Here is a 71,541-nt window from a genome sequence, read left to right on the forward strand (position 1 = left end):
TACAATGCATCCTCTAACAGAAATAAGTCCATCTGCAGTTAAAAGGCTGACTAGCATCCTTGGTAGAAGGGTTGAGCTATAGCAAGTCTCTAAGCAGGATAAATTTCCCACAAAGAAATACATTGGGGTGTGAAGGTTGGGGTCTGAAGCAATAAGAGCAATGATGAGAATGTTCCCTATCATGGTCACAATGTAGATCATGAGAAAAAGTAAGAAGAGGAATAGCTGCAAATCCTGGAGATCATCAAATCCCAGCAAGAGAAAATGTGTAATGATGGTTTGGTTTTCTTGCTGTATGCTACACATGGACTGCATCTGCTGGAAATCAAATATAACATAACATTTAAAAAAGGCAACAGTTGCAAATAAAATATTGCATATACAAAACAGAAAAAGGATTAATGATTTATTTAAAAACTGTTAAATTTGCTATTTAATGAGTTACATGGAAACTTTTGACTGTGGCTTAGGTACAGTCATGATCAGAGCAACCCCCAAAGAAATCTTATCACAAATGTGTTGGGGATTTCTGGAAGTTGTAGTCCTAATGGATCTAGAGAGCACTAGATTGTGAGAAAGTTGTGCTTCATCCTCTCACATTTTGCCTTGGAGTATGAAACATGATATGATATCCAAGATCACTAAAATAAAGTACAGTTGTAAAACTACGGCATCTTTCATACATTCTTTTATATATACTGTAAAGCAATAATTTTGTAACAGTTGTGTTAAGGGTTAAACTTGGGTGTACTACTTTAATAAAATCCAATACTAATACCACTACAACTTAGATGCTATGGATTAGGATACATCAGCTTGTTCTCTGCCCTTAGTTTTTCTATTCTATTCTAGTTCATCATATGGAACTTATATTCTTCATAGATTACATTCTCATTCATGAAATGCAGGTCCCATTGTTAACAATAGTTGGAAAGCTCTTCATATTACCTAATAACAAACAGTTTGAGATACTTAATGAGATTTGCTTGCCTCATAGTATGTAGTATATTAAAGTAGAGATTGTTATTTAATTCTGCAATAACTGGATCTATTTTTTCTCTTCAAATGCACTCTCTGCAATACGTTTCCAGCTGTTTGAACTGAACATCCTTTAGTCCAAGATGCTCTGCTTCTATTTTTATATAGTTCCCCCAAGAAATCTGTTTTTCCCTCTACACTATTGCAATATGTAGACATTTAATAAGGTATTCCAGCTAGGAATGGACTGGGTAACTGCATACAATTTTTATGATTTTACAAAGAGAAATACCATTTTGGGAGAATGGAGAAGACGGCAGAAACTGTGAAATACAATTTTTTGAACCAGCTTTGCAAAATATTATATTTTTCTTTGACATGCAATCCTGAATAGGTTGAGGAGTTGTTGAAAAATTGTAGGTGGTAAACTTTTACTCCTGACATTGATTGAATAAGTATGGATTAGAAGAGTTTGTTGTAAAATTCATAAAGAATAAAATTCTTCTCAATACTCTTAAATAAATGAGAGAAGATTGGATAGTAAGCTGTTTGTAATTATAATTAGGATTTATTGACCAACAAAATAAAAAAAAATTGAGGGACAAAATTATACATGGTAGAGGAAACAGAGAAGTCACAGAAAAGCAGAACCAATGAAAAGCTGAAAATATAATATAATATAATATAATATAATAATAGAATAGAATAGAATAGAATAGAATAGAATAGAAGTGGAAGGGACCTTAGAGGTCTTCTAGTCCAGCCCCCTGCTCAAGCAGGAGGACCTATACTATCTCAGTCAAGTGACTGTCCAGCCTCTTTTTAAAAATCTCCAGTGATTTAGTGATGATTTCTGGAGGCAAGTTGTTCTACTGGTTAATTGTCCTCACTGTCAGAAAGTTTCTCCTTAATTACAGGTTGCTTCTCTCTTTGATCAGTTTCCAACCATTGCTTCTTGTCCTGCCCTCTGATGCTTTGGTGAATAACATGTTCCTTCTTCTTTGTGGCAGCCCCTCAAATATTGGAATACTGTTATCATGTCTCCCCTATTTCTTATTTTCTTTAGACTAGCCAAACCCAAATATTGCAGCTGTTCTTCGTATGTTTTAGTCTCCAGGCCTTTAATCATCTTAGTTGCTCTTCTCTGAACTTTTTCCAAACTTTCAACATCTTTTTTGTGATATGGTGACCAAAATTGGCTGCAGTATTCTAGGTTTGGTCTTACTAGGGTTTTATAAAGCAGTACTAATACTTCGTGTGATGTTGATCCTATGCCTCTGTTTATACAACCCAGGATTGTATTAGCTTTTTTGGCTGCTGCTGCTGGCTCATAGTCAAGTGATCGTCCACTAGGTCTCCAAGGTCCATCTCACAGTTACTGTTTTCAAGCCAGGCCTCACCCAATCTGTACTTGTACCTTTGATTTTTCCTACCTGAATGTAAGACTTCACTTTTCTCCACATTGAAACTCATTTTGTTGGATAGGGCCCATTGTTCAAGTTTGTCAAGATTTTTTTGGATCCTGAGTTTGTCTTCTTGGGTGTTGACTACTCCTGCCAGTTTGGTGTCATCTGCAAATTTGATGAGTTCCCCTTCAATTCCCTCTTCTAAGTCATTGATGAAGATATTGAAGAGTATTCAGGGCCACTTCTGTGAACTGAGATAATTCCATCCAAATATGAGTTTCACAGTGTTTGCTTTCTCTTAGTCAACTCCCTTTTTCTCCTTATATTTGTTCTGTAACTGGGCATAAGGATACTATATTCTTATAGCCTGCCCTTTTCAGTTCTTTTGACAATCACTCATTCCTTGCCACAGATCACACATTATTCATTATATGTCCACCAGTATTTACATTAAAATGTCTCCATCCATTTTCCCGTTTTCAATAATATTCTATAAAGGTACACAAAGATTGTATATTCACTTGCATTATTTTTTCACAGATATATCCATCTTTAGAGCCATGCTCCCAAGTTTCCCTGTCTAAAAGATTTTGGACTTTTCAGATCTATTGTCTTTCTTGCATCAAATACTCTATCTAAAATTCATTGCAAATAATTTGGGTTTCCTAGCAACAACAAGTTTTTAATTCTATTCGCTCTGCTGGAGACTCTTTGTTTAGCACTTTTCATGTATAATATTTCCAAAACCTTTTTTTATTTCCAGGAATATTGCTTGACATTTTATTTGTCTTTTTAAAATTCTTAATCAATCTTGGCTTTCTGGCTACATTCTTTGCAACTACCATTTTCTAACCCCCACACTGACTCTGAGTATTGTAGTACCTTTGCAAGATTTTTGGAAGTAGCTTGCCATTACCTTCCTCCTAGTGCTGAGAGAGCATGGCTGGCACAAGCTTACCCAGCTGGCTTTGTGCCAAAGGCAGGACAAGGACTCACAATCTCCCACTTTTGCTTGATGCTTTAATCTTTAAAATGAATTGGCTTTCATTCATACACATGATATATTTCTCTTATTCTCACTTTCAAGGCATTCATTCATTTTACAGTTGCTATTCATGAAATTGGAAGTAAAGTCTGTTGTTGAATTAGTTCAGTATTGGCATATCTCATTTTTAAAAGAATATTAAATTATGACTGATCTCAGCTCTCCCCCCCCCAAATGCCCAAATTCTTCTGTGCTGCCTTGCTGTGGTGGGAGGTGTTCATGGGGAGAATGTGTGAAGAATACTCAAAGGGTATGCCAAAAGAATCTTCATACAAAGACATGAAGGTCATCTCAGCTGCCCAGCTAAAGCGAGCAGGTACTTATATTAGGTAGCAGCATATGAAAGATGCTGGAGGCAGATAATTATTTTAGTGACAATGACAAAGGCGTCAATTCATAGCGTATGGGAGAAGACAGTGGCAAACTATTCTTGTATTATTACTATGAAAACCACATGAAGAAAATAAAAAAATGATTGATGATTGCAAGATGGCTAGATTCAGTTACAGTAACACGAGTGCACCATTGAAAGAGATGGAGGGCCAGATTAGGAACAGAGCATCATAGAGAAAATCTATCTAAGTCTCAACAAGATAGTTGAGCATCTAATCAAATCCAGTTGCTGAAGTTTTAAAACACTTATTATTTTTTAAAATAAAGATAACAGAACTGACCCTTTCCTATGGGAAAAGGAAAAAACAATAAATCAGGAGGGACATTTGTTCTGATGAAGTAGTAGATAAGGAAGAGAGGAAATAAAAACAAATAGCTTTAAGTTTTAGAACAGAAATGAATCTAGAAAGAAGAAAAAGGAACACAGACAGTTCAGGATAGCAGAGGAGTTTTGAGGATATTTGAGGAAAGAGAGCAGCTGGCTAGGCTCAGAGATTCAGATAGATACATTAGAAATGTTTAGGAAAATCCAGGACTGAAGACTAGACTGGAAATTTAAAAAACAAAATCCGAGAAAACATCAGCAACAACTATACTACTGACAAAAGAACTGCATAGAGGTGTCCATAAAGTTTCCAGGAATCAACTTCAGGTTAATCAAGTCTTTATTTTCAGATAAAACAACAAAAATACTGATATGGTCATTCTGAACATTTTTATTTATACATATTCCTATAGATCAGGTAGTAATTGGTTCAACAAGATCAGAGGCAAGCAGCCTGATTATAAAGACCCAACTCTGTAATGTTTGGTTTTTAATTTAATCTTCACTGATGGTCAGAGACTAACCATAGTTTACTTAACCAAGAGAAAGATTTTTAGGTGACCACAACCAACATAGATTTGCAGAAATTACAATGTTGGAGAAACCTGTTAAATGCATCATTAATAAAAGAAAATGCTTGTATTTTTTTTTTTTATAATTACATCTTCTTTAGAATAGTCAGCATTCATTCTGGATCAGTGCATATCAGTTGCCAAGATATTGTGAGAATACTACTACTGTTTTAATTGACACGACGCTGGAAATATGTCACACAACTAAATCTTTCTTTTTTTTTGCACTATTCCCATTTAGGTAGAGATGTTCCTATTGCTACTCATATGACCTTTCTTATAGGTTACATTAAAATAAACAGAGATACCCTACTACTGAGAAAAAAAAAATAAGAACCAAAGATGATCTCTTTTTGTCCAACTTTCAGCAAGGAAGAAATTGCTCTTTGATCAGTTTTCTTCAAGAGTACATATCAGTATCTGAATGTCATGGAACTGGGACTGGAAAAGAATCAGTAGTCCCAAAATAAAAGACTTAAATTCAAAGGACACCAGAAATAGTTGTATTTATAGTTCATTAGCTCTTCTTATTTAGAATTTTCTTTCAGTGGTTAGTTCAGTGTTTTTTCAGTTCTTCCATTATACCCCAATTTGTCAAAGATTGAATTATTTTTTGCAGGTAAAGCTTTGAGATATGGTATTTTTTCTTTCAAATGCCTAATAATTACATTTTTAATTACAGTGGCAAACTCTGAAATCATTATATAATCATGGCCATTAGTATTATAAACCGATTCTGGACATTAAAGAATTGAAATTACATAAGTCTGCACCCAAGTTGCAGATAAGAATGTTTTATTATGCCAGCAGATCAAGGAGATAACAGTCCTCTAAACATTTAAAACTTTATATTAATTTTAAATACTGACTTTTAAATATCTTGGAATTGGAACAACCCAGTCCAAGCTTTAAACAACTCAAGATATTAGACTTATATATACTGAACAGTATGAAAATTATAAGAAAATAAGAATTTGTATTATAATTGTCAACCTCATTACTACACTTTTCCCACGAAAAATAAGACATGACTTTTGATGATTAATTTATGATCTGAAAAAGTAAAAATACTTTAAAATGGATTTCCAAGATTATATTCAATGTAATATAAAAATAAAAATGTGGAGTGAATGTAGCAATATCTAATTTCAAAAGTACAGTCTATTTACCCCTATTGTCATACCTGTATTATTTGAAAGAAAAAAGGAAAGGGAAACATATACTTGGGCATTATTATAGGTCAGGAGCCAAATAATTTTATAGCAAGTTTCCCAACTGAATTGCAATATAAATAAACATGACAAAATCTCTTTTATTTTAGATAAAATGTTTGAATCTAAATTAGAGCAGTTGAAACAGAACTTCACTTCAATCAGTTGGGCAGCTATAATTTCCTAGTATGTTATACTGCATTCAGTGGAGTTTATATTAATGAAATATATGAATGCAAGTTTACATTATCTAGCTACCATTCTCTAGTTCTCACACAACACTATATTGGTGATCTTTCCTGGACTTGATTTAAAACCTGGTATTTAATTATCACAAGATAAGAATAGACTCCAGTCATAGCCCACTTCTAGTTGTATGAAAGTTGAATTTGCTTTAAATAAATGTAATACTCTTTCAGAGAAATGACAGAGTTTCATTAACAATTTGAATTCTTATGTATTTTATATCATTTTTGCAGATATCATTTTGTAACAATGGCCAAAAGTGAAGAACAAAATCAAACCATTACCAAATTTCTTTTGCTGGGATTTGGAGATTTTGGTGATCTGCAGTTTCTTCTCTTTGTCCTCTTACTGATGGTCTATATTATGACCATGGTTGGGAATATCCTTATCATTGTCCTGATTGTTACTGATTATCATCTTCACACTCCTATGTACTTCTTCCTGTGTAATTTGTCCTGTCTTGAGACATGCTATAGCTCTAATATTCTTCCAATAACATTGACCAACCTTCTATGTAAGGATCCAATAGCTATTTCTATAATTGGCTGCATGATACAATACTACTTCTTTGGTTTCTTGGCAGCCTCTGAATGTTACCTTCTAGCAGCAATGTCTTATGATAGATATGTAGCAATCTGTAATCCACTACTTTACAAAGCCATTATGAATGGCAGGGTTTGTCTGAAGCTTGTGGCTGGATCCTGGATAGGTGGCTCATTGGCTATTAATATAACTATGTATCTAATGTACCAGCTAAAATTCTGTGGCCCCATTGAAATCAACCATTTCTTTTGTGATTTCAATCCAATATTAAATCTTGCATGCAACAATACACATGTGATTGAAATTTTAACTGCATTATTAGCTGCTGCATGTTCATTGCCACCTTTTATGTTGACTTTGACATCCTATGTTCATATAATTTCTACTATTGTGAAAATGCCATCCGCCAATGGAAGGCAAAAGGCATTCTCAACTTGTTCCTCACACCTCGTGGTGGTGTCCCTTTTCTATGGTTCAATAATGATTGTCTACATTTTGCCTAAAACAGATGGACTGCGAGAAATCAACAAAGTCTTGTCTCTGTTTTATACAGTCCTGACACCTTTATTAAATCCCTTGATATACAGTCTAAGAAATAGGGAGATAAAAGAGGCTTTTGGAAAAGCAGTTACTAAATTATGTGCTGTTAAAAAAATACACCACTGGAATTTAGTTTGAATGTTTAATAAAATGCTAGTTGGGTTCCTATTTGGTTAAAGATGTTGGTTTATTGTCTCTTTCTCTTCCACTACACAAAGCAACTATTTTTTCAAAGGGTACATGTGATTAAGATGTCTTCTGTTGATTTAATTAAAATCTGGTGGATTCACAGTAAGACCATGATTTCTGCCGAAACACATTGCTGCTTTTATAATACTTCCTGGATTGACCATGCAACCATAATGTTATGGAAAGCTATGATAGCACCGAATGTATGAGGCAAATACAGTCATATCAGTTGAGTTTCTTGTAGTACTATTCATGTTGAACTCTGTCCCCTTCCACTTAATCTAATTTATACTATGGACCAAATAAATTAGATAAATAGATTCTGTCTTTTATAAATAAATAAATAAATACAACAAACAGATAAACCTTTTACTATATTATTCAAAGTATGTTTTACACATGTTATATTTAGAGTTTCCCCAGTAACTTAAAATGTATGTTCTCTACTTTCAGCTCAACAGATTGCAATTTAGCACAATATAATAATTTATTATCTTCATTTGCTTAAGCTTGTCTCATATATAAATATATTATTTAATATAAGCAGTATACTGATACTATATAAATACTAAATGTTTAATCAGAATATAATTGTGTGATGTGAAGTGTTGTGTCCTGAGCCTGCAAAGGCAGGCTCGGGATGTTGCAATGGTCCCGGGCAGTTGCAAGCTGCCCGGGACCAGACTGGCTGGTGCCAGTGCTTGCGCGCATGCGCGGGGCGCGCAGCACACCTAAATGTTGCTTTTTGGCTCGGGAATCATCTTTAAGAGAAGCTGAGAGGTTTGTTCTGCTCAGAGTTGTAACGGGGGCTACTGAAGACCAATAAAGAGTTCCTGAAACCACAGAATGTCTCGCGTCGTCATTGCCATTAACTGAGGACTCAACACTGGCGACGAAGGTGGGATTGCCTTACAATTACACAAAGGATTGTAAGCTTACCCTGGAGTCCTGAGACAGCGAGGAAACGGCATTAAATTCAGCAACTGCCTGCCAATACAGCTTCGTTGGAGGTAAGCTGGCTGATAGACCCTTCCTGCTTTACTGAAAATGGCAAAGATAGGGAAACTTTCTGAGTTTGATGTTACACATCCAGAAAGATGGGAATCTTATGTGGCCCGAGCAGAAAATTATTTCAGAGTAAATCAAGTGAGAGAAGAGGGCTTAAAGGCCGCCACCCTGCTGTGTGTTTGTGGTCAAGATGCATTTGAAATTGCTGAAAACTTAGTAGCCCCTGCACCTCTTGAATCTGTTACCTACACAGATTTAAAGAAATTATTAAAAGAGCATTTTCAGCCCAAGTTGTCTGTTATTGCATGGAGACATACTTTTGAACAGAGGGATCAACGGGCTGGTGAGTCAGCTAAAGAGTACATTGCTGCATTAAGAAGAGCAGCTAAACATTGTGAGTTTAAAGACTTAGAGGAAAGGTTGAGAGACAGATTTGTATGTGGGCTGAGAAACAGAGATGTGCAGCAAAGACTTTTTGCTAAAGAGGACATATCGTTCCAAGATGCCTTGAGAGAGGTTACTGCAGAAGAGGCAGCAAGTGGGGCAATCAAGAATATGAGGCCTATCAGAAGTACTCCAGAAGCTGTTTTCGTGCACCACGAGGGAGTCCAAGGAAGCTCGGAAGAGGAACCTGATGAAGAAGTAGATCATCTCTACCCAACCAAAGAAGGGAAGCAGAGGGAAGGCAAAGAAAAGTCTTCACCTGTACCCAAGTGCTTCGGGTGTGGAGGTCGCCACAAGAAGACTGACTGCAAGTTCCGTTCTGCAATCTGTAGAGCATGTGGGAAGCAAGGCCACATAGCAGCTGTGTGTCTGGGCCATCAGAAGAATTGCACCTGAAAGGTACCAGGGTCCCCAGCCAAAACAGGGTGGGTTTCTGTGCTTCATGAAGAAGCATTTATAGGACAGGCAAACACAAGCCACTCAAAAAGAAACTGTCACTTAAGGTGAAATTGCAAGGGGTTCCATTGGTCATGGAACTAGACACTGGGTCTACTCTTTCAATCATCTCCATTCACACATTCAGAAAGATTTGTTCTGGTAGTGGTTTTCAGGCCAAGCTCAGGCCTTCTAATATAGTGCTAACAGACTTTCAAAACTCCAAAGTGTGTGTTAAGGGGGAGGCCACCCTTAACGTACAGTATAAGGATTTTGAAGGTCCATTAGATGTATTGATAGTGGGGGGTGAGCGCACGAGTCTCATAGGACTCGATTGGTTTGAGGCCTTGGAAATACAAGTTACAGGGCTCAATAGCATGCAAACAGTAGATTTACAGGAAGTCTGCAAAGAATTTGCAGATGTTTTCAGCCCCCAGCTGGGCACATACAAAGGGCCCCCAGTCTCTTTGAAGTTGGACCCTACTGTCACTCCTATCAGAGTAAAGGCAAGAAGGGTACCTTTTGCTTTAAAAGGGAAAATTGATGCTGAATTGGACAAATTAATTCAGCAAGGAATTTTAGAATCTGTTGACTCCAGTCCTTGGGAAACTCCCATAGTCACGCCTCTTAAGGCTAATGGGGACATTCGCATCTGTGCAGATTACAAATGCACTCTCAATAAGGCATTGCAACAACATGCCTATCCTGTAGCTGTAGTCAGCCATATTCTGGCCTCCCTCAGGGGGGGGGGGATGTTTTTGCAAAGCTTGACTTAGCACAGGCTTATCAACAGCTGCCTGTTGATGAAGCTGCTGCTGTAGCACAAACCATTGTAACTCATAGGGGGGCATTCAAAGTCCAGAGACTACAATTTGGAGTAAACGTGGCTCCTGGAATTTTCCAAAGTGTAATGGAAAATACCTTGAGGGGTATACCAGGGGTTTGCCCCTATTTTAATGATCTCTTAATTGCTGGAGACTCCACCCAAAATCTGGCTGAGAGATTGAGGGCTGTCCTGCTGTGGTTCCGGAAAACAGGACTCAAGCTTAAAAAGGACAAATGTAAAATTGGGGTGCCGTCTACAGATTTTCTGGGATTCAAAATTGATGCCAATGGGATTCATCCTACTGAGTCCAAATTAAAAGCTGTCATGCAAGCTCCTAGACCTAAGTCCAAAGCTGAACTGCAAGCTTTTCTGGGACTCTTGAATTTTTATAATTCATTCATTTCTAACAAGGCTAATGTAGCTGAACCACTTCATAGGCTTCTGGACAAACAGGCAGTGTGGCAGTGGTCACAGGCACATGAAGCAAGCTTCAATGAGGTTAAGGCCTTGCTAACATACAACAATGTGCTTGCACACTTCAATGAAACTCTTCCTGTGTGCATCACTTGTGATGCTTCTCCTTATGGAGTAGGAGCAGGTACTCAGTCACCTCAGACCAGATGGAACTCAGGTTCCTGTTGCATATTACTCCAGAACCTTGTCTTCTGCTGAAAGGAATTATGCACAGATAGACAGGGAAGCCTTAGCTGTTGTTGCTGGAATTAAAAAATTCATGATTTTTTATATGGCAGACATTTCACGGTCTACACTGATCATAAGCCTTTGTTGGGGTTGTTTACCACTAACAAACAGACCCCCCACATCATCTCCCCCAGGATGCTCAGATGGTCAATATTCCTGTCAGCATATGACTTTTCTCTAATTCACAAACCTGGCAAAGAAATGGGCCATGCTGATGGCCTCAGTAGATTACCCTTACAAGTAGTAGAGGCTGACCCAACCCCGGCAATCAACATCCTTTTAATTCAGGCACTGCCTGAATCACCTCTAAACGCCAGGGATGTGGCTGCTGAGTTAGCCACAGATCTCACACTCTCTCGTGTCTTATCCTGGGTTTTGTCTGGATGGCCAGAGAGTTGTCCAGGCACTGAGTTTCAGAGTTTCTGGCTGAAAAGGAACGAGTTATCCACTTTCCAGGGTTGTCTGCTGTGGGGCAGCAGAGTTGTCATTCCTACCTCAATGAGGTCTAGGGTCTTAGGTTCCCTTCACAAGGGTCATCCTGGCATTGTACGAATGAAGGCGCTTGCGCGCAGCCATCTGTGGTGGCCTGGGTTAGACAAGGAAATTGAGGCTAAGGTGCACGCTTGCCACCTTTGTCAGTGCTCACGCCCAGAAATGCCTCAGGCTCCTGTGCATAGATGGGAAGAAACACAGTCTCCATGGTCTAGGGTGCACATCGATTACGCTGGGCCCTTTCAGGGTCAATTCTTCTTGGTCCTGGTTGATAGCTATTCAAAATGGCTTGAGGTTGTACTTGTCTCTTCCACCACCACTGCAAAGACTATCCAAGTATTGAGGGGGATTTTTGCTGCACATGGGCTTCCGGATGTTTTGGTGTCTGACAATGGCCCTCAATTCCAAGCTTTCTTACAGGCCAACATGATTTGTCACGCCACCTCTGCGCCCTTCCACCCTTCCACCAACGGGATGGCTGAATGGATGGTCCGCATCACCAAGGATGCTTTAAAGAAACGGACCTATGGGGACTGGCATCACAAGTTGGCTTACTTCCTCCTTGCTTACCACACTACACCTTCCACTTCTATGGGGAGAAGCCCAGCTGAACTTCGCTGGGGGCGCAAACTGACTACTAAACTTGACTGGTTGCACCCGGACAGATTGCCTCCTAGGGGTACACAACCCAGGGCACCGAGGCAATTGCAAGTGGGTGCCCCTGTATGGACCTGTAACTACAGGCCAGGTCACTTGTAGGTTCCTGCTCTAGTTTGCAAGGTTACAGGTCCTTTGTCCTACGAGGTCTCCTTGGATGACGGTCGTATCCTGCGACGGCATATCGACCAGCTGCGTACAAGACTGCACTTACCTTCAGAGACTCCTGGTTCTTTTCCAGGGGGTGAGGGGGACCCCTACAGGCAAAGGGAGGGGTGTTGGCAGCAACCAGGCCCCAACAGAGAGGCCACAGATGGCCTATCACAAGATTCCGCAAGTGTTCTGAACAGGAATTCAGGGGAACCAGCTAGCACACAGGCTACAGTGCATACTCCAGCCAGGGAGTCACCCCGGGGGCATAATCATTACACACATAAACCTTTCAGCACTCCAGTCAGGGAGAATAATCGGGAGCATCCTAATAACTCAAACATTGCAAGAGAGCTGGCACACAATCAATGCAATTGGCCCAACATCGCCACCGTCCCCAGAAAAGGACACTTCTACAGGGAAATGATAGAAGGGCCAAATCCAGATCCTGAACCCTCTGGTTCAACAGAGGGGGCAACTGAGTTTTGAGACAGTACTGAAATTACAGACAGTCCTACTATGGAACTGGGGAGTGGAGGAAGGCAGCCTCATGCTAGGTCCAGTGTGGGCTCGAGAGGCTCTTCAGAGTTGCCCAACAGTGGCAGCCTTCTAGAGGGGCCAGAACGCCTGCAACTAGGCAGGTCAACCAGGTTAGAGAGAGAGCAAAGTCCTGGTCTGACGAGCCTGGTGGGCAAGCAAGCAGGTCAGGAAATGGGGCATGGTCCACGGGGGCCACCAGGGTCTGAGAAAGGGGGTGAACCTATAGCCTCCTCTGGACAAGGTGTACCTGGGAATTATCAGGGCCTACGAAGATCACAGAGAGATAAGAGGTCTCCCAAATATCTTGAAGATTTTATAACTCTGCTGGCCAAGCAGAAACAGTAAGAGGGTGTTTCTGTGGAAGCCGGAAAAGGGAATACTGGGAATTAATCCCCAGAACAATAGCATGGTAGCATTGAGCAAGGGTGGGCACACTACGCTCATGTTGAGGTCGCGTGTAATTACTCATGTAGTCTTAGCCGGGGGGGAAGGGGTGTTGTGTCCTGAGTCTGCAAAGGCAGGCTCGGGACGTTGCAATGGTACATGCGCGAGGTGCGCAGCGCGCCTAAATGTTGTTTTTTGGCCCGGGAATCGTCTTTAAGAGAAGCTGAGAGGTTTGTTCTGCTCAGAGTTGTAACGGGGGCTACTGAAGACCAGTAAAGAGTTCCTGAAACCACAGAATGTCTCGCGCCGTCATTGCCATTAACCGAGGACTCAACATGAACCATGTTGATTCACAAGGAATCAGCATCTTTTTGATACTAGCCCCTGTAAACTAATTACCAAGGTAGAAAATCTTCAATATTTTATGTGTAATCAAACATTATGTTTTGAAGTTATATTTAAACTAAAATACATTTACTCAGCCTGGTGCTTTCTAGTTATCTTAGGAGCATGAGTGCCAGAATTATAAGATGGGAAATCTTGGCAAATCTAAAGTTATCATGGAGAGAAATAAAACCTAGATTATAATTTCTGTTATTTCTAACATCTCATCATACACTCACTCATTTACACACACACACACACACACACACACACACACACATTTGAGTTACAAATAACTTGAGGCAATGAACCTAACCAGTACACCTTCTTCCTCCTATTTTCCACCACAACAACAACCCTGTGAGGTGAGAGTGACTGGCCCAAAGTCACCCAGCTAGCTTTCATGGCTAAGGCAGACCAACGCATGGTCTCCTGCTTTTCATGCTAATGTATTAGTATAACAAGATATGTAGTCTAATAAAAGTATGATGTTTCCATCCTTGATCTAAATAAAGTTAGATTTAGAAATCCCTTACAGATGCAGAACCTGAAATAGATCAAATTGTACTATGGGGAAAAAGAGTAATCCCCTCCCTATTCAAGAATATGAATGTCCTGATTGCATCTCAGTTCTCTAACTGCGATCATAGATCTTTCCTGCATTCTTAGAGGAATAGTTTCCATTCTGACGCTCAGGGTATTTTGGGAAGAAACTTGTCAGAATCCTCCAGATTCCATGGCCAATGGCTATGCTATCTGTCTTATTTTGCCAATTCTAGTTCCAAACTATTTGGAAAATTGGACAGCCCAGAGTTAAAGAAGTGCTTTAGCTGTAGTATGATGATGTAATGAATTTGGGTACTTCTATCTCCGCTTTCCTTTTCCAGTAGCAAGGAAGTGAAAGCAGATTTTTGAATGATTATTTTCTAATGGTTTGTGGCCAATTTAAAAGTGCCATTTTTGTGTTGCACCTTTTCTCGCACCTACCTCTCTCTCTCTCTCTTTTTGTAGAGCAAGGGTCTGATATGAACTGGAACATGTTAAGAGCTGCATGGAAGAATGGAGCTAACTGATGCAGTGAAAAGCAGAAAGAGGTCCAGATTAAAAATAATACCTTAAACTTTCAGCTTTCACTTTTACAAGTTATTTTTCTTTTACATAGTTTCTTCCACCCAATTTCTTTCTGGAAATCAGAAATATCAAGATTTCTAAGTCTATTAAAATGGGAGAGTGAATTGCTGTGGTTGTGGGTTGCACAGAAATTCCTCCATGGAGTGTATCTGGATTCCATTTCAATATGTCCCAATTGTACGGGTGAAGCATGCTTGAGAACTTTATACATACGTATATGTATTATATATGTATGTATATACTGTATGTATATGCATGTATGTATGTTTGTATATATGTACACACACACACATATATATTTAGAAGACAAATTTGCCCTATTGATTGTATTAACAATGATATCCCCATTTTATGTTCGTCCCATTTTATTCTGTTTGGGGAAAATAAGCATGTAAAATCTATCACAAGCTATGCGGACTTGTTTTATTTTTCAGAGTCTTCTTCTCCCCAAATGATTTTTTTATACTTTCTTCTGTCCTTAAGCATTTTGGGCATTGTGTTCAAGGGAGCTGTGATTGTTTAGCTATTTTCAGTTTCCCCTGGGCATCAGCATTTAGAGACACTGAGTCTTCCTTTAGGATAAGCTGAGCTAATTTGCACAGCAGGGACTGTGCCATTCAATATAAGTTAAACTTAAGGTTAGGATGACAATGTTCTTTCTTTTCTTTTTTTGAGAGTGTCCAATTAGATTTCACTTCAATTATTTCCTTTATTTATGTCAGTCCTGAGTCTAAACTAGAGGTCAAGGCAAGGTCAATCGGAGAATCTGGTGCTGATGATGACAAAAGATGAAGAGCTACTCATTGAATATACTTCCCACAAAGGTAATTCGAATTGCTGCACACCTATTTAGACAACCAGGTGTAGCAGACAACAATTTTTCACACCTCTATTTTTCTTCCATTTTCTTCTTCAACATGATAGGGACATTATGCTGCAGCCCCAAGTCTTTCTATTTCTGATTTTAGCCAGGTATAACTTCTGTCCGAGTGATGCATTCCATTTAATTCTGTTCATAACATGAAATGAAACTTTGTTTAGGACTCTTTCAAGTCTTCTTGAGGTTAGATTTTTCAATTTTTTAAAGATGCATTTTTATTATCATTTTACAAAATTGTTGAAACAGCATTGAGCATTCTATTTTGGTAGAACACTGGCATTGAAGTATGAAATACTCAGCAAATAGGTGAGAAAAGATGAATACATAGAAATTGTTCTCTCTGGTATAAACTCTTGAAATGTTAATATACCTACAATTGTGCCCATCCCATTCCCAAAGGAGTCAGCTTCATGCTTCTTAAAAGAGATATATATATATATATATATATATATATATATATATATATATATATATATATATATATATAAAATGGAATTTATTGATAGTAAATTTAGAAGTTTGTATATAAAAGGGGAAAGTAATGGCAACATATTCTTATAGTTTTGCCCAATTGTAGAACTATTATATGCCTGACATCCTAAGAATGAACTCTCAAAGTTTTATTTGCTGGATAATATTTAGGCAGAAAGAGAATTTGGGAAAGAAAGTCACAGTACATTCACATTATATATGAGAGTATAATTCCTAGTATTTAAGTTATTTCACTAAACAATAGAGAAAATATAATGCAAAATAAGCTTTAAATTTATATATACATGGCAAATTATAAATAGTATTATAAATAGTATGAAGTACCATATCTCCTGTGTGAATAAACAAGAGCAAAAACAAAAGCAGAACAGTTATTGTGTAAGAAAATCTTACCTAACGGATGTTCATTTGCAGAATGCGATTGAGATTTTTGGACTAGTGAATGTTGAGCATATTGTGGAAACTGAATTTAGCTGGAGTGAAAGTCAATAGCTTTTCACAATCTCTTGTGCTGAGCTAAGTGATAATAGCATGCTAATCTTGGCAAATTTGAAAACAACATAGAAGAATCACTTCAAGTTGGACATTAGATGGAAGGTTTTCAGTAAAAAAAAAGCAAAAAGCAAATGAAACTAATTTCCTCTGAATCTCATTTCCTAATTTCAGTTAGTGCTGAGAAAAATGAACAGATTGCTCAAGACTTTTGTTCATCTTCAGGACAGCTCTTTAATAAAACATATTATGAACTTCACATAAGCAAGAGTGAATTCAGTGAGACTTTCCACAAAAAAACAGAAGTTGACAAACTTTTATTTTAGAACCATAACTTCTGAACATTTCCCTGATCTCATCATGTTCACCTATTTGTTCTCAAATCACTTTTTCTCGGGCTCTTATATATTGTACTGCTGTGGCTTGTAAAATGAAATTCAGACAATTTCATTCACCTTTATGTATTTCATATTCATAAACTGCTTTATAATTGTGGTACTTGTTTAAGAACTGCATATCTAATTTCTGATCATCTCAAATACTTTTTTGTATCATATTTATCATACACATTTGTATCATATTTGCAGGCATAACAGTAGCAGGACAAGAGAACCAAACTGAAATCACAGAATTATATTTGATGGGATTTGTAGGACTTGGGGATCTGCAAGTTCCTGCCTTCTGCCTCTTCTTACTTATCTACCTTGTTACCATGGTTGGGAACATCCTCATCATTTTGCTGGTTGTTACTGATTCTCACCTTCACATCCCCATGTATTTATTCCTGGGTAGTTTCTCTTTCCTGGAGATATGCTACAGTTCTAATATCCTTCCAATGATGTTGGCTAGTCTCATTCATGGTGGGAGAAAATTAATTTCTGTAACTGGCTGTATAACACAATATTATTTGTTTGGTCTCTTGGCAGTTGCTGAATGTTGTCTCCTAGCGGCAATGTCATATGATAGATATGTAGCGATCTGTAAGCCACTCCATTACACAACATTAATGAATGACAAAATTTGTGTCCAGTTTATAGTTGGATCATGGATCCATGGTTTATTTGTTATGACCTTAGTTTTATATCTAATGCACCTGTTAAAGTTAAAGTTCTGTGGGCCCAGTGAAATCGATCACTTCTTTTGTGAATTGAATCCAGTATTAAAGCTAGCGTGCAGTGAAACTTACTTAATTGAACTTGCAACTACTTTGTTATCTGTCCTGTGTATTTTGCTTCCTTTCTTTTTAACTTTGGCATCTTATGTTTTTATTATTTCTACTGTCATGAGAACGTCATCTGTCAGTGGAAGGAAGAAGGCTTTCTCAACCTGCTCCTCACATCTCATGGTGGTATCCATTTTCTATAGCACATTAATGATTGTCTACATTTTGCCCAAAACAGATGGCCTGAAAAGAATCAACAAAATTGTATCTTTATTTTATACGATTCTGCCCCCTTTGTTGAATCCCCTGATATACAGTTTACGAAATAGGGAGGTAATAGAAGCACTTAGAAAAGCAGTTGCTAAATTATATGCCATTGAAAGAATATACCACTGTAATCTAGTATGAACACAGAGAGAGAGAGAGAGGCACACACACAGAGATACACACATACATCTCTATCTCTATCTTATCTCTATCTCTATCTCTATCTATATATCATCTATATCTATCTATATCTTTCTTTATGTTGTGTTATTTCCCAATAAAATCAAGATTTGGGATTCTTTGAGAACACCATCACATTTCTTGATTTCTCCAGATTATTATGATTAAAGATTAGGGATACTAAAGAATTCTGCCATAATTTTGTCCTCCTCACCAAGAAAGTCAAACCAGGATGAATGGTATAAACAAGTGAATTTGGTTATTTTCATTTTATTCTGAGAAATAAAGATTCTGATGAGTTGTATGATGTCTCATAAATTGTATCAGTTGGGTTGAAAGTTTCTTCCTGTTTTAATTTTTAAGAAATCCAGCACATTTAGAAAAAAAGAAGAATTTTATAGAAGCTTTTTTTCCTCCTGCAGATCTTCCTGGATTAACCAAGTGATTATCTTTGGAAATATGGTTACACAAGCATCAAAGCATCTGATGTCTTAAATGGGAGGGTGGAGGCAGAGGTAGAATTGCTGCTGACTCTGCTGATATCCCACCAGTGGTGGGATTCAGATATATGAACAACCGGTTCTCTGTGTGGCTGCTGCTTGCAGAAGTCCGCTCTGGGCCTGGGCAACACAAAATTAGCTACCAGTTCTGCTGAAGTGGTTCAAACCAGCTGAATCCCACCACTGGGTATATAAACATATAAACATCTGACATTTACACAGAAGTTTGAAAGAAGCAGTAGGAAATTTCATGCCAATGCTAAAGCTGCTTTCATTGGGGAGACTGATCATGATCAGCAAAGACTCTTTTTATAAAAGCTCTCCATAGTTAAGAATTTTCACTTGTAAATATTGTATGCATGTTACATGTCATCTCTGAAACATTCTGCATGTAGGGAATTGTGATTCATCTGGTCATTGTTGTTCCTGTTGTAGTTGTTGTGTTGCTTTGGATGTTTGTATTGTTTGTGTGTAGTGATCTCCAGATGAAGTTTCATGGGTATCCATTTCTCTTGAAGACTTTTTATAAGTGTTTTTCTTCTGTTAATCTGGCTTCTGTGGTGTTGCAATGGGCTTCTGCTCTCCCAAACAGTGTTCTGATGCAGCTTTGTTTGTAGCATTTGGGGCGGTTGTTGTGGAAGTTGAAGATTTGATCTGTATGTGCAGTTCTTCATCCAGAGATTGCTACACACAAACAATATAAACACTCAAAGCAACACAACAACCATAACAGGAACAATAGTGATCAGACAAATATATACCAAATCCAGTGCAGCAACTGTGAAAAGAACTATGTGGACCAAACAGGAAGAAAACTATATATCTGAGTGTACAGACATTTCCTGGCTATGAAAAGACATGATCCATTATCCCTTTTGTCCATCCATGAAGACTCCAAAGGGCACAGGTTTGATCTCACTGGGACCATAGTTGTAAACAAACAGAAACCCCACCACACAGCAAAAATCACAACCTTCCTGAAGAAATCAGACCATGTCCCGACAACAACAGCCAGCCAAACAAACAACCCAAAACTAGACCTGAAAACAGACCAAGACTGTTCTGTAAACATGATATGTGTCAAAATTTAAGACATGATTCAAAGATTCATATTTCAGAGATGGTATGGGAACTTTAGAAAAAATAAATATGCTCTTGGTGAGCTAATTGATAACATCTAACAAAATTTGCCTGTCTGAAAAAAATTAATGGTCACTTCAGTTTGGACTTTAAATGTCAAATCAGTAAAAAACAGAGAAAACTAATTTCCTTCAAATGTCACTTTCTAATTTTAGTTCGTGTAGAAAAAGTGAATGGATTTTCAAAAAACTTGTTCATGTTCACAATAAAGGTTATTTAGTGGAACACTTACACTGAATTCTGTGAGCCTTGCCACAAATCAACAGAAAATGATAACCCAATGAACTTTAATTTTCTAACCACAATATCAGAATTAGTTTCACCAGTTTGTTCTCAAATAACTTTTTCACAGTTCCTCATATATTGTGTTGCTGTCATTTCTAATTATCAAATTGTTAACAGAAAAACTGTCATTCGCTTTTATGTATTTCATGTGTTACAACTGTGATAATTGATTATGAGATATAAGGATAAGAATTACATAAGTAACTTCTGAGCAGCTCAAATAAATTAGATACCATACTTTCAGAAATGGCAGAACCATTTCCAGATAACAAACAGAAATCATGGAATTCAGTTTGCTTGAATTTGCGGGACTTGAAGATCTATAGGTTCCTTTCTTCTGCTTGTTCTTACTTATTTACTTTGTTACTATGGTTGGGAACATCCTCATCATTTTGCTGGTTATTACTCATCCCCATCTTCACACCCCCATGTATTTCTTCTTGGGTAATCTGTCTTTCCTGGACATCTGCTACATTTCAAACATCCTTCCAATGATGTTGTCTAATCTCATCTATGATGGAAGAAAATCCATTTCTGTAACTGGCTGCATGATACAATATTATTTTTTGCTATTTTTGCAGTTGCTGAATATTGTCTACTAGAGGCAATGTTATATGATAGTATGTAGCAATTTGTAAGCCGCTGCATTACACAACATTAATGAATAGCAGAATTTGCCTCCAGTTTATAGCTGGATCACGGATTCATGATTTATTTGTTATGAGCATAGTTTTATATCTTATATATCTTATTTATCAGCTGAAGTTCTTTGACCCCACTGAAATTGATAATTTCTTTTGTGAATTGAATCCAATATTAAAGCTAGCATGCAGTGACACACACCTGACTGAACTTGCAACTACTTTGTTATCTATTCCATGTATTTTGCTTCCTTTCTGCTTGACTTTGGCATCTTATATTTTTATTATTTCTACTGTGATAAGTATATTATCTGCCAATGGAAGGGAAAAAACTTTCTCAGTCTTCTCACACCTCATGGTGATGTTCATTTTCTATAGCAGAAAACAATCATTAACAATCTTAATGATTGTTTATATGTTGCCCAAAACAGATGGCCTGCGAAACATTAACAAAGTGTTGTCTCTGTTTTATACAATCCTGACCCCTTTATTCAATTCCTTGATATACAGCTTACAAAATAGGGAGATAATACAGGCCCTTAAAAAAATAGTTGCTAAATTGTATGCCACTGAAAGAATACATCACTAATCTAATATGAATTTTGTTGTTGTTGTTCATGGTCTTTATTATTCCCAGTAAAACCAAGATTTGGGGTTCTTTGAAGACAGCATCACATGTCTCAATCTCTCTGCAATACTGTATTAGAAATTAGGGACATTAAAGAATTCTACCCTGAGTTTGTCCTCCTTACTTGAGAAAGACAAAGCAGGTATACACAAGTGAATTTTTTTTAGTGCTCATTCTACTCTGAGAAATAAACATTCTGATGAATTGTATTCATTCTTGTTAAATGTAAAGAAACATACATGTAAAACCTATCACAAAAGAGCACATTTATTTTAATTTTAATTTTATTCTCCTGTGTCAAGTGTTAGTTTGATGTAACAAAGTGCTACTTTGATAACACTTTCTCTTATTCCTAAGAAGCATTTTGGCATTTTTGCTTATTCTTCATCTGTAACAATAGTGTTTTCAAAGGAGCTGTGTTTGTCTGGAAATTTTCAGAGTCCCTTATACATCACCATCTAGAGATCTGTTCTTTTCCTTTAGGATAAATCAAATTAATTTACACACTGGGGACCATGACCTTCAACAGAAGACAAATGCAAAGTTAGGATGTTGTCTCTTTTAGAAACAGTGTTCAATTAGATTTTATTTAATTGGTCCTTTTATTTTGCTACTCCTGAGCCAATTCTAGAGATCAAGGTAAGATTCCATATACAATCTGGTGCAGATAGTAAGAGAAGCTCAGAATCTGCTCACTGAATGTCAGACTTCTGCAAAGCTAATTCAATTTTTTCTACACCTAAAAAAAACATAAGAAAGGTGTGGTATATTTCCAGACAATAATTTTTCCCAGCTTTTCTTCAATTTTCTTCTTCAAAGGAATGCTATGCAGCAATACTACATCTTTCCTTTTGTAATTCTGGCCAGCCAGACTTTCTCTCAGATTGATCTATTCCATTTAATTCCATTGTTACCACAAAATGAAACTTTATTTAGGACTCTTTTGAATCTTTCTAAAGTTTTAATTTTAAATTTTTAAATCTTTTTAAATTTGTATTTTTATCAAATTGTTGAACTAGCATTGGAGATTCTTTTTTTAATAAAAGAATGCCGATATTGTGGTATAGAAAAGATACTTACAGAATAGGTGAGCTGCTAATATATTAGTAACTATTTATAATTTGGTCCTTTGGCTGGAATTTCTGGGAAATATAATCCCAACCTATCTAGATGAGGCTGGGTTAGAAGTAAGAATTATACTGTTATGAAGTTCTAGATCAAATTTCAGATTCAATATTCTTTTGAAGCCTAACTTCTTATTTTTGTCAGATATGCTGTCTAATGCCTTCATTCTGAAGTAGCTCTCAGAAAGTCTAAGGCAAAATAACTTAAAGATGGTAAATTCTTCACAAAGGGAAAAACTTCATGCTTCCTCGAACCATTGTCTAATAGTACTTACTGAATAAATATTTAGAAATTGCTATATAAAATATGAAAAGGACAGGGATACCAGACCAGCATATAGTTTCACCTAACTGTATAGCACCTGATTACACATTTTGAGAATAAACCCTGAAACATTTTTTTCCATACAGAGAAGCATGTATAATGCATGTAGGAGACATTAATTGATGCCAATATTCAAGGTAGTCCATCAAACAATAAGAAAAGGTATTAGTATATACTGCATAATCCAAATACTAAATAAAGTGAAATACCATATTTGTAATAAGCTCTTACATGAACAAGCAAAATGAAAACACAAGCAAAGCAGTTTTTATATAAAATAATGCTCAATGGGATGCTTATTTGCAGAGTATGTTTGGGATAAATACACAACACTTTGTGAAATTGAGAATAACTGGTGGGAAGAAGAGCGTATTTTCATATTTCTTGTTCTTTACCAAACAGTGCTCCCTCATGTGCTCCAACAATTCCCAGAATTCTCAACTAACAATGCTCAAATGTTTCCTAAAATGAACTGTGGGAATTGTAGGATATAACTCTCTGGTGATAAGTGACTACAGACTGAACTGTTGACTTTAATTCATGTCATGTAATGTGAAACAAACCAAGCTGATTCTCAGATTTTCACCTTGTTGCATACTGTATAAGACATAACATATAAAATGAGAAATGAACCCAGCAAGTTTTAATTCTACATGTCTGTTGCAAATGAGTACATGCATTTCCTATTTAAATGGAGAAAAGAAAGAAACACAGCCTCAGTTAATCTCTAAACATATTTGTGGAAACTTAAGTCAGGATTCAAATAAGTATGTATATTTCAGAAATGGGAAGAGAATCTTTCTTTAGAAGAGTAAATATTCCCTAGCTGAAGTAAGTGATAACACCTTGCCAATCTTGCCTGATCTGAAAAAGATAAACAAAGCAGTTAAAAAAGGGAACTCATTTCTTCTGGATTTCACTTCCTAATTTTAGTTATTATAGGAAGAAACGAATAGATTGCTAAAGATTTTTGTTAGTCCTCTAATGATGGTTATTTAACAGAGCACTTGACTTAACTTTCACTGAATTCAATGAGACTTTCCCCAAATAAACAAACACAAAAAGCTAATAAATGTTTATTTTTTAGCTACAATATTCAAAAATTTCACTGATTTCATTATGCTCACCTTTTGTTCTCAGACTTTTTTTCATGCTTCATATATTCTGTTGCCTTAGTTTATATTTATCAAATTGTTGACAGAAAAATATTTTAACATTATTTACTTTAGTGTATTGCATCTTTGTTTTATAACTGTAATAATTGTTTATGTGTTAAAGAGATAAAAAATTTAATACATAATTTCTGAACAGCTCAAATAAATTAGATATCATATTTGCAGGAATGGCAGAAACAGAACAAGATAACCGAACAGAAATTATGGAATTCAATTTGCTGGGATTTGTAGAGCTTGGAGACTTGCAGTTTTCTCTCTTCTACCTTTTCTTGGTAATCTATATTGTTACTGTGGTTGGGAACATCCTCATCATTTTGCTGGTTGTTACTCATCCCCATCTTCACACCCCCATGTATTTCTTCCTGGGTAATCTGTCTTTCCTGGACATCTGCTACAGTTCAAGCATCCTTCCAATGATGTTGTCTAATCTCATCTATGATGGAAGAAAATCCATTTCTGTAACTGGCTGCATGATACAATATTATTTTTTGCTATTTTTGCAGTTGCTGAATATTGTCTACTAGAGGCAATGTTATATGATAGTATGTAGCAATTTGTAAGCCGCTGCATTACACAACATTAATGAATAGCAGAATTTGCCTCCAGTTTATAGCTGGATCACGGATTCATGATTTATTTGTTATGAGCATAGTTTTATATCTTATATATCTTATTTATCAGCTGAAGTTCTTTGACCCCACTGAAATTGATAATTTCTTTTGTGAATTGAATCCAATATTAAAGCTAGCATGCAGTGACACACACCTGACTGAACTTGCAACTACTTTGTTATCTATTCCATGTATTTTGCTTCCTTTCTGCTTGACTTTGGCATCTTATATTTTTATTATTTCTACTGTGATAAGTATATTATCTGCCAATGGAAGGGAAAAAACTTTCTCAGTCTTCTCACACCTCATGGTGATGTTCATTTTCTATAGCAGAAAACAATCATTAACAATCTTAATGATTGTTTATATGTTGCCCAAAACAGATGGCCTGCGAAACATTAACAAAGTGTTGTCTCTGTTTTATACAATCCTGACCCCTTTATTCAATTCCTTGATATACAGCTTACAAAATAGGGAGATAATACAGGCCCTTAAAAAAATAGTTGCTAAATTGTATGCCACTGAAAGAATACATCACTAATCTAATATGAATTTTGTTGTTGTTGTTCATGGTCTTTATTATTCCCAGTAAAACCAAGATTTGGGGTTCTTTGAAGACAGCATCACATGTCTCAATCTCTCTGCAATACTGTATTAGAAATTAGGGACATTAAAGAATTCTACCCTGAGTTTGTCCTCCTTACTTGAGAAAGACAAAGCAGGTATACACAAGTGAATTTTTTTTAGTGCTCATTCTACTCTGAGAAATAAACATTCTGATGAATTGTATTCATTCTTGTTAAATGTAAAGAAACATACATGTAAAACCTATCACAAAAGAGCACATTTATTTTAATTTTAATTTTATTCTCCTGTGTCAAGTGTTAGTTTGATGTAACAAAGTGCTACTTTGATAACACTTTCTCTTATTCCTAAGAAGCATTTTGGCATTTTTGCTTATTCTTCATCTGTAACAATAGTGTTTTCAAAGGAGCTGTGTTTGTCTGGAAATTTTCAGATTCCCTTATACATCACCATCTAGAGATCTGTTCTTTTCCTTTAGGATAAATCAAATTAATTTACACACTGGGGACCATGACCTTCAACAGAAGACAAATGCAAAGTTAGGATGTTGTCTCTTTTAGAAACAGTGTTCAATTAGATTTTATTTAATTGGTCCTTTTATTTTGCTACTCCTGAGCCAATTCTAGAGATCAAGGTAAGATTCCATATACAATCTGGTGCAGATAGTAAGAGAAGCTCAGAATCTGCTCACTGAATGTCAGACTTCTGCAAAGCTAATTCAATTTTTTCTACACCTAAAAAAAACATAAGAAAGGTGTGGTATATTTCCAGACAATAATTTTTCCCAGCTTTTCTTCAATTTTCTTCTTCAAAGGAATGCTATGCAGCAATACTACATCTTTCCTTTTGTAATTCTGGCCAGCCAGACTTTCTCTCAGATTGATCTATTCCATTTAATTCCATTGTTACCACAAAATGAAACTTTATTTAGGACTCTTTTGAATCTTTCTAAAGTTTTAATTTTAAATTTTTAAATCTTTTTAAATTTGTATTTTTATCAAATTGTTGAACTAGCATTGGAGATTCTTTTTTTAATAAAAGAATGCCGATATTGTGGTATAGAAAAGATACTTACAGAATAGGTGAGCTGCTAATATATTAGTAACTATTTATAATTTGGTCCTTTGGCTGGAATTTCTGGGAAATATAATCCCAACCTATCTAGATGAGGCTGGGTTAGAAGTAAGAATTATACTGTTATGAAGTTCTAGATCAAATTTCAGATTCAATATTCTTTTGAAGCCTAACTTCTTATTTTTGTCAGATATGCTGTCTAATGCCTTCATTCTGAAGTAGCTCTCAGAAAGTCTAAGGCAAAATAACTTAAAGATGGTAAATTCTTCACAAAGGGAAAAACTTCATGCTTCCTCGAACCATTGTCTAATAGTACTTACTGAATAAATATTTAGAAATTGCTATATAAAATATGAAAAGGACAGGGATACCAGACCAGCATATAGTTTCACCTAACTGTATAGCACCTGATTACACATTTTGAGAATAAACCCTGAAACATTTTTTTCCATACAGAGAAGCATGTATAATGCATGTAGGAGACATTAATTGATGCCAATATTCAAGGTAGTCCATCAAACAATAAGAAAAGGTATTAGTATATACTGCATAATCCAAATACTAAATAAAGTGAAATACCATATTTGTAATAAGCTCTTACATGAACAAGCAAAATGAAAACACAAGCAAAGCAGTTTTTATATAAAATAATGCTCAATGGGATGCTTATTTGCAGAGTATGTTTGGGATAAATACACAACACTTTGTGAAATTGAGAATAACTGGTGGGAAGAAGAGCGTATTTTCATATTTCTTGTTCTTTACCAAACAGTGCTCCCTCATGTGCTCCAACAATTCCCAGAATTCTCAACTAACAATGCTCAAATGTTTCCTAAAATGAACTGTGGGAATTGTAGGATATAACTCTCTGGTGATAAGTGACTACAGACTGAACTGTTGACTTTAATTCATGTCATGTAATGTGAAACAAACCAAGCTGATTCTCAGATTTTCACCTTGTTGCATACTGTATAAGACATAACATATAAAATGAGAAATGAACCCAGCAAGTTTTAATTCTACATGTCTGTTGCAAATGAGTACATGCATTTCCTATTTAAATGGAGAAAAGAAAGAAACACAGCCTCAGTTAATCTCTAAACATATTTGTGGAAACTTAAGTCAGGATTCAAATAAGTATGTATATTTCAGAAATGGGAAGAGAATCTTTCTTTAGAAGAGTAAATAGTCCCTAGCTGAAGTAAGTGATAACACCTTGCCAATCTTGCCTGATCTGAAAAAGATAAACAAAGCAGTTAAAAAAGGGAACTCATTTCTTCTGGATTTCACTTCCTAATTTTAGTTATTATAGGAAGAAACGAATAGATTGCTAAAGATTTTTGTTAGTCCTCTAATGATGGTTATTTAACAGAGCACTTGACTTAACTTTCACTGAATTCAATGAGACTTTCCCCAAATAAACAAACACAAAAAGCTAATAAATGTTTATTTTTTAGCTACAATATTCAAAAATTTCACTGATTTCATTATGCTCACCTTTTGTTCTCAGACTTTTTTTCATGCTTCATATATTCTGTTGCCTTAGTTTATATTTATCAAATTGTTGACAGAAAAATATTTTAACATTATTTACTTTAGTGTATTGCATCTTTGTTTTATAACTGTAATAATTGTTTATGTGTTAAAGAGATAAAAAATTTAATACATAATTTCTGAACAGCTCAAATAAATTAGATATCATATTTGCAGGAATGGCAGAAACAGAACAAGATAACCGAACAGAAATTATGGAATTCAATTTGCTGGGATTTGTAGAGCTTGGAGACTTGCAGTTTTCTCTCTTCTACCTTTTCTTGGTAATCTATATTGTTACTGTGGTTGGGAACATCCTCATCATTTTGCTGGTTGTTACTCATCCCCATCTTCACACCCCCATGTATTTCTTCCTGGGTAATCTGTCTTTCCTGGACATCTGCTACAGTTCAAGCATCCTTCCAATGATGTTGTCTAATCTCATCTATGGTGGAAGAAAATTCATTTCTGTAACTGGCTGCATGATGCAATATTATTTTTTTGCTATTTTTGCAGTTGCTGAATGTTTTCTACTAGGGGCAATGTCATATGATAGATATGTAGCAATTTGTAAGCCGCTGTATTACACAACACTAATGAATAGCAGAATTTGCCTCCAGTTTATAGCTGGATCATGGATTCATGGTTTATTTGTTATGAGCATAGTTTTATATCTTATTTATCAGTTAAAATTCTGTGGGCCCACTGAAATTGATCATTTATTTTGTGAACTGAATCCAATATTAAAGCTTGCATGCAGTGACACTCATTTGATTGAAATAGTTACTATTTTTATGTCTGCTATATGTATCTTGTTTCCTTTCTTCTGGATCTTGGAATCTTATATTTTTATTATTTCCACTATAATGAGAATGTCATCTGTTAGTGGGAGGAAAAAGGCTTTTTCAACCTGCTCTTCACACCTCATGGTGGTGTCCATTTTCTATAGCACCTTAATGATTGTCTACATTTTGCCCAAAACAGATGGCCTGTGAAACATTAACAAAGTATTATCTCTGTTTTATACAATCCTGACCCCTTTATTCAATCCCCTGATATACAGCCTACGAAACAGAGAGGTGAAAGAGGCCCTTAAAAAAGCAGTTGCTAAATTGTGTACAATTGGAATGACACACCACTTTAACCAATTATGAACATTTTTTTTGTTCATATTCTGTATTATTCCCAATGAAACCAAGATTTGGTGTCTTTTTAGGACAGTATCATGTTTCTAGATTTTTCTGCAATATTATATTAGGGACTGCATACATTAAAGAGTTCTGCCATGATTTTGTCCTCCTTACTTGAAAAAGCCAGAGCATGGTGGATAATATACACAAGTAATTTTTTTATTGTTCGTTCTTCTATAAGAAATAAAGTTTTTGATGGGTTGTATTCATTCTAGATAAATATAAAAAGTTGTTTGAAAGTTTCTTAATTTTAAATTTTAAGAAATGCTGCATATTTAAGAGAAGAATTTTAGAGAAAGGCTTTTTTTTTCTGCCTGCAGAACTTCCTGGATTAAGCAAATGATTATCTTAAGAAATGCATTCACAAAAGCATTAAAACACATGATGTCTTGAATGGGAGGGTGGAGGGACAGGTAGAATTGCTGCTAAGCTATGACTCCCTCCCCATGTAAACCTCTGACCTTTACAGAGAAGAATTTGAAAGAATGAGTAGGAGATTTCATGCCAGTCTCACAGCTACTTCTATTGTAGTGACTGATTATGATCAGTAAGGACTCTGTTTTATAAAAATCCTCTATAGTTAAGACTTTTCCACTTGAAAATATTAAAAGCTTTTTACTTGGAAGTATTAAATGCTTTTTGATCTGATTCATCCTCTTTTGTGCCTTCTTATGATTTACATATTTATTGCTTTTAAAATTAATATGCTGCCCAGTATCATTGCTTGTGAGATGGGCACCCATGTACATTTGATAAATAAATAACATATATGTTATATTAAATATAGATACATGCATGCATAATCACAGTTACACTGTATTAATCATAATATATTAGAATCAATGATAAAATATTTAATAGCAACATAATTGTTTTAATTGACAGCGGCATTAATGTTTTGCCTCCAGTGCTCCTGAATAAGTAAAAGAAGTCAATCTGCAAAATCTTCTGTTTGCCATTACTCAACCAATCTGCCCTATATTTATATGAACTGCCAATATTTTGGAAGATAGACCAAAGATCTTCAGAAGGATTTTGACAGAATTGACATTGGGCCTATCCAATAAGATGAACGACAGGTATAGAATATGTGGTATCTGGCTCAACAGTAGCAATTGTGAGAGGGATCTAGATGTCCTTTAGTGGATCATCAGCAGTGTGCTGCAGCTGCCAAAAAAGCCAATGTGGTCCTAGGTTGTATCAACAGAGGTATAGTATTTTGATAATATACAGGTTCCATTATATCTGTAATTAGTCACAACTGTATGAATCAACAATAAAAACAATGCAATTTGAACAATTTATTTTAATAGTTAATTGATACAATATCTACAGTTTGGTCTTCCAACTCATAATAAGGATTTTTAAGTAATTTAATAATCAAAATTTTAAACATGTATCTAAAAAAGATCAGTTAATTATATTCATGATGTACACAACACAAAGATGCACCACTATTTCTGCAAAAAGTTTCTGAATATCAGAATAGAGCAAAACAAGCAAGTTATCTTTATAAAAACATATTTCAGATGAGATCTTACAGAGGCAATAATTTATTTATTTAATTTTTTAAACATTTTATTAAGATGTAAAGTAAATTACAAAATACAAAGCAAATAGTAGGAAACAATGGGGAGGAAAAAGGGAGAAGAAAGTGAGGGAAAGGGAAGAAAAAAAGAGAGATTGACTTCCGACCCTAATCCTAACCCTCTGTTGCAGTAGAATAGAGTATTAACGTCAAGCCTCAACTTTTTACTTTTTCACAATAATAAAAACTAGCCATTTCTGTAACAACAAATCAATTTAATCAGTGAAACCCAAAATCAAAGTTTCATTCTTTCTCCATGTTGAAATGAAGGTACTTGAGTTCTTTTTTTAAATCAAAACAGTCAGTTTTGCCATCTTTGCAAACTCCATCAGCTTCTGTAGCCATTCATCCATAGTAGGAATCGAAATGTCCTTTCATTTTTATGCATACAGTAGTCTTGCTGCTGTCAACATATACAGGATCAAAGTTCTGAATTGTTTTTCCAAGTCTTTTTCCATTAAACCCAAAAGAAAAGTTTCTGGTTTCATGTTTATTTTTACTTTAAGGATTTTCTTTATCAAAATGTGAATCCTTTTCCAATATTTCTTTGCTTTATCACATGTCCACCAAAAATGATAAAAAGTCCTTTCTTCCCATTTCCATTTCCAACATTCATCTGAAGTACCTTTATACATTCTAGATAACTTGTCTGGTGTTAGAGACCAGTGATACATTATCTTGTAGAAATTTTCTTTTAATTCAATGTACATTTTAAACTTTTCATCCACATATTCTCCCATTGTTTCTGCATCACATTATAATCAAAATTCCTTGCCCATTGTATCATAAAATGTTTTATATGTTCACTTTCCAAATTCAATTTCATTGGCATTTTATAAGCCTTGGCAATAATATGTTCATCACTGCCACACAATAATATTTCCAATTCATTTTTAATGAAGTCAAACCCCAAATTTTTTTATCTAGTTTAAATCTTTCTTTCAGTTGTTGGTATGTAAACCAATGACAAACACAATCCTCTAATTCTAACTCTTCCCTCGATTTAAGAATAGGGTCACCACAGTTGAAAAGTATTATTTTACCATAGGTCCACCAATCTGGTTTCACCACCATTTCTTTTCTAAAAAAAAGCTTCCTGTGGGGATACCCAAAGATTCAACTTTGTGGAGAATCTTGTTTTTGTACTTGTTCCATATACTTAGTATGGTACGTCTAACAAAGTGATTATTAAAATCAACATTAACTTTAACTTTATCATACCATAAATAACTGTGCCATCCAAACCTTAGTTCATGACTTTCCAAATCAAGTAGCATCTTATTCTGGAGGTTCACCCACTCTTTTAACCAGGCCAGGCAACATGCATCAAAATACAGTTTCAAATCTGGTAAACCCAAACCCCCTCTTTCCTTAGCATCTTGCAATGACTTATGTCTAATTATTGGTTTCTTCCCTTGCCATATGAACTTGGAAATATCCCTTTGCCACTGTTTAAATGGGACATAAATTGCAAGTATTAGTAATGTCTGGAACAGAAAAAGCATCTTTGGTAAAACATTCATCTTGATTACAGAGATCCTACACAATAATGATAGATTTATTTATTTATCCCATCTTTGTAAATCCTTTTTGATATCATTCCAAAGAGGCACTCCTTAGTCAGTATATCATTATCCTGAGATGACATATTCTTAGTCAACATTATGTTTATTTATTTTAAAACTTGCTAAAGATCCAAATTAATTTAACTTCATCATCAAATATCCTAGATTATTTTTTGGATCTTGTAGGAATATGACCAGATCATCAGCAAATGCCCCCAGTTTATAAACTTCTTTCTAGATAGTTATGCCCTTTATTTTCTCGTCTTGCCTAATATCTCTATTCAAAACACCCAACACCAAAATAAACAGCAAAGGAGACAAGGGATATCCTTGTCTTATATCCTTTTGAATTTCACATTAGTTGACTAAATCACCATTAATAACAATTTTTGCTTCTTGTGATGTATAAATAGCTTTAACTCCTTGAATACAATTATACCTAAAGTCTATTTCTTCCAACACTTTAAACACAAACACCCAATTTAAATTGTTGAAGGCCTTCTTTGCATCTAAGAATATTAGAGCTGCTTTTTTCTCATTATGATATTGTAAATATTCTGTAATGTTAAGAACAGCCCTCACATTGTTCCTTATCTGTTTTTTCAGCAGAAAGCCAGATTAGTCTTCATGAATATATTCTAATAAAATTTTCTTTAGTCTTTCTTCCAAAATTGAAGAAAAGAGTTTATACTCCAGAGGGCATTATTTTTGATATGATAAGTTAACCCCAAATTACAACAAAGGGCTAAAATTATATACATACATACATACATACATACATACATACATACATATGAGATAAGGCACGATGGGAGGCATATAAGTTTAATAAATAAATAAATAAATAAAATTAAATAAAAATAAGAGGAAATAAATCAAAATCTATGATAATATACTGGCTTGCGTTCTTGCAAAATGATATATTTTGCATCCAACTCTCCTTAGCGCTGTGTGAACTTCTTGGTTTCTTAAACTATAGATCAAAGGGTTGATCAGAGGAGTCAAGACAGTGTAGAAAATGGAAAAAACTTTATTCAGTTCCCTCAAACTGGGTGTATTTGGCAAAATGTAGACAATTATTAGTGTACCATAAAAAAGAGAAACCACCATGAGATGAGACGAACAGGTTGAAAAGGCTTTTTGCCTTCCAGCAGCAGAAGATATCTTTAGAATTGTGGCAATAATGGCAATATAAGACATTAGTGTAAGTAGAAATGGAGTGATAGTGAAAATAACAGTCAAAAGGAAGGTAACAAGTTGAACTATTGTTGTATCACTACATGCAAGTTTTTCAAGTGGGAACAAGTCACAAAAATAATGATTTATAATATTAGGGCCACAGAATGATAACTGAGCCAGCAGTGCTATTGTTAGGCAATTTGCTAGGAAAGAACCAATCCACAATCCAATCATAATCTGAACACCAGCCATAACATGCATGATGGAAGTATAATGTAGAGGTCTACATATTGCCACATATCGGTCATAGGACATAGCTGCCAGGAGATATGTTTCGATGCCAATACAAGAACCAAACAAATAAAATTGGACCATGCATCCAGTAAAAGAAATAGATTGTTGACCAGTAAACAAATTGGCCAACATTTTTGGTAAGATAATTGAACTATAGCAGGTCTCCAGGCATGACAGATTTCCTAGGAAAAAGTACATGGGGGAGTGAAGATGGTGGTCAACTATCACTAAGAATATAATGAGGAGATTCCCACTTATTGTTGCAAGATATATTATCAAGAAGAAAAAGGAAAGAAGAGGCTGCAACTCTGGGAGAATTCCAAATCCCACAAGGATGAATTCTGAGATTATAGTCTGGTTTCCTGTCTTTATTTTGAACATTTCTTCCATTTGGAAATTATCATATTTTTCTTCTCTATATCTCTTATTGATGGAACCCATGGCAGGTCTGTTGAATTGTAGAATAAAACAAGAATGAAATGGATTTAAAAATGTAAATTCATATAGAATTTTGTGTTATATTATCCAATCAGAATTCCCCTTACCCTTATCTTCTTAGGTAGAGAGGCTTGAAATAGAGTTGCAGAAGTATTGCTGAAGTCACTGTGAAGCCACAGCAATATTTATGACATCTTGTGTTTCAAAAACAGCCCTGTGTCATTTCATGGAGGAAATAATACTTTGTGTTTTGACTCTAATTAGAAATTTAGATTTAGGAATATGGAGTTCCGCTTTTGCCAGTGAATGTTCAATACTGTATAGTTTTACTGAATTCAGTTTTATTGTATCACAAAGCTACAAGTAAGATTTTATCCTTTCAATTTAATTGAAGTTTATTCTTATAATGATAATTTTCAATTTCTCTAGATAATAGACATGAACATCTGAATAATGGAATATGATGTAGGACTAATAGTTGGACAATAGTAAATATTGCTTTATTAGTTGGGCATTGTATACCAACTAAAATATGAATCAAGATTTTCAAAGATACTGTATATTTTAGATTAGGACTATATAAAAGAGTATCTAAACTGTTACTGAAATCACATAAAAGATCAATAAGGGAAGGGAAGAGATTAAAAGGGTTTTTGCCTTCTGTAGCAGATTTCTTTCTTTATTAATATTTTCCTTTATCTGTTGAAATATCTTTTTAAATATTTAAATATCCTTCTTTCAATATTTCTCCTCCTCCTGCTAAATACTGACCAATATTAACTGTAACGCATGATAAATGGAACTGAGATAATATCAATTCAATTCTAGGGAGAATAGATGTTGAAAGATTACAAAGAATAACTAGTACAATTAAACTCTAAGTTCTGCTCTTTTTTTAAATATAGAGGACAAGGGGACATTTGGGTATTACAGGAACAGAACAAAATAAGAAAATGCTTTGGAAATATGCAATATGCTCACACCAAGTTCTGCTTTGTGGAAATAATGGTGTCTCATTTAGGCAAGGTTTTAAGTGTTCCTATTTTGTAGATAAAGAAAATTAACAATAGGTTGATTTTGCCTTTACCTGCAACCACCCTCTGTTCAGGGGATTTCAATCAATAACCAAGGATTGCTCTAAAGTTTGAATGTCAAAACTAGATGTTCAGCACACTAAAAAATGTTTCAGACAATTATATTACTTTACATAAGCCAGGGGATTTACTGATTTGCTCTTTGAAAAAAAAAAGTATGATGCAACCAGACTCGTAAACCTCAAGGATCTGCTAATTCATTCTTTCCCATAGGACTATTGCTTCAAAGATAGATGTTAGGCTCTTTCACATAGAAATAATTATATTTTTTCTGTTAAAGTATTGCCAAGTAATTGAGATTCTAAATCTAACACAGCTTTCCCCTTCAGAGATGCGAATATTGTGAATTAGAAGTTCCAGGCATCCTACGCTTCCAGATCAGGCAGCTTCAGCCATACGAAGAGCTGTCACTCTTCATTGGCTGCCTTTCTCTCTACCGGTAGACCCTTATGCAGGTCTTAAATCACCCTGGAGGGGCGACCACTGTCGAGGAGGCTTTTGCTCATTTATGGTGGAGCGGCGGCTCCCCCTACAATCCAAGCTAACTCCATAGGGCCTATGGAGAAGAAGATTGGTCAGTAAAATAGCCGATCACCTCACTGTGCCAGTTGAAGCCAGAAAATCATCTAAGCATAAAGAACCACTGTGGTGAATCCGGGTGAGACCTTTCCTCCCTCTCTCCATCCTGAATTATTTTTTCCTTCTATTTTGTTTTCTTTTTTTTTTTTGCCTGTAAGAGCCCTGTTGGAATTATTTCCCTGGCTTGGAAAAACTGTTTCTTGTTTGGGAAGGAAGGCGTGAACAAAAGAATAAAACAAAATTGTAAAGACTACATTTTTTATACATGTTTTGGGGTACCGAAAAAAATTTTTTTCTTAAGAGCTATATTATCAGTTTATGCTGTTTTTTTCTTGCTGAGCGCTATTACTATCTTATATTGGAAGAGTATTTATTTTCTCTACTTTTTCCTTAAAAAATAGAAAAGAAAGTGAAAAAAATGACTCCTCAAAAAAAAGATTTTTTTAGCTTACTGAGGACATCTACTGGCCAAAAAACTAATATTGTAATTGTTGACTATTTGGAGGTGAGTGGTTTCAAACTGTTTTTTTTTTTTTTTTTTGAGAGAGAAAGATAACCTGATCCAGCTGAATAACTTTTAAAATGGAACTGCATTCACACCTAAATTGTAAACTTATTCTGGAAAAGATTTATGAAGCTAAAGAAGAAATATGTGCTACAATGAAAGAGTTTACTACAGAATTAAGAGCCAGAATCACTCCTTTAAACTTCAAAATTGACTCTCAAACTACTTCTGATTATTCTGTAAAACAGACTACACAAGAAGAGGACTTAACTGAGAATAAGGAGAAATTGACTTTGCCTGATAAGCAGTTCACCTATGGTTTTGATGACCAGGAAAAGCAAAGACTGAGATTTGAAATGTCAAAGCAATGAAATTTTATGGTTAAGAGAAACAGAGGCCAATGCAAAGGCCAAGATGGTTTACATGGATTCAAATGATACTGCAAGCGATAAAGAGAGACTTAGCAGTTGGAAGGGAAGCTCTGTTATGGAAGAAAGAAGCCCAGAATAAGACTGAAAAGAAGTGAAATTTAAAATTTTATGTAATGAATTAAAGGCAATTTAGAATTATGGACTGATTTAAGGACTAAGATTATGAGTGAGATGTAAGAGAAATGGGCAATTAATGGAAGATATGTATTAAATTGACTAAGAATGTACTTTTTGAATTGATGGGTTTATCGATATGAAAATTATTATTTTTAATAAGATGATTTGTTTGTTTGATGTCCAATGGATTGAAATGATTTAAGCTTTGATATTATCTTTTAAGCTTAAAAAGTAAGAGAAAAGGGGGTGGTTAATGAAATATATATATTAAATTGATTAAGAATGTGGTTTTTTGTTTTTTTAGAATGATAGGTTTATTTGTAAGAAAATTATTATGTAATGTTGAGTTAAACTAATAAGATGATCTGTTTGTTTGATAACATGGATGTGATTAGTTGTTGTTAATTGCGAAGTCGTGTCCGACCCGTCGCGACCCCATGGACAATGTTCCTCCAGGTCTTCCTGTCCTCTACCATCTCCTGGAGTCCATTTAAATTCACACCTACTGCTTCAGTGACTCCATCCAGCCATCTCATTCTCTGTCGTCCCCTTCTTCTATTGCCCTCAATCTTTCCCAGGCTCTTCTCCAGTGAGTCCTTCCTTCTCATTAGGTGGCCAAAATATTTGAGTTTCAACTTCAGGATCTGGCCTTCTAAAGAGCAGTCGGGGTTGATCTCTTCTAGGACTGACCGGTTTGAACGCCTTTTCGTCAGCTAGTTCAAAGTTCAAAGGCCTCAATTCTTTGGTCCAACTTTCACAGCCAACTTGCATGGAAAACCATGGCCTGGACTATACGCACTTTTGTTGGAGGGTGATGTCTCTGCTTTTTAGTATGCTGTCTAGATTTGCCAGCTTTCCTCCCCAGGAGCAAGCGTCTTTTAATTTCTTGGCTGCAGTCCCCATCTGAGGTGATCTTGGAGCCCAGAAAAATAAAATCTGTCACTACCTCCATTTCTTCCCCATCTATTTGCCAGGAATTGATGATGAGTTGGTTTCAAGAAAGCAACCCGCATCAAGAGGCTCTTTAGTCCCTCTTCACTTTCTGCCATTAGAGTGGTATCATCTGCATATCTTAGGTTGTTGATATTTCTCCCGGCAATCTTAATTATTTCATAACTAATCTTAATGTGATTAGTTATGAAAATTAATTGGATGAAATTTGACTTCTGTCAAATGGATTGAAATGATTTAAGGTTGGACTTTATTTTGTCACTTTAAAGAGATTGATTGACTGATGGATTAGATACGTATAGGATAGATTAATATTTTATTTTAAATAAGGGATATTAGTGGAAGAAGAAATAAATAAGATCTATGATAAAATTAAGGAATTAGAATATATTTGAAAGGGATATCTGAACTGATAAGGTTTGTACTTAAAGTTATTTTGATTATGGTAGTGTAAATTTATAAAGCTTTAAAAACAGGTTTAGGTTGAATAAATTTAAGCTAGAATTGGGTTATTTTAAATAAAATACGTTACTTAAGGGAAAAAGAGAGGGAATATTTGATGTATTGATTGACTTATGTATAACATAATTATACACCACGGTGTGTCTTGAGTACTTTGTTTTAAAAATCAAAAAAACAATAAAACCTGTCTTTAAAAAAAGGAGTTCCAGGCATCCTTGTAAAGTGGGTAGGACCAGAAATTCTACCCTCAGAAAACTTGCTTTGAATTGCTGCAATATTTGTTTTAAACTGAGAAGGTGGGAGAATGAACATTTTTTGTCTAGCTTGGAGGAATATGACAGGCTGACCAGTAGAATACAGCAGAGAACACAAAATATGGAGACTTAAGGGTATTATCCGAAGCGTTAAGAAAGGCAAATTAAAACAAAAGTTTTCTTGGAGTTCGTCGGTAAAGATTAACCTGGAATAATATCTATAATATTATCAATAGTGTTACAGATTTCTTAAAAATTCAAAAAGAAGGGCTGGACAGAAATAAGGGAAATGATTTATTTTCAAATTTCCATGCCAATGAATTCTCATTGATTGTTTCGACTTTCATTCTTCTGATTTTGTGCAACTATATCACTGTATTATGTACACCACTTTCCTATAGTTATCCTATATAAATTGTTTTTTTGGATATTACTTTTGAGTTCTTAAATGATAAACATTATGTTTTTGTGTGGTACATGTAAACCCTTTCTATTTGTTCTAATGATCTTATGAGGCATAACTTAAATTATTATGGAAATAGACAAATTGTCAGAACTCATTCTTCCCCTGGGGAGGGAGATCTATTTAATATCTTCTTCATTTATTTCTGAGGGTTCTGCCATTCTCCTGAGGGGGAGGGGGAGGCTCTGTGGTATGTTTCTCTGCTTTGCTACAATGTATCCTTTCTGCTATTTCTACAAATTTATTCTTTGAACTCTGTCTCCCTTGATGTTACCTTGGGGTGAGAAAGGAATGTGCCTCCAGACATCTGGCTTTTCTCTCGCTATGGAAGGGAAGATGCGAAGACCCAACAACATCTTCACAAGCATGGGAACGGACCCCATTATCAGCTCCTTTCCCACAGCGGACATAACACCTGAGGATTGGCCCATTCAAACTGATCAGATTAACTATTGGGGTGGGGTTTGCTTGGGACTCTTTTAACCTATTGATCTGAGTGGGAAACCCTCAAATCCTACCTATTATGCCTGCTATTGGCTTCTCCTAATAAAAGTTCCTTTAGGAAAGAAACTGTTCCAAGAGTCCTGCTTTCTTAGGATGAGGTTTTGAAGTTGTCCCTGTCATTAGGCAGGATCTGCAGTAATAGTCAACCTGGAAGGAAGACAACTGCCAGGGGGCTAAGCAAACAATATCTGATATCGGAATGGTGAGAGAAGAACTTGCCATGGGAGGGAAGCTCTACCATCAAGCAGAGCCCAGCCCAGTTCTCAATCCTCGAGCTCATCAGATGAGGTGGTGATCATGGAATGCCCCCCAAAATCCAGGTGGTCGATGAGTGTCGGGAAGAAGGACTGGGAGAAAAGATCCAGGAAAGTGATTCTCAGACGCGGCAGTCACCAACCAGGTTGGAAAGTCAAGATGGACAGGGCGCTTTGCCTTAGTGAAGATGAGGACTACTGACCAACTCATTCCAGCCAGTTCCTGGAACAAGCCATTGACATGCTGAGGTCACCTTTGATTCCATGAAGGAGGAGAAAGCCAACCCATGCCAGGGAACCACCAACCCAAATTCAGCCAAAGGAATAGATGAAGGTGGGGAGCGAATCAGCAGACCCAGGCTCTTCCACCAGCACCACAGAAGCAGAAGCCATCGCCACAACCACCGCCACCCCTGAGCAAGCTGCACTTATTGACGGAGATGGCCACCGACAGAGGTGGAAGAAGGGGCATCAGTCCATCTGAAAGTTCCTGTGGGGACCCACGCCGACTGGAGTTTTTCCAGACCCAAGTGTTGAACTACATGGAGCAATATGGCCATGACATACCAAGTGACCACGGCCTAATACAGATTGTGCAAGCAGCCCAAGATGGCACCACAGCAGACTGGGTGGTAGACCTGCATAATGCCGATGCCACAGAACTGCAGAATTTCAATCAATTCATGGCAGCCCTCAGATGCATTTTTGAAGACCCCTTGGCTGATCAGAAAGCATGGAAATGCATCAAAACTATCAGGCAAGGGTGACAGCCTGTAGCAGAATATACCCAAGAATTCTGAGCCCTGGCCAGCAAGCTGAACTGGCTGGAAGATATCTTGATCAGGCATTTCAAATATGGCCTGAACTATGACCCGTACGATGCTTCATCCCTCAAGGAGACCCAGACTGGCTGCAAGACTGATACATCCTGCCCAAGGAAACAGAGATCGATCAAGCCAGAATACAATGATGTGGAGGGAGATCTTTGGGGAAATTGCCAGAAGAGTCACCCCATGAACCAACGAAGCAAGCCCAAATAACCCTGAGGACAACAGGATGCTTCAAATGCAGAAAGGAAGGACACTGCGCTGCTGAGTGCTACTCATGCACCCACATCTGGAAGCCAAACTGAGTCCTGGTTGGGAAGCCTGGGAAGACTCTGATGAAGCCAAAGGAGACAGCCATGAAAAGTGTGGAGGTCGTCAAGTTCCCAACCCCATCAAAACAAGGGAAGGGAACTCCAACACCACCGAGAGTGACACCCAACTTGTCAGACGACAACTTACTGATTGTTATTTTAATTATAAAAAATTCCTAGGACCTATCTTTTTGATTCATGCAGAGATATAATATTCATTATTACAATGAATACTTTTCATTATTTTCTGCTGCTTTATGATAGTTATTTTAATGCATACTTCCAATTTCATTTTCTTCTACCACCACTCTTTTTATACCACTTGATTGAAGAAATGTAAAAATGCTAGAACATAGGTCCTTGATATTATCAAAGTGATGAGAAAAGTAGTTCTGGCATCCATATGGCATGCAAACCATGAGTTGCTAATACCTAACTTAAAACAACTTTGGAATTCATGTTATTTAAACCAGACATGCTTAGTTTTCTGGCCATTACTATTTTATTTATATATTACAGCAGTGCTTTTATTGTAAAAAAAAAAAAAAAAAAAAGGTGCCGGAACTCACACATGTCATACAACCTGCTTTGCCTACTCTGCAAGGTTCCATCCCAAAAAGGTGCCGGAACTCCGTTGTGGGTGTTCTATGACAAAAAAAAAAAAAAAAAGCCCTGTATTTCAGTAACTGAAGTATGAGATTATAGAAAATCATTTTAGAGTAAAGAGTGGAGTGCTATTTATTATTCTTATCTCCTTTACATACCTATAAACTTTGTCCCCTTGTTAATAAGACTTCTGTCCTTCTCAATTGATTTTGGATATAAAGCACAGAGATAAGAAAACTACTGTGGATAAGGTCAGATATTAATTTAGTGTTTCACAATTTTTAGATCTCTTTGATTTATATAAGGAGTAGGAAAGTGTAGTTTTGTAATTGGTCTGAAACCCCTTTCTACCTGATTATTGGCAAGACTAGCTTAAACTAATGGTGCTGGACCAACAAATTCTGGAATATCTGTTTGTTCATCTTGGTTTAGGTGAAATCAATCGTAGTTTTCAGACTCCTTTATATTTTGTTTTTATATTTTGTTTTCTTCCCTAGCTAAGAATTTCAAAACTATCTATTTCAAAAATAAGAAGGAATTCTTTTTTGGTATTCAAAGAAAAAGCATTCTAATTTGTAAATCATAGCTACTTAGTCTAAGTTTAGAAATGAAATGAATTAAGCCTTATTAAAACTTGCACAGAAATTGCCAGGGAATCGAAGCTTGCTATCTATATTGGAAATCTGAGAATACATTCTGGAAGACAAATAAAAACCACATTTGAATTATTGCCATGAAAACCAAGTGGATATGTTCATAAGGTCACAGTCCAACTTGACTTGAAAAAGTATTTAGATTTATACCTTAAGGACACACTTGTGATCAGTGCAGAAAGAGTAATTAATAATTTCTTACTGCACACATAGACATGCAAGCTTTGTTTTGTTGTTCTTGTAAATTCCCATATGAATTTTAATATATCACAAATAGTTTGATAAGCTTGGCATAACTTTTAGTTTTTCTTTCAAGCAGACATTTTAGTACCCAGCTAATACAGTAGGAGATTAGAACCTAGTAATTAAAGGAATTTGTTGTTAATACAAAGAGAAAAGCTACATTTAAAAGAATAACAGAATAACCAAGTTGGAAGGGACCTTGGAAATCTTCTAGTCTTACCACTTACTCAGGCAGGAATTAATCTGTTTTAGAAGGTGAGTGTTTCTTCACTAAATATGGTTCAAAATTTGGAACTAGTTTATCCTTATCCTTTTTGGCTCAATTACTTCAATCTTAAAGTAATGAACTAAAAATTGTTAAAATAGCATAATATGAGAAAGAATTTAAGGATGATGTTATGTTGAACATTGCTACATTATTTTACATTCCATGAATTGTGGGTATATCATATCTTTCTGTAATGTGAAATTCTATGATTTCAAGGCAAAATGTGCTAAAATATTCTTGATTCCATACTATTTTTTAAAATCAGTTAAAATAATATATTGTCACATATCCATAATATTTGAAGTTGTTATTATCAGTCTATTCACTACACAAATATCAGATGAAAATGGGATATCAGCTCCCAGATTTTTTTTTCTCTATTCTGTTCCATTTGGCTCTCAATGGAAGACAAAATTGTGTGGGCTCTTTTCTGACTAACATAGAAGTTATATTGAAGACAAATCAGTTCTTTTTCTAAGTGATTTCAAATGTGTATCTGTAGAAAGGTTGTGTATAATCATTATATCATTAATTATTTTGATGTATTCTATGACCGGAAAATTAAAATAGGCTTTAAGACCAACTAAAACAGAAGTTTGGATTTGATAAGATACAAATGTACATCTTTGGGATGAAATATGAATGGAACATGACAGAGATCTTACCTAGGAATATAAACAGTTCAGAGGTAAATATTTATGTACTTGTATTCTATGTGATATATATATATATATATATATATATATATATATATATATATATATATATATATATATATATATATTAGATTATATTAGGCAGATAAATGATAGATAAATATTACTGTTATTTTTGTAATAACTGAAGAGCAGCATATTTTTTGCAATCTGAGTAATCTAGTTTCTGTGATCTGTTTTGATCAGTTCAATAAATGCATGGCTGATATTAATAAACAATTATAAAAGTAGATATTCTATAAAAGCAGGTAGTGTAGACTTAAATGTAAAATCATGCACTATGAAAATCTGAACTTGACAGTAACATCAGTGTGCTAATAGCAAAAAAGTAAATTTAAACATTACAATACAATTTAGCATTATATTTGTTCTTTCTGTGTTTTCAAGGATTCACAAGAGAAATTCTTTTGAAAAGAAGGTTGCCACTCTCTTGGTGGCAATATATTTTTATTTATATGGTGATTTTTTTTAAAAAAAGAAAAATAAAAGTAATAAAAAGTAATAAAAAGCAAGAAAAGGAAAAGAAAATAATAATTCAAAGATAAAACTAAAAGTGCAAGAAAGAAAAGAAAAAAGAAAAGAAAAATAATACAAAGAGGTAGCTTTTGATCTTCTTTACAGCAGTACAAATATAATTATAAATTTTCCTCTTAATTTGTGGCCACAGCATAGCTCTGTTCTTTCTATAATCTACCTTGTGTAATCATCAAAATTGTTAAATTCATTTTTTCTGTTTCATGCAAAAAGTCTCTAAAGAGTTTCCACTAGGCAATAGATGTAGATGTTGTATTTTCTCTCTGTTGAGTTCTAAAAGGTTTTTCCAACTGTCCATTAATTTAAGACAGTGAATAACTCTGTATTGTATAGATATAGACTTAAGCAGAGATATAAATATAGAAAATACAGTTCAAGCAGATGTATGAGAAAGTCTTAATGTAGCCTTCCTTCCTTCCTTCCTTCCTTCCTTCCTTCCTTCCTTCCTTCCTTCCTTCCTTCCTTCCTTCCTTCCTTCCTTCCTTCCTTCCTTTTCCATTGAAAAGAAGGGCTTTTCAATGAAGAATGAACAATGAGGACTATATTTTCACTAATACCTTTCCTCTTTATGTAACTCTTTGTGAAAATACATCTCTTTTGAGATTTTTTTTTATATATGCATACAGTCAAAGAGTGAAAGAGTGAAAGTGAAATGGAAAAAACCTCTTACTATTCAAATGTATGATATTCAATTTGCATTATTAAATGGGAAAAGAATTGAGACCGCTATACTAAATGATCTATAATATTTAAGTATCAAAGAAAAAGGAAGGATGACATTCTGATCACCAGTATTAATTATGTTCTTTCAACTGTATTTCAGAATCATCTTACTTTTCACCAGCAAGGAAAAAATCAATCAACTCCTACTGAATTTATTCTTCTGGGATTTGGCAATCTTCTTGAACTGAGAATACTCCTCTCCATATTATTTCTTCCTATTTATACTTTCTCCATTGCTGGTAATCTCCTAATTGTTTCACTGGTTATGGTTGACCAGCATCTTCACACCCCCATGTATTTCTTCCTCGTTAATTTGTCTTGTTTGGAGATCTATTATATTTCTACCATTCTACCAAAGATGCTGGCTAGTTTTGTAACTGGAGATCGATCTATATCTGTCTTTGGATGCATTGTACAGTATTTTTTCTTTGGGGTTTTTGTAGCCACTGAATGCTACCTTTTAGCAATGATGTGTTATGATCGATATTTAGCAATATGCAAACCACTGCATTATACCACACTCATGAATAGTAGACTCTGCCTCCAATTGGCCCTCACATCTTGGATGAGTGGCCTTTTGACCAACACTATCATAACCTACTTTCTGCTGAAACTTACCTTCTGTGGGCCCAATGAAATTGATCATTTCTTTTGTGATATATATCCAGTAGCAAACATTTCATGTAGCAATACACACTTAGTAAAGCTTGCTACATCTATTTTATGCATAATTGGAACAGGGCTTCCTTTTCTCTTTACATTGGCCTCATACATCTGTATTCTTCATACTGTTTTACAAATTAAATCTAAAATTGCCCAACAGAAAGCCTTTTCCAGATGTTCGTCCCACCTCATTGTAGTGACAATTTTCTATGGTTCTGTATTCCTTGTCTATGTAGTTCCAGAGACTAAAACACTAAGGGAACTACACAAAATATTTTCTATATTATATACTATCTTAACTCCTATGCTCAACCCTCTAATCTATAGTTTGAGAAACAGAGAGGTGAAGGAAGCTCTCTTCAAAGCCATCAGAAAATACAGCAACATTTCATAATCTCGTAATGCTTTAAATTTTTTTAATGGCAGATCAGGATATTCTGAAATTATTCTTTTCTGCTTTCTAAATAAAATAATTTGATCCACATCAGTCCTTCATTGATGACCAGATTACCTCTCAATATGTTTCTATACATGTGTGTGCAAATATGTATTTCAATAATGGTGATATTTTAGATATTTTCTGCTTTAAATTTGTATTTTACCCCAGAAATGTAACAATACATTTACAGAATAGTATGAATCAGAAATGTATGTTTTCATTCTTTGTTAGCAAGAAATTATTGACAGGTTTTTTAAAATCATCCAATGTTAGTGTTAGAGTCAGGCAGTAAATGAATGGCCTTCAGTCTGTATGTGTGGGGGAAAATAAAGAACTATCTTCTTCTCTCTGTCTCCTTCCCCCCCCCCAACCACCCTACTCTTTCCTTTGTTTTTGACGAATTGTATCTACTCTATGTTCCCTGATACACACATATGTAAAAATTCATATAGTAAACATACAGTATAGTGGATTTCCATAACTTCCTACCCTCAAGGTAACTTTGTCATCCCTGACTATTGCCTGACTGTTATGGAAGAAACAATTCAGCACATCTTAGGAACATTTCTGCAATCACAGATAGTAAGAAGGATTTAATAGTAGAATCAACTGTCCACAAAAATTGGATTAGTTCTTCTTAATTGGATATGTTCTGCTGAAGCTGAGAGAGGCAACTAACTGGATATATTTTGAATACCTGTATCAATGGCATAAATGCTTTCTTCCAACTCTCTGCTTTTTCTCCCTATCCATTTGTTTTCTTAATGACTCTGAATTGCACTCATCACTTCACATTATTTGGTTTAGGGTTATACCATTTTTCCCAAAGATAAGATTTTCTCTGAAAATAAGCCCCAGTACAAGTGTGCCCAATATAAGCCCTACCCCCAAAATAAGTCCTACTTAAGACCCCACCCACTACATCGCACCTGGTTGCACAAAGCGCATGGGTGAGGTACATGGGTAAAAATCAAGCTAGGGTGGGAATGGGGGGCTGGAGCTGCCCCATGTATCCTATAACTGCTTACCTTAGGACATTTGCAGCCAGGCCTCCCATGCCCTGACATCTGCCTCGCCTTGCCAGCCTTCTTCTTCTCTGGTCACTCATCACCACTCGTGCACGTCAGCCCCGGCCTCCATTTTGCCATCTGGGGCCTTCTGGAAAGGCCTCTGCAGCTGACAAATGAGCTGTGGATTGATGCACATGGTTTCCCCTGGCCTCCTTTTTGCTCGTTTCTCGGCACCAGAGGCCTGTGATGGTTAAATGGAGGCCAGGGGTGACACACATGCAGAATTGGCAGTGAGCAGCCACAGAAGAAGAGGGCCAGTGAGGAGAGGCAGATGTTGGGGCATGGAATGCCTGGCTGCAGCAGTCCTAAGGTAAACAGGTAAGACATCCCCTGAAAATAAGACCTGGTGCCTTTTTTGGAGGTAAAAATAATATAAGACTGGGTCTTATTTTTGGGAAAACATGGTAGAATCTGCTCAGTCTTCAACTCTACTTCATTATTCCCCCCCCTCAATAGTTCATAAACTAATATATTCCAACACACTGTCTAATGTGCAGACACTTCAGCTTGTCCTATTTTTATTATTTTAGCATGAGAGAGGTGACCAAGATATATTGACATATGACAATAGATACAAACTTGAATGTTTTATTTGAGGCTATAGAAGTAGCAGCATAAAACTCAAGCCAATAAAAGCCACCAAACTCAGGTTTATTAATGAACATCAAACATTAATTATCTTGCTTATCTTTGTTATGAAATTGTTCATAGTGGTGAATGCTATGAAATACAATATTTCCCCCAGTAATTTTTGTGGAAGGGGGGGATGTTATATAATTTAGTTTCTTTTCTTTTTCTTCTTATTTTATGACTTTTTCTTGTTTTTTATTAGTTTAGGAATTCTTATTGTTCATATTTCAATCTCCTGAATTTTTCTCCAGCTTTCAGAAAATATGAGGCTGTCATTTGCGATAGTTGCTTAGGTGTTCTTTTTATACATCAATGAATGTTAATATTTTCCATTTTATGTCTTGCCTTTCTTGGCCTCCCAATAGGATGTCAGAACCAATCAGCATGCAGAGTATGAACCTCTGCACAATACACAATGCACACTTGGAATTTGGGAGGTGTTTGCATTGGCCTGTTTGCAGCCCTCTGCAGCCTCTACTTACCTATCAATCCCTTCTCACTGTAGGTATATGGTGATGGCATTCCATATATATTGATATTGCTGGTAGTATTTAAATACTCACACCATTTTTAATTTGGAGGTTACTTAAATAAGATAATTAATTCACATTTATATGAAGTTAGAAGACACAGAAAATTGTGAAATGTTACAAGAATTGCAGAGGATTCCAAACTTCTTTGAATGTTTACCAAATCCTTAAAGAAACTGAATTGGTGATTGGGTGCACATCTTATTCATTTCTATTTAACTTAATAAAGAGACAAAAAATATATCTATGAAAAGCCTCAGTAAGTCTGGCACAGTATATTGCATCAAAATTTCCTTAGCCTTTTATCCCCCAAAAGGCAAGTAGTTTCAGGGACAAGATACTTATAGAACAAGTGGAAAATATAAGGGTTTATTAAATTTCCCAAGTTGCTACCGCTATGTGTTTTGGACAAATCCAGTTATTGACAGCATGGTCAAAAGTTAAGGATATGTTAGCACTGGATTTAGAGGTCTAAAATTAAAATTAAGATTTTCAGCACAGGTCTTCACTATACTGCAGTAAGCCTGAACATGAAGAATTCAAGTTATGCATGGAAAATGGAAACATAAGTCAGCAAAGAGTTGTGTGGAAATTTATTTATTATGGCATATTTATTATGGCATCAAGTTTTGTTGATCTGCATGTTTTATTGGATGCATGGAAAATAATTTTGAAAGAGGAAAAATATATACACTATATATAGTAGCAATTCTCATGTAATCATTCTAATCAAGTTTCTTGGGTTAACCTCCCACACCACCCCCATAGCTGTTTATAGACAATCATGCTGAAATTTATTTCTTATTTCTAAGAGGTAAAAGTACACTAAATGTATTTTCAATACTTTGTGGGTGAAACACACACTTTTCCCTTTCTCCAAATACTTTTCAAAAGATATATGAATGCTGTATACAAAAATGAAGATTGAAGAGGAAAATATGGGCAACAACAGTTTGAAAATCTTGTGCAAAGTCAGTAGGATTTTAATAAGATAATAAAATTTATGTTCTAGGTTGTGGAAGATTAATGCTACTCAATTTCTGATCTGTAACCTATTTCCTTATGCATAAACTGCTAAATGCTATTGGTTTAGATTTCCTTGAAGTTTAAAAATTGAATAATTGATCCTTTCTACTTCTGGATCCCACTCACAATTTTTTTCTGATATTTCAGGAATTCATATCCAAATAAGTCAGGTTCATGAGATTACAAATTTAATTAAGGCTAGATGACTTTTATTCCAAATATTAAATTTGTGCCATTTAAAATAATTGTTTGTTACATAATAGATCAGTCCTAGAGACCATCCAAGCTTTGATAATTGCTTGGTTGTGGGGCTCTATACTCCAGGACTAATCATTTTTTTCTAGATAATTCTTTTAAAAATGAACATAAATGATTCTATAGGCCTGCTGCTATTGTTTTTTTTCTATATGTTTTATTGGGTTTTTAAATTTTAACAAAGAGTACTTTAGACACACTGTGGTGTTTGGGTAAACAAACAATTCAAGGTGAAAAACATACATAAATAGCTCAACTTAATACATTCACTATCATCTCTCTATTTCTCACAAATAACATAATAGATTTAATATATTCCATTTCTAGCTTAAATTTCTGTTACTACTCCACCTGTTTTAAAGTTTTATCAATTTAAAATTACCATAGTCAAATATTGTTTTACATCAACAAATTATCACTTCAAGTATCTCTACCATGTATATTAAAGTTTTAATCTCTCTCAACCCTCTTCTTATCACCAATCTCATTCATTTCTTCTTCCAGTGATAACTAATTTAATTAAAAAAAAACAATGTTAAACCTTAGTTCCTTTCAATTCATTACTCAAACTTCAGATATCCAATTAGTTGTCATACCTTATCAGATCATATTATTATAGGCAAATATCACCTAATCAATTTAAGCACTTCAAAATTACATTCTCATGACTGAATATTTTTTTCAACTCCAGAACATACATATATATGTGTGTGTGTGTGTGTGTGTGTGTGTGTGTGTGTGTATGATTATATATTTTTTATCCTTAATACAATCCATAGAGCCAAGGTTCTTTTATCCAAACCATTCCATACAACAAAAAAAGCATCTAACTAATTTAAACACATATGTATATAGTTATAACTGATTTAATTAAGAGAAAAGAAAAAAGAAAATAATAATAATGTTAGACCTTAATTCCTTTCAATTCATTACGCAAACTTCAAATTCCATCCAATTAATTATCATACCTTATCAGATCATATTATTATACACAAAAATCACCTAATCAGTTTAAGCACTTACTAATTTAAACACGCATATATATAATTGCATTTTTCTTAGTTCTGGTTCTAGATCATTATCCTTAAAACAATCCATAGAATCAACATTGCCTTTTACTCCATTAAACATTTTAAAATTTCTTTTTCAGTCTAATTCTAGGTTTCTTTCTATGCCACCCGGGCTTCCATAAAAGCGCTTCCCTTTCAACCAGTAAATCCATTCTTGATGCTTGTAGTAATCTTTGGGAAAATGTACATCCCTTCCTCTGCAGTAAACATCTTTTTTCCATTTCAACCAATAGATTGATTCTTGTTGCTTGTAGTAATCTTTGAGAAAATATAAATCTCTTCCTCTGCAGTAAACGTCTTTTTCTGTTCTCCTTGCAATGTAGTTGCTTTGTATTTTGAGGTCTTAGTCTTTGCTTCTTCTGGTTCTCTAAGTTGCTGAAGAAAGGATTGTCAGATGAAATAAATTCCACTTCTATCTCTGTAAATTCCTCTTCTGGTACATTTTGATTTATACAATGATCAGTAGTAACCTGGACATCAGTTTGAGCAAATGTAGTAGAATTTCTGGATCTTAATTCCAAAGTACAGTTTTTAAATATAGCACAAATTTCTGCAGTGGCCTCATAAATCTTTTCCAATATAAATGCACAGTTCAGTTGTATCTGAGATTTATCCATTTTAATATTAATACTTAAAAGGAAATCTCTTTTTCTTTTTTGTAGAGGCTTTGTTTAATGTAAAAACATCCACCCCCACAGCTTCACAGGTGTACCGCTTATCTTTAGTGTTTTGGAATTCAATAGATGAATAAACAAAGTTGCAATATTAAATTTTTGCCACTAGATGCCCTCAGTGAGTTAAGAAAGTCTTTTCCAAAGATCAATTCTTTTTCTTTTCTGTCTTTTAGAGTAATTATATATATATATATATATATATATATATATATATATATATCTATATATATATATATATATATGTGTGTGTGTGTGTGTGTGTGTGTGTGTGTGTGTGTGTGTGTGTGTGTGTGTGTGTGTGTGTGTGTGTTTTCTGAGGTTTTCGCGGGTATTTGTATGTAGGTATTCTTTGGTTGTTCGGGTTTTCTCCCGCGTAAAATTGGAAGTGTCTTGGCGACGTTTCGACGAAGTCCCATTCGTCATCTTCAGGCTGGTGTTTTCAGCTTCGTGCTTTGAGCAGCAATGTGTGGTCTTAGCTGTTTATTCCTTTTAACTGCCAGTGGGGGTATGAACTGATTGGGTGGGAGCTTGGCTGTGTTCTGATTGGGTGGAGGTGTGTTCTGAATGGTTAGGGGCTTGGCTGTGCTCTGATTGGCTGGGGGAGTGTTCTGTTTGGTTGTGCTCAGGTTAGTCTGAGTTGCAGAGGGGTTTAAGATTTTGGGCTGCCTTGCTATTTTCTGGCTTCGCGTTCGTGGTCGTGTCTCCTCTTCATGGAGGGTGTCAGTTTGCTTCATGTATGGATTGGAGGGGTTTAAAGTGGCTAATGATGCAGCTGTGGTCTGGCTTCTGGTTTGTGGTCATGCCTCATCATCGGTGTGGCTTTGGGTTTGTTTTTTGCGTGGATGTGTGGTGGTGACATCCTGTGTGGTTTTTGTGAGTGTGGGTCTGGTATCATTTTTTGTGTTAGGGAGTCGTTTGTCAATAACGGCAGGTTTCCAAATGTCTGGTAGGCGGGAGGTATCATCTCGCTTGTTCATGCTGTGTGGGCGTTTTTCTATCTCGATGGCTTCTCTGATTATTCTGTTATTAAAATGTTCACTTTTGGCAATGGTTCTGGTATTTTTAAAGTCAATTTCATGTCCTGTGGCTTTAAGGTGTTGGACCAGGGAAGATGTTGGTTCCTCTTTTTTGACTGAGTTCTTATGTTCTTCAATGCGTGCACTTATTCTTCTGTTGGTTTGTCCAATGTATGTGTTGGGACAAGCAGTGCATGGGATTTCATATACTCCTTGATTTTCTAACCCCAATTTTATCTTTGAGGTTTCTTAGGATGGTCAATATTTTTCTGTTTGTGCAGAATGCTGTTTTGATGTTGTGTTTATGGAGGATCTTGGTGATTCTGTCTGTGGTGCCATTTATGTATGGGAGGAGGGCTTTTCTGTTTTCTTGTTCTCTGTCTTGGATTTTAGTGGGGGTTTCTTTTTGGATTAGGTTTGTAATCTTATTTGTTTGGAATCCATTGGATGTTAGTACATTGGTGAGAGTGTGTAGTTCGGTTTTTAGGTGTTGTTTGTCAGCTAAGCGTGTTGTTCTGGAGATGAGTGTCTTGACTACGGAGTTGATCTGTGCTGGGTGGTGGTGTGAGAGAGCGTGCAGATAGCGGTTTGTGTGTGTTTTCTTCTGGAAGATGGTGTGTCCTAGGGAGCCATTGGACACATCATCTACCAGAAGAAAACAGCTAAGACCACACATTGCTCCTCGAAGCACGAAGCTGAAAACACCAGCCTGAAGATGACGAATGGGACTTCGTTGAAACGTCGCCAAGACACTTCCAATTTTACGCTGGAGAAAACTCGAATAACCAAAGACCTACATACAAACACCTGCTAAAACCTCAGAAAACACACACACACACACAGACAGACAGACAGACAGATAGATAGATAGTATAAATAAAAATGCGACCACCAGGAGAATATAAATATAAAAATATACTTTACTAAAAGCTGCCGAGCTTTCGTTTGGGAACTCCAAACATCATCAGGGCTAAGAAGTCAGTAAACAATGATGACTTAAATGGATTTGGCTGACATTTGCACCCGGCTCCTGGACCACATCACTGGTCCTGGCTAGTCAATTTGTGTTCCAGATGTTTCTCTGTTACTCTCCTTGCACTTCCTTCTATCGTTCCTCCGGATCACTCCTCCCACTCCTCCATTGCTAGCACCCATCTCCTCCAAAACCCCTTCATTCTTTTTTACTCCCATAATATTAACTACGATCAAAACGCAGGTGGATTGGCTGGGACCCATGACGAGGTCAAGAAGCTGGGCGCAAAGAGCACCACATTTATAAATAGCTTCTCCCAATGACTGGACGCTACCATGATGATGCTGGCAGAAGCCAGCAAAAGCTTGGTTTTATTCTGGTTTTATTCTATTAAAACTTTTTATAGTTTTAATTTATATTAAATTTATAAATTAATTTATAAATGTGGCGCTCTTTGCGCCTGGCTTCTTGACCTCGTCATGGGTCCCAGCCAATCCACCTGCGTTTTGATCATAGTTTCTGTATTGCAAGCTGTAATTTCCTCGCTCTCCTTGCTTGTGCCGATACCACAGCTCTTCCTCCCTTCTTCGTATGACTGTAAGTCGGGGGGGGCTCTTTAATTCTATGTAGTTAAATGTGCACTGTCTGTGTTTATGTTGTTTATTCCCCTCATCCTCCTCTTAATATTCCCTATTTTCATTCTCCTCCTCCTATCTCTCTGTCTACGATCCTCCTTAACAACTATATCCTCATTGTTTGTCCCCGTGGCCCAGGATCCCATTGTGTTCATATCATCCTGTTTCCCGATCTTTCGTATCGTTTTGTTAACTCCCCTTTCTATTTTCTCTTCAACGGGGGTAATTTTAACATCCTCCCCAGAGTTTGTGGCACCCACAAGTTGATTGTTAACCCCTTCTCCCGAGGGGGCTGTCCCCTCACTGTTGTTTATACATTCATCCACTATTTGGGGGTGTGCAACCCTCCTTAAAGGGAGAGAGGCGGGGTCCTTGCGATCATGATTTGCATCTCCTTGTACATTCCTACGGGTGGATTGGCTGGGACCCATGACGAGGTCAAGAAGCCAGGCGCAAAGAGCACCACATTTATAAATAGCTTCTCCCATCGACTGGACACTACCCTGATGATGCTGGCAGAAGCCAGCGAAAGCTTGGTTTTATTCTGGTTTTATTCTATTAAAACTTTTTATAGTTTTATAACTTCCTAGTGTTCGTATATTCTATTATTTAACATGAGTCTATCCAGGAATCATCGTTTTGTTTTTAATATTCATAGATAGATAGATAGATAGATAGATAGATAGATAGATAGATAGATAGATAGATAGTATGGCATGTTCTTTGTCAATGCACACAATTACATTTATTATAGACATTGACCAATTCATAAAATAAAAAGCATATGATGTAGCAAATAACATTTGTAACAAAAAATGATTATCAAACTGACATATTCAAAGAACCATATAACTGACAAATAGTGAAAGAAAATATTAGCCACAGAGAAAAGAAAGTCATATTAATTAGATTATTATAATTGTAAATATAATGGATCAAAGAGCCCTGGAAATATGATATAATAACAAATTATTACCTGTAACCAGACATCTTTCAAGCATAGATTAATATTTCAATAACTCTTCTGGCACAAAACTCTGTTTTTAGTTAAATGCTCTGAAATTTTCTTTCAACAACAGCTGTTAAATGTTCCAGCATAGCATAATATTGTCCAGCTTCAGTATTTTCCAGCATGCCTCTTCACTTTCTGTCATTCAATCCTATTTTCTTCTTGGTCAACAGTATATCATTTCCACTAAATATCCTTATTTTCGGTGATGGATTTCAATTTTGTTTGGAAAACACAAAAAATACACAAATTGCATTATAAAGAAAAGCTAAACAGGGGTGTCAAACTCACAATGTCCTGTGACATGTCACAACATATTGTGACTTTTTTTCCATTGCCAGCAATAGGGTGGATGCAGTTTTGCTATGATGCATCTGGCCCGTGGGCCGGCAGTTTGACACCCCTGAACTAAACATTGTTCCTTGCAATCAAATTATGCAGTGATTGGAATAGAATGTAGTCATATTTATAAGTAACAAATATACCAAGAGAAAAGTGGATAGAAAACTACAGTATATTAGCTTTCCACATCCTGCTTCCATCTAATTTTCTTGAATTGATAATCCTGATTTTCCCAGCCAACATACCTGAAGGATATGGATGGATGGATGGCAATTTTGATAAAATCAAAGTTTATATGGGAAACATTATCTTAGGGAAAATGTGCTTAATGTTTGATCAATATTTTAGATGTTGCCATAATACAATTAACATTATGTTACTATTTTACTAACAGCTTCCAACCAATGGAACCAATATGTGACAAACTCACTCTAGGAAACAATATAAAAAAAAGCAATTGATTATAATAAAACATTATGCATTTGTCTAAAAATCTTTAAAATGTATCATTTTGCACCACAGTCTTTTAAAGGCTTTGTGTACTTCTTTGTTTCTTAAGCTGTAGATCAGAGGATTAATCAGAGGTGTCAATACTGTGTAGAAAACAGAGAAAACTTTGTTGAATTGCCTCAAAATTGGTATATTTGGCAACATGTAGACAATGATTACTGTACTGTAAAAAATTCCAACCACCATGAGATGAGAGGAACAGTTTGAAAAAACCTTTCGCTTTTCAGTAGTTGAAGATATCTTTAGAATATTTTCAATTATGCAAAAATACGATATGAGAGTGAGTAGAAATGGTGCAATTGTGAAAAGAAAAGTCAAGATGAAGGTAACAAGTTCTAGCAGTTTTGTGTCACTACATGACAATTTTACCACAGGGAAGAAGTCACAAAAATAATGGTCTATAATGTTGGGTCCGCAGAAGGATAACTGAGCCATCAAACACATCACAATGCCACTACCCATTATAGAACTTGTCCATGTTGCAGCTATAAGTTGAAAACACAGTCTTTTATTCATAATAATTGCATAGAGCAAAGGCTTACAAATGGCTAGATAGCGATCAAATGACATGGAAGCCAGGAGGTATGTCTCTATACTAACACAAGAGCCAAACAAATAAAATTGGGTCATGCATCTAGTAAAAGAAATAGATTTCTGACCACTGAACAAATTGGCCAATGTTTGGGGTAAAATGATTGAACTATAGCAGGTCTCTAGGCAGGACAAATTTGCTAGGAAGAAGTACATGGGGGTGTGAAGATGATGGTCAGCTATAACTAACAATATAATGAGGAGATTCCCAATCACTGTTGCAAGATAAATAATTAGGAAGAACAAGAAGAGAAGAGGCTGCAATTCTGGGACATTTCCAAAACCCTCAAGGAGGAATTTTGTGATGGATGATTGGTTTCCTTTCTCTGTGTTCCACATTGAATGAATCTCCTGCATATCACAGCAGCCCTAGAAAACAATGAGAAGTAATGTGTCTTCAGGATAGGCTCAGGAAAGCTTGCACACGCTGCTTTAAATTTGCTGAGAATTTTGACATTAGATAGCCACTGAGAGTTTTTATCCTGTGCTATCTTTTGATTTTAAAAAATTCATTTTACATCCCTTCTTTGCAATGCATATATACCTGAAATATATATATTTCAGTTGTTCAGATGATTCTTAGTGGAGTTTATAGTTCATTCTGTTCTATATTTCTTTTAGAATCAGATTCTACAAAACATGACAGTTTGTTTCCCATAGTGTTATTCAATAGAATAAGTGAAAATAAAGTAATATGACTTATTTAGTTCATAAGCACCTTATTGCTGGTGCTTATCACATATTGGTACAGTGTCTAAAAGACTAAAAGCATAACAGCCATACCCACACCTATGGAACAAAATCATATCCTACATAGCAATTTATTCCCAAACAGACTAAATATATTAACAATGTCTCCTACAAGACACAGAGAGATTACCTTTCTTTACCATTTAAAACTCATTGATATTATTTGTTAAGGTGATCTATATTATATAGGAAGGCTATTCATATTCATCCATATTAACTTTTAGTTTTTTATATAATTTCTTAATTCTGACAAGGATTTGTCATGAGATCCATTTTTAGCATGATTTCATCTGCTAAACAACTTCTCCTTCTCCTTCTCCTTCTCCCTCTCCCTCTCCCTCTCCCTCTCCCTCTCCCTCTCCCTCTCCCTCTCCCTCTCCCTCTCCTTCTCCTTCTCCTTCTCCTTCTCCTTCTCCTTCTCCTTCTCCTTCTCCTTCTTCTTCTTCTTCTTCTTCTTCTTCTTCTTTTCCTCCATTAAAATAATGAAAACGTTTACATTATTTTTTTATTTTAAGAGTGTCATTATTTTAATTGCCATAAATTGCTAGTGTTAAATATTGAGCAGAAGCATAAGAAAATTAATTATCCATACTTGCTTAGCAATATGTGCTTAACGGATATTATTTCCAAGTAAATGTTTATACACATGTTCAAAATCATCTCTACCAACAATCCTTGGATGTATTAGACTACAGTTTTGGGAATTCCCATTTAGCACACTTTTGATTTGGGATAATGAGGGTCAGTCCAATACATTTGAAAGATGTTAAATTGTGGAAGGTTCCATAAAATAAATTATGTTGTTAAACACATGAAATTTGCTTTTTTTTCCACAGATCAGGTCATTTTTTATTATGCAGGTGAAAAACAGATGTTGAGGTAGAAGCCCAATGATGAACTGAAATAATCAGGGAAGAGATATATTCTATCCACTGTCCTTTTGCTCTTACCAAACTGGCTATAGAATTAGGAAAATCACTAGGTATTATTTCATTTAGAGAAGCTTTGAAATATGATGATTTGAGAAAACAGAATACACTTTTATGCACTGAGCAATTACTTACAGCTATTAACTGCTATGTCAATTATTGATCCAAAAGTCACCAGCAGAAGGCTTCTCTTCGTTTGTGAAGGAGAAATAAAGAGATTCTGAACAAACAAATACTGTCTCTTTGTGAAATTAAACTGCTTAACAAAATAAAGAAATGAGCTTAGGGAGTTTTTACCTCTTTAGCTTCCTGAAAAACATTTATGATGCAATCAAATTCCTAAGTCCCCAGAGATGTTAATATTCTTTCTTTCTTCATGATTACTTTAAAGATGGCAACTCCATGATTCAATGATTCTACTTTTATTTGTACAGTGATAATTACTTAAAGTCATCAGTCCCTATGACTGTACTATAGTGCCTTCTAGCAATTATACTAAAATACATACTTGTTCTTGATTCACTTCTTTAAAAATGCTCTTCCAAATTAATTCTGCTCCTATCATGTTTCCCTGAAAATAAGACCTACCCCAAAAGTAAGCCCTACTTAAGAGCTTGCACATCAATTCTGTCTGGTTGCTACTGTACCATAGACACAAGATGAGGAGGAGGGGACCTGCCAATGCAGTTACCAAGAGGCAAAGCTGGTGGGGGAAGGGAGATCTGACCCAAGCATCCCACTTACCAGTACCCTGCCTCAGCCTCTCATGCTGCCCCACTGATTCTGCAGTCAGTTTCAGTTGCTTGCAGCATGATGCTGCATTGTGCGTTGTGCCACCAATGCTGCTGCCATGAGACTTGGCAGATCCCCCACCGATCTCACCAATACACCCTGCTTACCAGTACTTTGCCACAGCCTCTCATGTTGTTCCATGGATTCTGTGGCCAGTTCTGGCCACTCGCAGCATGATGTGCCCACCAATGCCTCTTCCATGAGGCTTGGCAGATTCTCCCCCATCTAACCTCAACCCTAACCTTCAGTGAAATCAAGTTTGACACCCCTGGTTTAATGGTGATTTAATGGAAGATTCAAAGGGAATATTTTGACCCCCAACAAGATGAGTTCAAAAAGAAAGAGCTATTATCAAGAAAGTAATCTTGGAGGACTCTCAGGGCATGAATCTTACAGCTTTCTGCAAAGAGAACTAATTGGTCTGAAAATGATGAGCAGAGTACAATAGATGGATGAGCAAAATGCCAAGAAGCAAAAGTGTGGATCAGGTAGGCAGCCATTATTTCCTGAAGTTGAATACAACCTCTGTGACTGGATTGCTGACAGGAGAGCAAGGGCTTTGGTTGTGCACAGGCTGATATTCAAACATTTGCCATTGTACTGGCACCACAGTTAGAAATATCCCCAGAAGAATTTAAAGCATCACAACACTGGCTGGATGGCTTCCTTCAGTGATATGAACTGTCTCTAAGAAGATCGACAACACTGTTCAAGCTGCAGGATGCTGAACTTATTAAACATGCCCTTATATTCAAATCCTTTGTTGATGGGACAGACTTTTCAAAATACCAACTCTCCAACATGATTGCCATGGATGAAACTGCAGTGTTTATGGGCCAAGCATCTCAAACAAGAATTGAGGGGTGCCTCGTAAATCTACATTCCCTCCACTGATTACAAAAGTGCACATGTTACCTGTATTTTGGCAATTCATCTGGATGGAATGAAAGTCCTACCTCTAATCATCACTAAGGGCAAGAAAGATAAAATTGAACATGTTTCTGGCATTTATTTTCTTGAAACCAAACAGCCTGGTGCACACAAGCTGTTATAAGGAAGTGGACTGATTTAATGCTGTCACTTGTTTTGAGAGATGGCCAGAGAGGTTTGCTAGTCTGTGATTCAGGCAGCACTCACCATGCAAATGATATGAAGAAGTTCCTTGGAGAGAGAGGAATAGATCAAATAATGATTCCTGCAGGAATGACTGTCTATTTCCATACTCTGGATATTGCAATAAACAAGCCATTCAAGGACCATTTGCACAGGGAAATCAATGACTACACTGAACACAGAATGGAAAGAAATCAGCATGGAAACTTTGTGAAGCCTAGCCTTCCAGAGATCATGACTTGGGTGAAGAATTCATGAGATAACATCACTGACAGTTGTGTTGCCAATGCACTACAAGCAGGGTACATGGACAAGAAGTGCTCATTTAAGGAGACCGCTGTTGTTGGACATGAGAGATTCGGGCCAATGGCTCTACAGGAACTGGAATCACAAGAGGTATGGGCCAGAATTTGAATTTGGGAGAGTTACCGTATGAAGATGTTACAGAAAAAGATGACATGGCTGTTTTTGAATAAATGTTGATTGTTGTACATCACCATTATAGTTGTGGTTGCCCTGGGGGGGGTTGGGGGTTAGGATGAAGGTTAGGGTTGGGTTTAGGCATTGTGGGTAGGGCTGTGGAGGAGTGGGGGTTAGGGTTGTGTTGAAGCTGGAAAGCAGGTGCCACTTGGGTCAGATTGGGGAGATCTGCCAAGCATCTTGGCATGGCATGGGTGAGGACAACATGGCTTGGCCAAAAGCAGCTGGCCACAGAACAAGCGGAGCAAAGTGGGGCAGATTCCCCCCTCATCTGCCCACTGTCTTCCCTTTTACTTCCCTCCCGAGCCAGACCTGGCCCTCTTCATAGTTTTGCCCACACAGCCACCAAAGCGGCAGGTGGAACACAAGAGCTGCTTTCCAGTTCCATCACATTTCTCTGTGACTGCAGAGTGGAGAGCTTGCCCTTTTATCACTCAGATGCCCTTGCTTCCCCCAAGCATTTCTTTGCTTACTAGATTTCCAGCTCCATCACATTCCTCCATCATGTTCCTCTGCTGCCATTTGCAGTCCCACAAACAAACAAAAAGTTTGTGGGACTAAAAAAAAAGTTCAAGCAATAATTTCCAACTTTGCAAGATCTTTTTTTTCATGAGAAGTTGAAATTGTTTGATTGACTTTGTTTTTTAGTCCCACAAACTTCCTTTGTTTCCTTGCATGCAGCAGCAGAGGAACATGATGAAGGAATGCTACGGGCCTGGAAATCAGGTAAGCAAAGAAATGCTTGGGGGAAGCAAGAGCATCTGGGTGGTGGTGGGACAAGCTCTCCAGCTCTGCGGCCATAGACAAATGCACGGAGCTGAAAAGAAGATGCCAAGATAAACCCCCTAAGGGTGCCAGGCACTGAAATTGGCTCTTCCTCTCCAGCAGCTGCCTAGGCCCACTGTAAGGAAGGCTGGCATCTACTGGCACATAATATGTGGCAGCATTCTGGCTATGGTGGGAAAGGGGCACCAGCATGGGCATTGATGGCAGGATGCCTATTCATGTCAGCATCCTTCCTCCCTTACCCTCTGGTGCTCCAGCTGCCACTTTGGCCCTGGGTTGCTGCCTTCCCGCTCACCTCTTAGGCAGGCCAGGCCAGGCCAGGCCAGGCCAGGAAGGTGGCCCTCCAGCATCACCAGGGCAAAGACCCCCCCCTGGTCCACCCAGAGAAATATCAGCCTGGCCACCCTACCTCGGTGTCCTACTGCTGCTGCGAGCGTGGCTGCCCCAGGGCTGCAAGGGCTGGACTGGCATGGGAAGGGCACAGCATCCCTGCCTGCCTGAACTCTATACTTTTATGGTAGTTGGTCCACCAACATGCTCTGAAGTTGGTCCATTGCTACCACACTGCATATCCACTCCATTTACAGGCCATGCCACACCCTGCCACCACGCGCTCGCCATCTGCTGGTAATGTAAGACTTACCCAAAAATAAGTCCTAATGCTTAATTCATACCCCCAAAAAATAAGGCCGGGTCTTATTTTGGGGAAAACACAGTACATTCTCTGGAAATTGAATGGTATGTTAAATGTAGTTAGCTGGCATTCAGCAAGCTAAGCATAATTTTCAAAAACAATCTCCCCCTATGCCTGAAAAAAAAAGTTTTCAAGCATTATGTGCTACCGCTCTAACATATGCTGGTAAAACATGGACACTAGCCTCACAATTAATACAAAAGCTATGAGTGGCATAAAGAGCCATAGAAAATGCATGCTTGGCATTATAAGACAAGATAGAAAGACCTGCACATGGATTAGAAAATATGAACGAATACAACATATCGCATGGCATTCATTATTTTGAGGCAACACAATACATAGTTTGGGCATCATGGATTTATGGAATAAAGATTTGGAATATCACATAAACATCAATAGAGCAAAAGTTTTTTTTAAAAAAAATGTTGTTTTTTTCATAATGATCAGTCCATCAAACAATTTTATTTATTCATTTTAGTGGACTCCTCAAAGACATAAGAAAGATGGAGTATGAACTTTCTTATCAGTGATATAAAAATTATAGATACATTAATTCATATCATTTTATTATGACTGGTTGTGGTTTATTTTTGGAAGCATATTGCAGATAAATATGCAGATGTGTGAGTAAAAGTTTTCAAATTAAAGGTGTCAAATTTATTTTTTAAATATTTCACTTACATTTTAAAAATATATAGTTTTCAAAATATTTTACAACAAAAGATTTTAATGCACAATTCAATATATTGTTATTATATGATTGACTGCATCATTGATTGTGATGTACTGCTATGTCCACTTGTGATGGTTCTGTTTAGTTTTGCTTTATTTGAATGTTTGATTTATGTATGGCCTTTGGCTGTAATAGATTGATTGATTGACATGATCAAAGGAATATGCAATATACTTAAGTGATTTATATTAAATTACTACACTGATTTTTAGGACTTTTTTCTGAATTTTAATTTTTTGTTTTAAAATTTCATATATTATTGTTAGCTATTACTATTTTTCTTTAAATTTCTTATTGTATATTGATTTTTTCTGAATTCTGTTTTAAAGTTCCAATAATAGCTTAAAACATTATTATATGGGATATGATCATGGATATACAGTAAAGATTTATTTCCTTTGATTTTTTTTAAAGCCAATCTGAGCTTTTTTATATTTTTCTCTTAAAATTAAAGAAACTTAGGCCTTCAAAATTAGATGGTGAAAAATTTTGAAAATTCTACAGACTGGAAAAAAGAGCTTCTAGTATCTATGGATAATATAAACCATGAGTTGTTATTAGCTATCTTATATCAACTTTGGACCACAGCTATTCATTTAGAGGAGCTTCTCTCAAGTCAGACCTATTTAGTTTGCGGATCAATTATATGTAGCTAATATTATGGTTGTGCAAATTTTGTCAGCTGTGGTATGAAGCTATACAAAATTATTTAAATGCCATTTATTATCTTATCTCCCTATTATGACTTTATTCCCATTATTAATAAGACTGCTGTCCTTACTAATTGGTTTTGGAAAGTAACTATAGAGATAAGAAAGGCTGACAGTAGAAAAGAGCCATATAATCATTTGGTGTCTCAGAAATTTGTAAATCTCTGTAACATCTTTTGAAGTTGGGTTGAAACTCTTTTATTCTTGACCATTAGGAAGATTAGTTTAAATTAATGAATGTTGGACCAAGAACTTCTGTAGAGTTTAATTCTTCATATTGATTTAGGTGAAATATTTCATAGTTTTCAGATTGTTTCAGATTCTGTTTTGTTTGGTTTTTATTCCCTGTTTAAGAATAAAAATTATTTCAGAAGTAAGGTAGAATTCTCATTTGATATTTTAAGATCAGGCATTGTGATTTATAAATGATAGATAAACCATCTGAGCTCAGAAAGTTTTTATATTTTATATATTTTATTTTATTTTTTTATTAAAAGTTTTAAAAAATTAAGGGGCTTCTGGTAGCGTTTGCTGCGTCAGTGGCAGCTTTCTTTTAGCTGCCTGTCTCGGGATTGTGTAAGAGCCGGCAAGACAGCGACCATCAGCTGTTTTGCAGCTCGGAACTTTCTTCCCGGGCAAAGGGAAGAAGGTGAGTTTTTTTCTGGATAGAAGTCGAGCTTCTCTAGCCTCCTAGAGATTATTTTCTGGGAGACAAAGGGTGAGAGCTCCTTCGGACTCCGGAATAACTCCGCATCTCAAGACGCCTTTGTTTTCCTGCGGAGAACGAAGCTAGATGCTGCTTCCACATCTGCTATATAAGAAAGAACTATAAGTAAAATTTAAAGCAGATGGAGCTGTTCAGGAGGATCAGAACTGTGTTGAATTTTAACTTTAACTCAAGAAGAAATATTGTCTTCTCCAGCTATTATTTTAACAATTGGAGTGAAAGGAAAAATGGCGGAGGAATCCTGTTTCTTTATTTGAGGACTTTCACTTTTACTTGGCAACAAAGTTTCAATAATGTAATAGACTTTGCTTACTTAAAGAGTTTTTCTCTTCTTTGAGTAAGGGGGAGTTGTTTTTATTACCCCTTTATTTTATTTTGTTATTATAAGAAGTGATTTTTTCCTTTTTCTCATCTCTTTTTGTTTTAAAAAAAATGGCTTCAAAACATCATGGAATTTCTTCTCTTTCTAAAGCTTCAATATCCTCTCCAGTAACACAGACTATACAGCAACCTAAGCCTAAGTCTCCTCCACTCTCTCCCCCATCTCAAGTACTTTCATTTAAAGATATACAGAATGTTGTACAGAATGTTGTACAGGATGCTATGGAGAAAACTGTGCAAAAGATTAAGGCTGAGACAGCAGAGCTTTTGGAGCAGAAAGATCATCAGATGAGGGAAGATATTGTGCTGGCTCTTCAGGGGCTTGCGGCCCATGTAGAATGCCTGGATGATAGGGTGGATAAGGTGGTTGGAAATGTTGAAAGATTAGAAGGAAGAGTTAAAAGAGTTGAAAATAATGTGGATGCAGTACAGAATGAAATTATAATGTCACAATACAGAGATATGGAGTTTGCTTTGAGAATAAGAGGGTTGAAGGAGAATGTACAAGAGAATTTGAAAGAAGAAATTGCAGCAGAATTAGCCTCTATTTTGGGATGTGATCCTGAAGAAATGTTGAGAGATATAGAGAAAATTTTTAGAGTTAATTCATAGGTTGCGAAGCAGAGAAATCTACCAAGAGATGTGGTTGTTTATTTTTCCAGGCGATCACTTCGTAATGAAATTATACAGGCTTTTTATAAGCAAAGATTTCAAATTGCAACTCAAGATGTCATAATTTTAAAAGAAATACCTCCAAAAATTCTCAGAAGAATGGATTTTGCTTTTTTGGCTGAGGAGCTTAAGAAATGACAGATTCAATTTAGATAGGATGTACCTGTTGGCATAGTGGTGAATTATGTTGGAACACGTTACAGACTTAATACAATTTTAAAAGTAAGAGATTTTTATGTTTCTGTTCTGAAGGCAGGTGCACCACCATCTCCAAGATCTAGAAGAAATGAAAGTAAGTTTGAAGGACAATTGGCTGCAGGAGCAATGTCACCAACATGAGAAGAGTTGTTGGTTGAATCTATGCAACAGTGTTTGGAGATAAGAGAAGATCCAAGGGAGCAGAGAGTGACTCATACAGCCCATAAATGCAGAGAAAAAGAACAACAAAAGGTAGATGCTGGAATTACAATACAGACGGCTACCTCTGAGCCAGGAACAAGACTGAAGAGGTCATCAACTGCAGATCTAGATGCAGTGTTCCAAAAGCTTCAAGCTCCTAGCGATGGCAAAGTTCCTGACATGGAATGTTAATGGCCTGAATTCTCCACAGAAAAGAAAGAATTTTACTATTTGAAACAACATAAGAATGATGTTATATGTTTGGAAGAGACTCATATTGCTTTAAAGGATGAAAAATATTTGATTAACTCCCAGCTGGGAGTACATTTTATAGCCTCTGCTCCACAGAAAAAAGCAGGAGTAGTTATTTATGTGAAGAAAGACTTATTACCGAAGTTAATTGAGTCTGATCCACAAGGAAGATATGTTATTATTGAATTATTATTAAATGGCAAGAGAAGTCTTGTCATTGGATTATATGCTCCTAATCAGCAACAAAAATATTTTTATAAATTGATATATCAGAAAATAATTCAGTTGGATTATAAATCAGTAATTATGATGGGAGATTGGAATGGTGTTTTGATTCAAGTAAAGACAAGAAGGGTTCTTATAAATCTCCTAATAATATCTGATCTGATCGCAATTAATTTGAGATATATGAAACATAATACATTTTGCAATGCAAAAACACCTGGTAGGTGGTTGGTTTACCAACTGCAAAAGAAACAGAAATCAAGGATTATAGAGAAAATAAATTATAAAGGTAAAGAAGTTTATCAACAAAATTTGATTAAAAGAAGTTTTTTAGATTTTTATTCAAAGTTACATGCTAGTGAAAGCATACAAGTTTTAGATATAGAAAAATACTTACAGGAATCACATTTTCCTAAACTTACTATTGAACAAAGAGATGAGATTAATGGTTTAATTACTTCTGAAGAGATTGTTTGGGCAATTAAACAATTAAAAGTTGGTAAGGCTCCAGGCACAGATGGATTAACAGCAATTTATTATAAAATGTTATCTGAAGAAATGATAGAACCATTGAAGGAACTTTTTAATAATATTTTGTTGGGAGCAGAGGTATCTCCATCATGGAGAAGGGCTTTTATATCATTGATCCTGAAGGAGGATCAAGATTTGACTCAGCCCCAAAATTATAGGCCTATATCGCTTCTGAATACAGATTATAAGATTTTTTCAAAAATATTGGTTAATAGATTAATGTGAGTTTTGAACAATTGATTCATAGTGATCAATCTGGATTTATAACTGAAAGATATATGAAATATAATGTTAGACAAATTGTTAATTTAATTGAGTATTTAGATAAGAACAATCAAATCCCTGCGGCTTTGATTTTCTTAGATGCTGAAAAAGCTTTTGATCGATTAGATTGGCAATTTTTATTTAGAGTAGTAGAGGAAATGAATTTTGGGGATAAATTTTTATCTGCCCTTAAGGCTATAAATCAACAACAATCTGCACAAATCATAGTTAATGGGAGATTAACAGAAGCATTTAAAATTGAAAAGGGTACAAGTCAGGGATGTCCTTTATCACCATTGTTATTTGTTTTAACAATGGAGATTTTACTTATCAAAATTCGGGAGTCACCTCGTATAAAGGGAATAAAAATAAATAAGAATGATTGTAGGTTGAGAGCCTTTGCTGATGATTTGATTGTGACATTATCTCAGCCGACAGATTCGGTTAGGGATTTGGTTGAAATTCTAATTCAGCATGGGAAAGTTTCTGGTTTTAAGGTAAATAATAATAAGACTAAAATATTAGTGAAAAATATGTCTATGAAGGAAAAGGATATTATAGTTAAATTAAATGAAATAGTGAGAAAGGTTAAATATTTAGGAGTATATATAACAGCTTCTAATGTTAAATTGTATAAAAATATTTATTTATTTATTTATGAGACTTATATACCACTTTAAGTGCAAGCACTCTCTAAGCGGTGTACACCAGTAAGCAATGTATATATATATTTACATTGCCCCCAACAATCTCATTTTACCTACCCCGGAAGGATGGAAGGCTGAGTCAACCTTGAGCCAGTGAGATTTGAACCGCTGACCTGCTGAACACAGTCAGCTAAAGTGGCCTGCAGTACTGCACTCTAACAGTTGCGCCACCTCGGCTCTCATTATGAGACATTATGGGCAAAAGTGCAAAAGGACTTAAATAACTGGAAAAAATTACAATTATCTTTGTTGGGGAGAATATCGGCAGTTAAAATGAATATACTTCCAAAGTTTCTTTTTTTATTTCAGATGATACCTATTTTGAAAAAGGATGATAATTTGGAGGAATGGCAGAAGGGGATTAACAAATTTATTAGGGCAGGGAAAAAGCCGAGAGTTAAATTCAAAATTATGCAGGATACACGGGAAAGAGGAGGACTAAAGGCGCCTAATTTAAAATTGTACTATGATGCGGTGGCTTTAATGCTGATTAGTGATTGACTCAACTTAACAAATAAAAATATTCTTTCTCTTGAGGGATGGGATTTATTATATGGATGGCACGCGTATTTAATTCATGATAAAAAAAGTTGATCAGGTTTTTAAAACCCATATTTTGAGAAGTGCCTTGTTACTGTCTGGAAGAAATATTATTATAGGTTAAATTATAAAATCCCAATTTGGGGGATTCCTGGACATGAGATAGAGGGAGTATCTAGGGGAGTAAATTTGGATAAGATTTCTTATAAGGAATTACTTAGTTTGGTTGGGCAGCATTGGCAATTAAAGCCCTTAACTGAGTTGAAACAAGAAAATGTATATTTTTGGTTTTATTATAATCAATTGTTAGTGAGGTGGAGTATAAATCAAAAGGTTGGTATTACTTTAGAGGATGTGAATTTGGTAAAACAGATTAAAGATCAAAGTCGATATAAAAAGAATTTACAGTGCTTTAATAGAATTGGACTCTGAAATGGAGTTAGTTAAAGATTGTATGGTCAAATGGGCTCAAAATATTCAAGATCTGGTTTTATTGGATACATGGGAGACAATTTGTGTTAGAAATGTAAAATTTACTCAAGCGCAAAATTTAAGAGAAAATTTTTATAAAATGTTTTATAGATGGCATTTGAATCCCCAAAAGTTGTCTCGCACGTATCCGAATTTACAGCCCAAATGCTGGAGATGTGGAAATTTAGATGCAACTTATTTTCATATTTGGTGGACTTGTAGAGATATTAAAGCTTTTTGGATTAAGATTTGGTGGAATATTCAAAAGATTTTTAAGAGAAAGATAAAGTTTACTCTGCAATTAATTTTGTTCGGTATTATTGTAGATTTTGATGTTAAAGAAATCAATTTGATGTTGAATCTTATAACAGCTGCAAGGTTATTGGTCGGGCAATATTGGAAGAAAAACTCACTGCCTACTTTGGAAGAATGGATACTTAAGGTGTCTAATTTAGCAGAAATGGCGAAAATCTCTGCCTACTTGAAGGACCATTCACAAGAAAGATATATTATGGTTTGGAGAAGATGGATTGATTATATTCAAAAGAAATATGAAACTGAAAAGTATAGTTGGTTTATGTTAGTTAGATTATATTTGTTTATTTGTGACCCTGTAATCAGCTCTGGGAAGTAGGGGAGGGGGGAAGGGGAGAGGGGTAGGGGGGTTTATATTGTAATAAATAATTTATTTTTATACCCATGTAAGCCGCCTTGAGTTGCCATGTGCAAATAGGTGGCAATAAGTAAGTAAGTTAGCAAGTAAGTAAGTAAGTAAATAAATAAAGCCACTGGCAGTCAAATTTAACTTAAAGTCACCCACAGTCAAGTTCACTTGAAGGAGAATTTGAATTTATACCTTAAGGACATAGTGGTGATCATTGTGGAAAGACAATTAAAAGCATCATAACATAAGCTCATAACTGCTTTGATCTACAAGATGTGTAGCAAATAAATCTCATAATAATAAGAAATAGACATACAACTTTTCTTGTTTGAACATTGCTTTGTTTCTTTTGTTTGATTTTTAAAATCTCCCATTGCAGGAATTTCAGTAGATTAAAAATAGTTTGAGATGCTTGGCATAACTCCCAGAATTTCTTACAAACTGACATTTTAGTACCCAATTAATTTAATGAAAGAAATTTTCCTTTAACTCATATAGAGGAACTGATTTTATATGCTTTAAATTATTAGAAGGTGTAGGATTTTTCAACATCAAACATTTAAAATATTTAGAGATAGTTTGTTACTTAGGTTACTTCAGTGTTGAAACAATTAACACTGAATTAACTACAAATGGTTGAAAATAAGCATGGACCTATTTTGAGCAAAGATTGTTTTATTATTGCTACAGATGTATAATAGTTGAAGTTATTGTTATCAGTATCTTTATTCAACAATTATCAGTTGAGAATGAGATATCAGGTCCCAGATTTGTTTCCTCTCTCTATCTGGACGTCAAAGATAACCAAATTTTGCTATGCTTTTTGTGATTAATGCAGAAAGTAAATTATAGACTTTTATTTTGAAGCAATTTCAAACGTGTGCATAATCATTGAATGTTTAAGTATGCTCATATACTGCATGAAAGGAAAACTAAGAAAGATTTTAGGACCATTTAAAAGAGACATTTGGACTTAGAAGATAAAAAAACATACATCTTTGGGATGGAACATGAATGGAACACCACCGAGATCCCACCTAACAATCTAAACAATTCAGAGGTAAATCTTTACATATTTGTCATGCTCTGTGTGATGTATTTGCAGTAGAATATATTTTAGTTATATAATTTGAGTTTTATCAGTAGATAAATGTTAAATTGATAGGTGGTAGCCAGATATATGATAGTTGGATAAAATATTTCTATTATTTTTTTAATAACTGAAGAGAAGCATATTCTTTGTAAATCTGAGTACTCTGAACAGTTTTACTTAATTCAATAAATTTATCACTTACTTTAATGAACTTTTATAAAAATAGATTTTCTAGATATTGTAGAGATAAAGTAAAAACATGCAAAATGAAAATCTAGAACACATTAACATCCGTATGCTAACAGCTGAGAAGCAAAATCAACTATCACACAGTGCAAGTTAGTAGAATATTTATTTTTTCTTCTGCAGCAAACAAACCAATGCATTAAAAGATTTATTCTTAATTTGCATGTGAATTCTGAGAAGATATTTCATGAATTCCAAATGTTGCTCCCAGACTATTTTTGAGAATTCTAAATTATGCCAGTGAGAAATATTTAATCTTTGTATGAATTTTTCTCAAGTCCATCTCTTTTGTAAGCTCTTGAAATTACAAAGGTGGGGATGTTTGTTTTGCATTGGTTTGTTTTTTTAATGATACTACTATATTAAAGATAGTTTATAGCATTTTTGAAATCTGTAAAGGATTTCAAGGAGACTTCTCAAATTTTAAATCTGTAAGTCAAATGTTGATATTTCTTTGTAAGTGAGGGGCTAATCTAAATAAATAAGTTCATTCATTTCTCTTTTAAGAAAAAAAATAGAAAGAATAAATCTCTCCTCCTCCAAATTTTGGAGGACTTGGAATGGTTAAAATAGCATTTTGTGTACTAATCACAAATTAACATGTCTTTATTACTTAGTATTTGGCATCTATATAAAGGAAATTGCATTACTGTTATTCAGGTGCAAAAAGTTAGAGGTTAGAAGCTGGCTAGATGAGTGAATAATGCAGTACCCTTCTACGTATCATATGAAACTGTCAGAAGCAAAGCTGCTATTCTAGGCTAGAGGAACATCAAAAAGAGAAGACACTTTCCCTCTAGATCCCAGTTTTGATGAGAATCCTTTCCTTTCTGTTTAAAATAAAAATTGCATATCTAGACATCTTGTGCACAATGCTTCTTCTAGCTTTGTCTTCAAGTGAAAAATGTAGAGCCTGATAAGGATCAGAATCTGAGGATAAAATATATTTTATTCAGTGAAATACTCTATTGTTGCAAAATATATTTGTTTTTGTTGAGAAGGAGAAACCACGACAGAAGGATATGTGTTTCAAATTCTATAGGTAAAATTCATATATGCTTCTTCTCCTTATCTTAAAATATTCAGGGCAAAAGAAAACATGTTCTTAAATGAAGCAAATTTAATTTATAGAATTGACTGATGCATAATAATAGCCCTTAGGAAGAAGGTTTTGAAAGAAGATCAGACACATCAAGTTCCTGAAAATCCAAAGGATATCTGTCATAATAAACTTCACTAGTTTATAAATACAAATAGATAGATTTGGGTTTTTTTTTGTTTGATTTATTTAGGACAGTGAATAGCTGCGAAGACAATGATATTAGATAGACTGGGATTATTTTCAGGATATATGGAACTTAGGAAATAAAACACAGAACAAGCAAGATTTAAAATGTCAATATAGGCTTTCTTAAAAAAAAAGAAAGGAATAGGAAAAGGTGTTTTTCAGTGAAGATCAATAATGAAAGGATGCCTAACTATGTTTTGGCTATCTCCTTCTC

At 35.5% G+C, this 71,541-nt stretch overlaps 8 protein-coding genes and 1 pseudogene across 14 annotated transcripts in view; 6 read left to right on the forward strand and 3 right to left on the reverse strand.

The window, feature by feature from the left end:
• Positions 1–16,424, reverse strand: part of LOC120314615 (olfactory receptor 11L1-like) — a 17,911-nt gene extending 1,487 nt beyond the window's left edge. The window contains exons 1-2 of one of the 4 annotated variants that reach the window (XM_039357884.1): positions 16,367–16,424; positions 1–318 (exon numbers count right to left, since the gene is read on the reverse strand). The exon at positions 1–318 is cut by the window's left edge and continues 1,487 nt beyond it. In XM_039357884.1, coding sequence (XP_039213818.1) covers positions 1–315 — 315 coding nt within the window. In that variant the 5' untranslated portion in view covers positions 316–318; positions 16,367–16,424. Of the gene's footprint in view, positions 319–948; positions 1,105–1,270; positions 1,333–16,366 lie in introns of those variants that run through there. The other 3 variants (XM_039357882.1, XM_039357883.1, XM_039357885.1) reach the window with 3 other exon arrangements.
• On the forward strand, positions 4,226–8,282 carry LOC120314614 (olfactory receptor 1009-like). The gene is made up of 2 exons (XM_039357881.1): positions 4,226–4,474; positions 6,410–8,282. The coding sequence occupies exon 2, from the start codon at positions 6,426–6,428 to the stop codon at positions 7,395–7,397; it is 972 nt and encodes a 323-aa protein (XP_039213815.1). The 5' UTR covers positions 4,226–4,474; positions 6,410–6,425; the 3' UTR covers positions 7,398–8,282.
• LOC120314613 (olfactory receptor 10C1-like) lies at positions 15,286–18,376 on the forward strand. The gene is made up of 2 exons (XM_039357879.1): positions 15,286–15,425; positions 17,053–18,376. The coding sequence occupies exons 1-2, from the start codon at positions 15,377–15,379 to the stop codon at positions 18,033–18,035; spliced, it is 1,032 nt and encodes a 343-aa protein (XP_039213813.1). The 5' UTR covers positions 15,286–15,376; the 3' UTR covers positions 18,036–18,376.
• A 4,493-nt stretch (positions 18,377–22,869) lies between these two features.
• Positions 22,870–25,044, forward strand: LOC120314605 (annotated as a pseudogene).
• Positions 25,045–26,684: 1,640 nt separating this feature from the next.
• LOC120314611 (olfactory receptor 10A7-like) lies at positions 26,685–28,777 on the forward strand. The gene is made up of 2 exons (XM_039357875.1): positions 26,685–26,694; positions 27,873–28,777. The coding sequence occupies exon 2, from the start codon at positions 27,875–27,877 to the stop codon at positions 28,688–28,690; it is 816 nt and encodes a 271-aa protein (XP_039213809.1). The 5' UTR covers positions 26,685–26,694; positions 27,873–27,874; the 3' UTR covers positions 28,691–28,777.
• A 4,088-nt stretch (positions 28,778–32,865) lies between these two features.
• On the reverse strand, positions 32,866–35,107 carry LOC120314610 (olfactory receptor 1-like). Of its 2 annotated transcripts, none has more exons than XM_039357874.1 (2): positions 35,037–35,107; positions 32,866–33,959 (listed from the first exon to the last, which is right to left on the reverse strand). In XM_039357874.1, exon 2 carries the CDS (start codon positions 33,950–33,952, stop codon positions 32,921–32,923), a length of 1,032 nt encoding a protein of 343 aa, XP_039213808.1. In that variant the 5' UTR covers positions 33,953–33,959; positions 35,037–35,107; the 3' UTR covers positions 32,866–32,920. The 2 variants fall into 2 exon arrangements, with proteins under 2 accessions (XP_039213808.1, XP_039213807.1); XM_039357873.1 differs by having other exon boundaries at positions 32,866–34,163; positions 35,037–35,085.
• Positions 35,108–42,286: 7,179 nt separating this feature from the next.
• Positions 42,287–47,271, forward strand: LOC120314607 (olfactory receptor 6B1-like). The gene is made up of 3 exons (XM_039357868.1): positions 42,287–42,458; positions 43,042–43,159; positions 44,545–47,271. The coding sequence occupies exons 2-3, from the start codon at positions 43,088–43,090 to the stop codon at positions 45,499–45,501; spliced, it is 1,029 nt and encodes a 342-aa protein (XP_039213802.1). The 5' UTR covers positions 42,287–42,458; positions 43,042–43,087; the 3' UTR covers positions 45,502–47,271.
• Positions 47,272–54,151: 6,880 nt separating this feature from the next.
• LOC120314618 (olfactory receptor 6B1-like) lies at positions 54,152–57,813 on the reverse strand. 3 transcript variants are annotated; one of them, XM_039357890.1, is made up of 2 exons: positions 57,692–57,813; positions 54,152–56,246 (listed from the first exon to the last, which is right to left on the reverse strand). In XM_039357890.1, exon 2 carries the CDS (start codon positions 56,232–56,234, stop codon positions 55,263–55,265), a length of 972 nt encoding a protein of 323 aa, XP_039213824.1. In that variant the 5' UTR covers positions 56,235–56,246; positions 57,692–57,813; the 3' UTR covers positions 54,152–55,262. The 3 variants fall into 3 exon arrangements, with proteins under 3 accessions (XP_039213824.1, XP_039213826.1, XP_039213825.1); XM_039357892.1 differs by lacking the exon at positions 57,692–57,813 and adding an exon at positions 56,758–56,938; XM_039357891.1 differs by lacking the exon at positions 57,692–57,813 and adding an exon at positions 56,422–56,938.
• Positions 57,814–68,908: 11,095 nt separating this feature from the next.
• Positions 68,909–71,541, forward strand: part of LOC120314606 (olfactory receptor 10A7-like) — a 6,124-nt gene continuing 3,491 nt past the window's right edge. The window contains exon 1 of the mRNA XM_039357867.1: positions 68,909–69,760. Within this exon, the coding sequence (XP_039213801.1) occupies positions 69,704–69,760 (57 nt within the window). The 5' untranslated portion in view covers positions 68,909–69,703. The remainder of the gene's footprint in view (positions 69,761–71,541) is intronic.

This window comes from Crotalus tigris, unplaced genomic scaffold, assembly GCF_016545835.1.
Source record: "Crotalus tigris isolate CLP2741 ecotype Arizona unplaced genomic scaffold, ASM1654583v1 scf7180000018954.1625260, whole genome shotgun sequence".
Lineage (NCBI taxonomy): Eukaryota > Metazoa > Chordata > Lepidosauria > Squamata > Viperidae > Crotalus > Crotalus tigris.

Excerpts from the sequence above, each read along its gene's own strand:
- LOC120314614 (XM_039357881.1), top strand. The coding sequence starts at position 6,426 with ATGGCCAAAAGTGAAGAACAAAATCAAACCATTACCAAATTTCTTTTG.
- LOC120314613 (XM_039357879.1), top strand. The coding sequence starts at position 15,377 with ATGATGACAAAAGATGAAGAGCTACTCATTGAATATACTTCCCACAAA. Across the intron at positions 15,426-17,052 it reads TGAATATACTTCCCACAAAG|GCATAACAGTAGCAGGACAA; the intron begins GTAATTCGAATT and ends TCATATTTGCAG.
- LOC120314611 (XM_039357875.1), top strand. The coding sequence starts at position 27,875 with ATGGCAGAAACAGAACAAGATAACCGAACAGAAATTATGGAATTCAAT.
- LOC120314610 (XM_039357874.1), bottom strand. The coding sequence starts at position 33,952 with ATGGGTTCCATCAATAAGAGATATAGAGAAGAAAAATATGATAATTTC.
- LOC120314607 (XM_039357868.1), top strand. The coding sequence starts at position 43,088 with ATGTACATCTTTGGGATGAAATATGAATGGAACATGACAGAGATCTTA. Across the intron at positions 43,160-44,544 it reads GGAATATAAACAGTTCAGAG|AATCATCTTACTTTTCACCA; the intron begins GTAAATATTTAT and ends ACTGTATTTCAG.
- LOC120314618 (XM_039357890.1), bottom strand. The coding sequence starts at position 56,234 with ATGCAGGAGATTCATTCAATGTGGAACACAGAGAAAGGAAACCAATCA.